This window comes from Psittacula echo (assembly GCF_963264785.1).
Source record: "Psittacula echo genome assembly, chromosome: 10".
NCBI classification, from domain to species: Eukaryota; Metazoa; Chordata; class Aves; order Psittaciformes; family Psittacidae; genus Psittacula; species Psittacula echo.
Window position 1 is genome coordinate 4,778,605 of NC_137741.1, and position 60,063 is coordinate 4,838,667.

Below are 60,063 nucleotides of genomic sequence, written 5' to 3' on the forward strand. Positions count from 1 at the left end.
CTGAAGACAGTAAGAAATGCTTGTTGCAACTACAGACCATTCTAGAGCACTAAAAATCCTCTTCGGTATGCTTTGCATTCCATTCCCTGCCCTTTCTTTAAATCTCTAGCTGGCAAGAATGACATTACATGACACAAAAGCTTCATTTGTGTATCTCCTGAAGATTAGAATATTTCTAAAGAAAAAATACTCTGAAGTCCTAAATTATATTGATTACTTTGGTCAACCAAGTTGGAAAAAGGATGATTTAGGAAAAATGCAATTTAACAGGTTATAAAAGCTGGATACATTCTACATCTATACCAACAACTTGCTTCTGGTCTACAAGTGTGCACTCTTATAGTAATTGTTAGTTACAAGCAGAAATAGAGCCAGGAACTGCAAAACAAGTAGTGTAAGCATGCCTGCTATTTCCTTTTAACAAATGGAGAATGCAAATGTATTTAAAATGTTATTGGGATGCAGATACATGCCACTAACTTCTGTGGGAACTGAAGGACTTGCAGAAGTGATTTTTGAACTACTGTGCACCTACAATCAGTTAAGATCAAGGGGATCTGCAAGATAATGTTGAAACAGCTGGTCCTGAAGCAGCAAACTTGTCTGCCAGAAGCAGTCTGAAACAAAACAAAACAACAAACCCAAGCGCACACATCAAGTTGAGTTACATGAGAAGAATGTAACTCTAGCCTTTTGTTGGTTAAGGTAAAGAGACAATATATCCTTTCAACTAAATACAGCTGAAAGTAAGTTTATTACACGAACATGTAAAAAGCACAGACTTTAGAAAGTACTTGTCATCCATGCATTTCCTATTCATTCCATAGGGTGCTCACTTGGGTGCCTCAACTATTAACCTGCTTTTGTCTTGGATTAAACAAAACCATTCTTTCCTTAGATTCACTAACTTTCATATCAGTTGTGAGTTACTGCCAAAGCACATGAATTTGAAAATCAAGCACTATTGCTAATTTAATAGCCAACAAATATTTCTGTCAAATCCGGCAATATTCAGTGATGAAGCTGGATAATCAATATTTTCTGGATTAATTTATGGTATTTGTGCCTCAGGTTATTGAAGTCCTTTCACATAATGCTGATTTAAAACAACAACAAAAAAGAAAATGTTAATAGCTTAAGTGAGTTGTGTCTTGTATTACCTTTACTGGCATTACTCAGAAGTTACTTTGGAAAGGTATTTCATGACACTCAATGTCTGGAGAAATGGTTCCTTATGAAGCTGAAGGTCACTGAAATAATATGCTTAGATTTAAGCAATCACTGCAGGAACAGACAGTATTTCAGGAGCAACCTAAACAACAGTCAGGTTTAGGAACAACCAAAGCTGTACAAAAACCTTTGTGGTTTGCCACTGAAGTTAAGCAAAGCTTTACACACACAACTCAGGCAGATACCCTTCCTGAACGGATGTATGAGAAATAGACTGGAAATGCCAACAGTATAAAAACTATGTGGAATATTTCATACAAAATACTCCAAATACTTTTCATTATGTAACTTTTATTTGAGACACACATTGTTGTAAAAAAGTTCACATGGAATAATAAAACCACTGGAGTGTGAAGGTTTGGGGTTTTCTTAGGGGTCGGGTTTGGTTTTCTGTCTATACACATCAATACACAATTATTGATCAGGTTTACAAGTTAACCACATGACAAGTTCACTTTTATCCGCAGGAGCTTTTCACATTACACCTTTATATCAGAGATAAAATGTGTTTGAACATACAGAGTAGAACACTTCTATTTCAAAATTAAGCATTTTCTCAAGGACTATAGTTTTTATTCTGAATTTAGTAGCTATATAGCATTAAAATAACTGTAATTGAAGTTTTATTTGCAAAAACGTCCGTAAGGCCATAGGAATGCACTAAAATAGTTAAATTCACCAGAAACAAGAAAAATCAAATCAATGGAAAACCTGCTTTTGTGGAAGAAAGAAATACAAGTTTTATTTGTAAGAATGAAAATGACATAAGCAGTTCAGTGAACGGAGGAGAAAAAGAGACCTATTATCACCTACAGACCAATCCTTAAGGGTTAACATTGCAAAATTTCAGTTACATTAACAGGTAACCAAATAACAGATGCATTTTCACAAATAACACATTTATGCATTTTACATATTATTCATGTACGTTCAAATCATTATCCATTCACAATATTTTAACGTGATATGTATATTAAAGACTCCTTTATTCACTTGTGAGAATGATCAACTTAATTCACTTGACTTCAGCAGACTAGTACGGGAAAGGTACTTACAATAGGAAATAGTTTCTGTAAGAAGAACTACAGGTCTGAAAAGTCAATGAGCATTTTAAGACTGTCCCCCCAGTAGAAAAGTGAGTGCGTTAAGTTTCGCGAGTGGGTTAAGCTTTAGCAATAATAGAACTTCCAGGCAGTAAGCAAATCAAATATTCTGTACACACTCAACAAAACCTCCTTGTGCACGTTGTGCTGAGCACAGACTGAAAGCTAAAACTGCAAAGCACTGAGAGCAGTTTGGGGTTGGTTTGGCTTTTTTTTTTTTTTTTCTTTTTTTTTTTTTTTTTCCTTAAACCATTTAGAAAAATATTGGCCAAGGTAATAGTGCACAGACATGGGGTGGAGGGAAAGAGTGCCTACAACTCCATAGCACAAGCAGCATTTTTGTTTTAGCGAATTCCACCAAAAAAGGTCTGCCTTTCCTGAAAGGTTAATGGCAGTTTCTGGAACAAAACAGAAATACATTTGCTGCTTAATGAATAATCATTATATGACTTTCATTCTAATGGCCATTAGAATACTAACTACTTGACTGAGGTATAGTTAAGAGTCCTTCAAAGTTGAGATTATATAGTCTTGAGCGAAGTAGCAACAGCGGCTGCACAAAACAACCATAGTGATATTAGAAAAGCCTGTAGTACCCAGCATCTGATGCGTAGGCAGAACATACCATTTATCATCACCCGCCTGTCTAAAGGAAAATATAGCTAAAAAAACTCCCAGTAAAACATACAGCTGATCTGCACGCTAGGATACAGCACGTTTCTCAACGTCTGACAAGTCAGACTGTACAAAGAAAGAGGTCTACACTGACCAAAAGTTAGCACACGGATAAAGTGCAGCCACTCAGCCATTTAATACTGCTAGAGAAGAGGGGTGAGGGCAAAACAGCAAAAAAAGAGAGAGAGAAATCTGCATTTTACCTTATCCATAAGACCACATGAAATTAGAATTCTTCAGTTTCAGCAGGGGACAACAAAATTGCATTAAATTCTTCTACAAATAGAAAAAGATGAACTTTACATGAACATTAAGCAACGTGAAATATTTACTGCATTATTTTATCATGCATAAAGTGAGTTTCCTATGGTCTTACCTCACATTTATGTACAGTTTAGCACAGCTAAATGTAAGAAAATAGCAAGGTTTTTTTCTCCCCACTCCCACCCCCCCCAACAAAGCAGATACCCCAATTCGCTGCTGCTTCAAGAAGCACTTCATAGACTTTACTACTTACAGGCTCTTTCAAAGGGAAGTTCATGGAGACTAATATTGAATGAACATTTAACCACACAGCAAAGACAGGAAAAACAATACAAAGCATTCTGTAAACGGTGCCACACACAGAACATGTCAGTTTTGGTTTGCAGACAACCCCTGAGATAAAAATCAAAGTATTACGACACCAAATAAGTCAGAGGTAAATTACTGAAAATAAACAACATTCATAATTGGTGTCACAACACTTTCTGTATAGAAGCACTTTTTTAACCATACAGAAAACATAACTGCTTTAGCCCGTCCAAGAAAAACATCAAGGGTAGACAACACAGCAGTTAGGGTTGCTTTGTTTTTTCACTGAACCTTGTTGCCATGAAGATCTTTCTGGTTTAGTGCAGCAACAGCAGTTTATGAGATTCACCACCTAGTTACAATAACTATTTCTATTAAACCACACGTGGGGACAGGTTGATAACCACTTAAAACTTTATGGAATCAGCTACTAATGTTAAACCTTTTAAAATCAAAAGTCTGAAGTCTAACACTGTTGGCCATTTCACTTCCAAGATATTTACAACAGACCCAGAGATGACAAGTTCAGTACCTGACACCACAAAACGAAGCAGTTATCTGTGCTAACCACCAGCTCACTGTTTACAACCCCAGACCATGTAAGTGAAGCAAAAGCAAGCACATCAGACATGAACTTAGACAATGACAGAATGCACCTATCCCCTAGTAACAAACATGCTGGACACAAACTTGTAGTTAAAGCTTACAATGGTCCAAGTTTGGCACATCAACAGAACTAAAGCACCTGTTTTAATTGCTCACTGAGGAATTTTTTCAGAGGACAATAAAAAAGTAGTAGAACAAAGACAAGGTTATACAATGCTCAGTTGAGTAAAAAAGGCAACTATGTTTGAACTCTGCCTCTAACAGTCTAGGTCACTGTATCAGTTTTTGATGAGAAAAAATAACTTAACTGCTTGAGCAGACCAAGGAGGGCTTCACACATTCAGCATTAACTGCATAACTAAGAGTACATTATAGCCCTAATGTGACCATTTCCTTAGTGCCACAACTTGATATACTCTAGTAACTGCACAGGAAGCTAGTTTTTGGACACTGCATCAAGGGCTGATGCTCACACACATTAACGAACTATGCTTAGAATTACAGTAGAAATGGAAGTCACCTTTAGAAGTAGTCATTTCTGAACAAATGAATCCACAGAGGTTACTCAAAACTCATGCATTCAGCTTCCACAAGCCACTTAAGTGATAGTGATGAGGCTAATTAGTGACGATGATTTCAGCTCCAGAGTGCACTTCCTCATCAGAAACAAAAAAGGTGCAGACGGTTTGAGCTAATAAAGGGAAGTTAAGTGAGGAAAGACACTGTGTTTATTCAAATAACTGAAAGGTGCATCTGTGAATCAAACAGTGACTGGCAATTCAGAACACAACTTTGCTAAGTCTGGTAAAGAAAGAAAAGCAACACACTACATTCAGAATAGAATGTCATCGCTTCTGCATGAACAGATTTGTGCATCTAAGACAAAATGCATACAAATTGTTAAATGCCAATTGTTCCAGTAATTCTCATTACTAGAGTGTTGACATCCATACTGCAGTCATGGCCACAAGTATACAGCATAGGAAATACTGGAAGTGAGATAATTTTACCCCTGGCTCTTCTGCTTGAAAATATATTTGTTTAAAAAGAGAAAAAGCTGCACAAATCTGTTAAGAATCTTACAAGTCAAACCGTGCAAATACGAATGTAAGATTGTGCTGTAACAGGCAGTAAGAGGCCAATATGGATGTGCAAAGTTAAAAGAAACGTAGCAGCTTTTGCAACAGGCAATAAAACAGAAAGTAAAAAAAGAAAACAGGTTAACTCTTGCATTTGTGTCTCCACTTCATAGCTTCCATATCTGAGAAAGAAGAGCCTGACAGGTCAATAGGCTTAGTGAGCAAAATCCACTCGGTATTTTGTGTATCGCAGTCTACGTTCAATGGAGCTCTCAGCAGCAGCTTGGTGGTATTATTTCTGAGGCTTTGTGACCCTGTGCTTTCAAAGAAGCAGAAAAGGTTCTAAGTGTGCTGCAGTCTATCATTAGAAGTTCATCAAAGTAGCGTGCATCGAAAGAAGCTGCTCTTCTTAGATCGATTTTCTGTTATTTTTACTGGCCCACCTGCCCCTGATGAACTGTTGTCATTCTGAAAGACACAAGAGCATCAACATCAGGATATGCCGGAAAAAGTAAGTCTGGCTTTCCTAGTCTCCCTCCCCACTTCCTTTCCTTTCAAAGCAACAACCAAAGCAGAGGCTTGTTGCAACCCAGGCTTCTCAATTATCCACTGTTAATTACTCAGTAAAACTGCCTGCTTTAAAAAGAAACATCTAACAATCCAGATCTCAAGGATTAGCTGAAGGAGTGACTACATGATTTGACGTTTAATAAAGCAAGGATCACACTGGTAACATTTGAAAAGAACACATCAGTTCCAGGCTGCCCAATGTTAATGTCTATGCAAAATAAAGAAGTTACGCACTGATGTGTAACAAAGTGTGATAAAGCACTGCTTGCTCAATTTTGATCTATCAACCCCACTGTAATCCCCAGGAGTATCTTGGTAGGGCTACTATTCAGCCAATGATTATAGCAGTCATTGCAACCTAACTAGTTTGCATGGCAATTCGAAATACAAACCATTTTTCTGTTGAGCTTTGTCATTATGTCCCGTGCAAGTGTGAAAAATGCCTGGTGAGGAGCAGAAATGAAAAACAAAATGAAAAAAGAGTTAATCACAGGACTTGAAAGACAACATAGATCTGAAGTAGCCAGACACATTAACAATACACTATGCTGTAGGCCACTGGTAGCACTTGGAGTTGCAAAGCACTCACTCTGTGTACCAACAGGTGTTTACTTAAAACTGCAGTCAGCACTCCTTAGAAGGAAAAACTATTTCTTTTTAGTCTCCATTCCTCAAATCTTTGCAGTAAGTGAACAGACTTGCCCATTGCGTATCCCTTGGGCATTAAAAAGCCATGATCTGCTGAAGACAAGGTTACATACACGATGTACGTATAAAGTTAGTTACACTTCCAATATCCGTATCAGTACAAAACAACCAGAAAATAAAACCACACTCTGGCAAATATCAGCATCTCAGACCTCAACGTACAACGGAACAAAGAAACTTCTGTAGCAGAAAAATTCTGCAGAAGCAACCTAAAATCTTGCTTTTCCCTATCTGGAGTTATCAACAATCCAAGGACAATTCCAGAATGTAAAAAATTAAACATTTCCCCTTTCACTGTGTTAGAATATATCCAAAGACTCATTTAATGCAAATAAATCACAACAAATAATACAAATTAATTCCCTTCTGATCACAAAAATATCACAATTGTGTCATTTCCCACAAGTATTTGGTGGAATGAAAACTAAATCGTTACTTGCTCAATGCCTGTATCAAGTGCATTTTTAAATGCTTTCTTCAGTATTCATGTGACAATTAAATATTCAGATGGCCGTGTTGTTCAGAGTAAGCACAAAGTAATGCTGTACATTTAGTGACCTACAGGAGTTAAAATGAAATTGCAAGGCATGTCATGAAAAAGCAAGTCAATCATCTGGAGGAACCAATGAAGACGATAGGTACTTTTTATTATGAGACTATGGCTATGCACAGTTGCTATTAGCTGTTAAGTTCACACTTCCATTGTCTGTTGTAGGAATCACAATGACACTGTGAAAATCAGGTCAAGCACTCTTCCAGATGCAACACAATGAAAATAGCTTAATTCTAAATATACTGTATAACAATCATCCTGCAATCAGAAAAAATGCTTGACTGGCATGGCACCAGTCATATTATTTTAAAGTAACAACCTCTTTAGTTTCCAGTTAATTTGTTAGCTGCATGATCTGTACTAAGTACGTGTCTGGAGGACTTCTAAAAGGTATCCGATCAATACACATGGAAAAGCTTTCAGACTGTCAGGTGTAGGAACAACATTTAAGAATAAGTCTACACCTTATCTGAACGAATGAATCGTGATGTAGCTGCTTCTTGATATCACATTATATTCTTGTTCATGCTTTTCATGGAGTTAAGATCCTCCCCCCACCCGCCCTGACATGACAAGAGTGACTCATGGTAAGACAGACTGGAGCTGAGCCACTCTTCCGTCCAATTTATTTCCGTATGCGCTCATAAATAGTGGTCTTAGGCTTTTAGAATAAATTTCACTTGCAGGAAAACAAGCTGCAAGTCTAGAGACTTCCTCTTCTAACATCAGCTTGTGACAGTCTATGCTGGTGTTCCAAGTTAACTTCAGTCTCATCTGCACAGCACATATCTAGTAGTAACCTGAAGGCTCCTTGACACAACAGCATGTTATTCTCAAAGTAAATCTTGAATCAGATTTCCTGCACAAAGCATTGTTCCAAAATTACACCTATTCTCTGTCCAAAAGCACCTGAAATTTTGCAGCAAGGCACAAAAGTCTAAAGCGACTGTTTCCTACAATGATAGTAAACCACTGTTAACACCCACTCAACAACCAATTCCAGACATTACCAGAAAACAAGAAATGCTGGATTTTACAGCAACTCTCTAAATATAACAAGACTGCTGACCCTGGAGCACAGTAGGAACTTTAGGTCCCAGGTCAGGTCAGAAAGCCCAGTAGATCATGAAAAATGTCTCCATAGCAGTAGTTCAACAAACACACCCAAGCGTAACACCCATCTCTTACCTCTTCCACATTTATGCTGGATTTTGCACTTGTCTCCAAAAATTTGATTCCATAATCAATTGCTAACTGGAAGAGAGGTTAAAGTTTTTCAATGTTATTGAAGTTCCTTTGTAAAACCAGTGTTTCATATGGGTTCATAATACAACAATAGATGCTGTATACAGCAGCAAGCTTAAAAACTGAAACCAAACAAGCTTCATTTCTGCTTTTCTCTTGCAAAACCATTAAAATTACTGGACAATTAGACAAAAATATTAGAACAGGCCATACCCTCATGTAAATTCAAAACAACAAAGAGATTAATTGCTCACAAAAAGACTTATTTAGCACCTAAAACGACATCAAGATAAAATCTTCATTGATATGGATTTATGGACCAGATAACTATATACAATCATCCCGTAAGCAGTATTACTAGCAACTACACTGCTTTAGCTGTGCACATGATAGATTATATAGTATTCTTACTTGTTCATTTGTTCTGAAGAACCGCTGATTACTTAAGTTTAATAGCAGGAGTAAGCAGTCACCATGGTGAATTGATTAGTCTATATACAAAGATTCAGACTGAGATTTAAAATACTTCATGCTGTAGCAAAGGTCAATATTCTTTATAGGATCCTCCTCTCAAGACAACAGTATCATTAAGTTTATTCAGACTTTAAGACTGTCAAGTGCTATTTAAAAACAAACCCCCTAAACCTGGCATCCCATAACATATAAAAGTTTCTAAAACAAGAGGTTTGAAGCCCATTATCTCTCATATGCCTAAAACATCCCAAAACATCCAGCAGGCAATGTCCCAAGAAAAGGAGGCTTCTAAATGAGGTAAGTCACCCAAAGCTCACCTTCTCCCCTTTTTCCTTGGACACTTGTCTTTTTTCATTCATATCACATTTGTTACCCAGGATCATTCTTTCTACATCTGAAGAGGCATGCTGAAAGAAGAAACCGTAATCTCTCAGACACAAAGTACATCATTGCCTAAAAGAAATCAACGTGTCAAACTCATCCACCAGTGACTATCTTATTTTTCAGAAGTTATTTAATGTGAAGGCATTGCTGAGGAAGTGACTGACTTCTAAACCAGCCAATTTAATAGTTGCATATTAAAATTGGTTGGAATAAATCCTCCTAGATTAAGTTTGGCTGAGTATTAAACCAGACCAAATACAGTGCCAAGAGCTCTGTATCAGGCTGCACACGTGCACAGGCATTTGGCTATTCTGGAAATATAACAGTACTCACTTTGCTTCAAAGCGGTGCACAGACATCTGAGCTATTTGGTTGCAGTATAATTATGCAATACAATTGCACTTTTAAAACAGATTGTTAGTAAAATACTTTAATAATCACTTCAGCAAGAGAACTTTTCCAGCCCAATCAATATAGTATCAAACTATAATTTGATATACAGGAATCTGGCTTAAGAGCCAAGTAACAATAATAAAGAAAAGCCCACAAGTTTTACATTTAAGGAAAAAAACCCAAACCAGGAAGATTATGTTACCTAACTATAGCTTCACTAAAATTAAGGTTTTTCCTCTCACTTCATAATGTCTTCGTCCTACTTGACAGCATATCCCACAAAATGATTTATAGTAAGTTAGTAGGAAGGAAGTTTAACCAAGACCAAATGAAAAGGTCAAAAATCTCTAATCAGACAAACACACACCACAGTAACAACCAAAATTAGACAGATCTGTCATCACCTCAGTGAAACGCAGACACCCTAAGATCTTATTTCTTCCCATTCCTCAGACACACCCATAAGTAAAAAAGAACAATGAGAGTCACATAGTAAAAGCAGCTTTGAAACACTTTATGCTTACTTTTTAAACTTAAGTTTTCTATCTTCTACCCCTAGGTGAATAAGAAAATCTTCTCCCCATTAATAACCACTGTTGCATTCACTGTACAATCTAACTTGACCATATATTTTGGCTACTATAACGAAAGTGAATAATTACTTGGTTATTATTGGTCCCAGGAAAATCCTAAGGTGAACAAGTTAAGAAATACTTCCCAAAGCACCTACCTCCTCTATGTTTCTTATCCAGTTTTTTATGTTGTCAAAAGACTTTTCGTTTGTGATGTCATACACCAGCATAATTCCCTAAATAAAGTTAAGAAAATCCAGTTAGATGAGCTAGCACTATTGTGTGGCTTTTGATGTATGCTGTTGGTTTGATTATACTTGTGAGAAGTTCAACACAACTTACACACCTACAATCTTGTCTCAAAACATTATGGCATTGCTGAGAATTTACCCAAAATACTACCATTTGTCATTTTTCGCCACTGTCAGAGGTAAAACACACCACCTATGTGAACTTTTAAATTATTAGCCTAGAGTCAGGGAAAGTGTAGAAATTCTACAACAGTAACCACGACTCTGTTGCTGGTCAAGTTTAGAAGCAGCAGCTTTAAGCAGTCAAAGATGACAAACCTGTGTGATCCAGTCTGCTGGGGCCAGTAGATCCTTACAGCAGAGCTGACACTAGGTACTCTCCCAGAAGCTTTAGCCCTTTCAGACAGTTACGTACGTATACTAGCATGGGCTCTCAACAATGAGCAAAGCATGGGAAAACACACAACAGCTGCATTAAGGTCAGATTGCCAGGTTCATTTCCATTCCTTATTGTCTTTCCAACCATTCCTCATAGGACAAAGAAAAATCCTTGCATGGACTGGGAGGTGGGGAGAAGACCATGTCACTGCCATAACCTTTTCAAGTACTGGAAAGTTCTAACATAGAGCCACAACCATTACCATTTCTCCCCATCTGTATTCGCTAACAGTGGCATTACTTGGACCCACAGCCAGCCCATGAATGGAATGGATCTGTTCATACAAAGTGACAAAAATATGTAGTAGCAGGACAGCTAGTAATCAGCAAGTTGAAATTAACAGTGTTCCAACACAAAGTACCTCAAACCATAGCATTAATTAAAAGAACCATTACAAGCAGTTGCAGCCCAAAGAGTGCAAGCTCCAAGTCATTCTCAATGGTGGACAAAGTAACAGTAGTTTTTGTAGGTGATTACATTTCTAGCCCAGATTTTGCATTCTCTACTGGTTGAAGGAAATCAGTTCAGTGAAATGCACTTTGAATATTAAAATCATCCATCAGCTATTTTTCAAACATTTCAAATGTTGGAAGGGGTTGACTGCAGCAAAAAAGCCGTGTCCCATTAGAGCTTGGGAACTTCACCTTTTATTATAATCTGCAGAAGTTTTAATTATGTTTCAAGAGACAATAGGGCTTCAAGTTTCATCACGAGAACAGGACTAGACAAAGTACCAACAGGTTTAAAAAACAAAAACCAAAAAGAAGCACAAAACAAAAAACTTCAACCAAACCACAAACTTAATTCCTTGCATCTCAAGCCACAATTATCCTATCCTCCAGTGGAACGCTCACATGATAAAACCTTCAGAACAGCAAACCAGTTACACTAGTTGTGCCTAACTGCTTTGAATTGAGAAGACTCACCATGGCTCCTCTGTAGTAAGCTGTTGTGATTGTGCGGAACCTCTCCTGGCCTGCTGTATCCCTGAAAAGCAGTGAAAACAAGCATTTGTTTGAGGAGATCTTTACACTCTTCTGTACTTAAGAGATCTTTTTAAACCCAGTAACAATATAAGATACTCACTGAGAAAAAATACCATTAAGAAGCTGTTTGCACAAGTTTTTTCAGCCCTCAACATCTTCCTCATTCCCAAGCTATCCTACTTACATCCGTGGTTATAGCAGCACCATAAATATGGCACAAAAGCATTTAAATGGGCATGCAAGCATCAGAACTCAGCACTACACAGCCTCCCCTAGAATAATTCAAAAAGGCAGCTCTGATGCACATGAGTCCTGCATTAAACAAAAATTAAAACATGCAGCAGTACAATACTTTAGGATAGTGCATTTTCACATACAGTTAGCTATGAAAATCAGCCACTATACCTTAGTGTGCTGACATTTTATCCTAGATGACTTCAAAGCAGTGTCTGTGAGTGAACAAGAGGACCAGAGTGTTTGGCTACTAGTCACACCTAAGGGGAACTGAACCCCAAAGGCCTGACAGAAAACAGCTTTTAGACTTGTATTACAGACAGCAAACAAACCAACCACTTCTGGCACTTCACTTCCTTAGTCACAAGAATTCTGGCTTGCATGCAAATCTTGCATCTTTGTTAGAACCTGAGAAATCAGAAGTCCTACGTTCACCAGTAGCATTTTAAAGAGTTTGGCACAGGTAATAATGCTACTCCAGAAATACTCCTCTGCTGCTATCAGGAGGCTCAGTGTCTACTAACCCACCATGCAAGGAATGGGAGCATTACCACTATTCTGTGCCTCTAAGTACAATTAGCTATGAAAGTAGCAGAGGAGATTACGTTTTGTTAGGTCGTGTCTTTTAGTTTACACATATGGAGCTAACGCTTCTCTTCCACAGGGAATAGCTAAGACCATATTTAAGAGGACAGCTTTCAATAAAATGGGAAGTGGCTGTAACGTTCACATGTGAACAGGCTATTTCCTGTGCTACTGAAGCAGAACCACTCCAAGATCAAGCTAGAAGAAAGCATAAACCTCATGGACAGTCAACGAATAAAAGGTATAAAACTTCTCGTGCAGCAGGCTCAAAGCTATGAAGTATTTATTCCTGCTCAGGCATTAAATCAGTGATCACCAAAACCTTAAATTACTTGGCAATACTTACCATATCTGAAGCTTGATTTTCTTTCCATCTAATTCTATTGTTCTGATCTTAAAGTCGATTCCTGCCAGAGAAAGCAATAGTCTGAGTTTTGCAATAAATGAAAAGGAAGTGTTTAGTTTTGTTTTGACAATTTGGTATGAGCAAACTTGGGCAAAAGAATTATTCTGAAGCTGCCATCTCTTCCAAACACAGGGAAGTGCTGAGGATGCACAAAGATTTGCAGCTGCACTCAAAGTGTCAAGGATAAATTAATCTGCACAATGAAACAGACCAAACTCAGACTCACTATTAGAGTTAGTCAAGATTACAAAAGGAAGATTTAACCTCAGAATTCTTCCATTTTACATCAAATAAGGTCATGAGCTTGAATGTATATTTTTCTCCACTTTTGACAAGCCCCTGCAGTTTAAGTCAATTCCCTCAGCTGGCTCCGAGTTAAAAATATGTACTATGACCCCTTAAGCTCCTTTTCAAAGCTGTCATCTACTTTTGGAAACTCGTGTTTCATGCAGTCTAATCAGACATCACAGTAAATGGTAAAGCACCAGGAAATAAAAGCTATACACAGAGCTGCTGAAGCACACCACGCATGGGACTTTTTCAAGAACACCGGTCCAGGAGTAACTTTCCTAGGAAGCTCCAAAACGTATCAAGGGAACACTTCTCTCCCTCCTCCCCACCCCTTACACTTCCACATGGCACCCAGCAGTTCCGAGGCTGGTTTTGAAGACAGATTTTAAGCCATGGGTGGAAAAAAATTAATAATAATTCAGAAGGGCTTAATATCTTTTAAGGTTTAGAGGGACCAAAAGAGTGCATGAACCAAAGCCAAGATTTCCAAACAAACTAGCCTTTACCCTGGACTGTTTTAACTTCAGTGCCTCTAAATCTACACTATAACATAGTGACCTACATATATTGACATATAACCTACACTGTAACAAACTGAGAGTGCTCAAGTCCCACGATGTGACTGCCAGATGTGTGTCCCAGGACGGCAACCCCTATGCACCCTTCAATTAATCTGTCTTGAAACTAATGGCCCATCTTTTTTCTTCACTGAATCTTCAATAGTTACTTGATATTTAGTCACAGTTTGCAAGAGATTTGAGTGGGTGGGGTAGGGACTGGGGGTTTTTATTTCTTTGTATGCAATTTAAGTGACAATTATCAAGAGTATCTCAATTGGGAAAATGCCATTTGTAGCTTTATGAATTCCTCCATCACTTAAACAGGAAGCTACAGGCCTTTATTAATATACTATGGTAACATCTGAATATGAAATATGGACATTCATTAACTATTAGGCTTTCATTCTCACATGTGATTTTAACATTTTAAAACACCGAAAATACCAAGTTTCAGCCACTTAATCTTGACGCGTTACAGGTGTGTTATTCAGCCCATTAGTTAGAATACAAATTACACACAGAAATATCACATCAGCACTTTTAACAGCATATGAAATTAATTGCATTAATTTAAACTGCTATGACTACTGCTACAATTGCAGTTTCCCAGGACTCATGAGTAGATTTACAGGCAAAAAGATCCTCTCATTAATTCACATTCTTCTAAAAATGACATAAGAATGACGTGTACTTTAAAAACAATCCCTATTATGTGTATCAGGAGTTTGGTAGCATTTCCATTTCACACTCAATAGGATTTTGCGTCTCCCTCGTTGTAAAGATTTCTCTCCTAACTAGGTGCAATACTTGCTGAAATCACAAATGACCTTTGCTCTGAATAGATTTTCTTTTGGCCTCAAAGGTTATAAAGCACAAATTAAAGGTTCTTCTGGGAAGGGTATTGCATCACAGACAACAGCAAATTATATCAGTTTTAAAAGCTCCTCTGTGGCTAGGTTTGGAGTCTTAGAATTAAGTCCAACAACTATTGGGAAAACTGGGTTCAGAGACTACTGTGGTTTAAAGATAATTCTGTATGCACTGTCAGCTGCTGAAGCTAAGACACAGCAGCAGCAACAGTGAAAGATTCCTGTAGGAATGGTTTTCCGAGTTGCAGTCAGGTATCTATGTGCACCAACCCATGCCTTGCACAGGCTGGTTTCTTGTGGTTAGTCATTTCCCTTGCAGCACTAAAATGATTTGTACAACCACCCCTTTGATTACTGCTGAACCTCAGGATCTGCATCAAAAGATATCTTCTTGGAACTTCACATTTCTAGTAGGAACCTCCATCAAAATTCTCAAAAAAGAAGAATTTCAAAGATCAAAGCAGTCTATAAAAAGGAAGGCCATAAACACCCCTGTTAGGATACTGAAAAGTTTAACAAATGCAACTGCAACTTTTTAGAGGCTAAAATGAACTAGAAACGAGTGTTTCTTTTGTTCTTTCACTTCAGTAACAGGAAGTGGTGAGCTGCAAACATTGGCAGAGCAAGCCTGGTGACATGTGCTACCACTTCCTGCCAAGTGCACTTGCATGGCTCAGTACAAGCAACGTCCTGCTACAGTTAACTTTCATTACACCATGTAAAACACTCCCATGACTAAAGCATTGCAAAAGTCATTACTGACAGAGAGTTTCCTTTATCAATGAATTCTTATTTTGCAGTCACACACTGCAAAATACAAAACTTTAAAAAGATAGCTGGGTCTAATGAAGAGTCATTTGTGAATCAGAAGGTTTCACTGTAAAGGATCACACAGCTTTCACAGCTTTAAAATGCAGTGTGCAAAGTTGTTCTCCTCAGCAGGGAGAAACAGACCAGAAACATCTGGATATCCATCTTAAGTTAAATTTCAGAAGCTTTTAGAAAGCACAGACCTAGATTAATTCTCAGAATGCAAAGGCCAACAGGGTAATTATTCTTAACCTCTAAAGTGGAGTTGCCACACAAGTCTGACACACCAGTGCCCACCTAGCAAGTTTGTTATGTATTAGATACGGATGCAAGAGCATCTCTTGCAATAACCACAAGCTTACAGTCTGCAAAGATCTCAGCTGTGCCTTGGTTAGGACTGTAACTGCTGGATTCCCCTTGCAGCATGGTAAAAGCAGCTGAGGGATTATTCTTCAAAATCCGTTGCAGATCCTTGCTAACTATAGGCTGGGAATGCACCCTCTCACCTGGGAGTATTTTGTGCCATAGCTTCCAACAACGACAAAGAATACACTGCCAGAGAAACCTGCACACTAAGAAAGTCAGCATCCCTAGTGCCACAGAGCCATACACAGAAAGCCATGAGTTGCATGTTGCCGTATCTACCTTGTATTGCTACAGAAAGCTAGTTAAACTTGCCAGCTAGGGTCTATCACTGCCCAACACCACACAGCCAAATATGAGAAGCCAGGGAGACCGGCCTCACCTAGGCCTCTTTTGGTTTAAGCCAAGAAGTTATGTTCATCTAGTACAGCAAGAGCTCTTCTGCTGATACTACTTCTTGTTCCACCACTCCACCCCCGAGTTAGACTTTCCTTCTTATTCCAGCCAACCTAGGCAGATTTTACCTGTAATTACTCTGTAATGCAATCAGTTTAAAGAGACATTGGAAAATGTTCCGAAGAGGTACATTACAACACTAAATATACAGGACAGCCCAGCAGTACATATTGAGAGGTTTCTTTTCCAGCTTTAGTACCAATGGTTTCCTACTATGAACCTCCAGAAAACTACTCTGACACAATTCCCACCGGAATGCAAGGAAAACCAAGCAGAGAAGCTGAAACAGTTCATTTTGCTACTTGAGTTCTTAGAACAGTAGCTTACTCTTACGGCATCACTGTTACTCTTTTGTTCTCTCCTCATCTAGGATTTTAACCCTGTAGTCACCCGAGCTACTACCTCAGGTTTTTCAGTACTACAGTACTAGTTTCTGATAGGTCTTCACTACAACTTTTTCCTACATAGTCCACTGTTTGGACTTACAGATCTTGTTTTTCTTTTTAAACAACATTTCTGTTGCAAAAGATGCTACAGCACAATGAAACCAAACCAAAATATTCTGTCTGGAACACATCAACTGTTACAACAGTTCCAGAAAATACTTCCTGAAGGTAAAGGTTTCTCTGGTCTTCAGTCCCCTCAGCAAGAAGGTACTAAAAGGGCCACGTTCTTCAATAATACAAGCAGTGAAGGACAGACAGAAAAGAAACACATAAAACTGAAGTAAAGAAGAAAAAAATCCCTTAGTCGCCACTGGCAAACAAATACTGGAATTCTTAACATTTAGCTAAATTACACAGTTGTTGAGCAGGATTTTAAGTTAATTTTTTGTGTGGCTCAACATTAGTTTGCAGCAGCTGGATCTTACATGTGAGAAAGCTGTATGATCAGGTGACAACTTCTGCTGATTTTAACTCAAGGTGATTTCACAGGTTTGCCATCACTGAGCTCACAGAATCTATATTAATAACACTTCTCTGGTGCAGCTGCAGCAAAAGATCAGCCAGGAAATCAACACCTTTCAGGATGCAAATAAATGTCAATGTCTGATAGTGTACACTGGCCTCTCTATCTAACCACAGTCGATTATTTCTCCACCTCTGGCAAAGCAATACTTCATTTAAAAAAAACGTAGCACTCCATGTACGAGCATTTTAAACGGCTCAGTTGTGCTTTGTTTGGTTTTAAAATATGCCCGCCAAGGGGATTTTAAAAGTGATTAAACACTAAAAATTGGCAAAGAAGCTGTGAAAACAAATTAATACCTGGTTTGCTTGCTAGGAAGAGTCTCATTTTAGATCCACCTATCAGTGAATGTACAAGAGGCACCACAGGATCGGAGCTTGTTTATCAGTTTATCAAACTAAAAATTGAGAGATCTGTTTTGCATGACCTGCAAAAACAAACTCCCACCCTCCCAAAGAAGTTATCCTCCTACTTATCAAACCTCACCTTACTCTTTTGAAGTAAGAACAGAAGAAGAAAATTGAATGGAAATTTCTTTTTTCCAATGGGATTCCCTGATAAACAGAAACTTTATGGCACTTATCACCATTGGACATAGATCACAATAAAAAGGAATTCATTACAAGATGGGGAAAGGAGTCAAGGTTCAAAGTCTCGTTACCCTTTTGAGCAATACAGCATCAGAACAACTGAAATTTATCCATCAACTTTCAAGCTGGGCTTTCTCCAACTTCACAGCACTGGTCCTTCCTATCCCACTGTGCTTTCATGCGAGGTTGTGGGGGTTTGTTTGGCTTTGTTTTTTTGAATGGGTAAAACTGGAGAGGGAGGAAAGTTTACAAGTTCTTTACTGCAAGACACAACACGTGAGAGCCTTCAAGAGATACAAAAGGAGAGGAAGACATTTTCCTGCAGTCACTTACAGTTAAGGCTGAATTAAAAGCAACTTCGAAATGACAAGCAGATTTGTAACCTACCTTCAAAAAAAAGGAAGTGAGTAGAGGCACGTGACTGAAAATCAGTAGGCTTCACCTTCAGTTGGTTGAAGTCTGGGAGAGAATTACTTGGAAAATGCTCCCCCCCATAGGCTTTGCCTCTTGTGAACAGCAAGCAACTGAGTTGCATAGGTGAACATTGGACCCAGTGAGCAGTAGTAATTCTATGGTACAGCTGTTAACAGCTGGTATTGTTCTGCTGGCTCTCCAAAGGATGGGTCTGAATTTGAGAGGGCTCTCACAAGCCTGTCAGCCCCACACACTGCAGCAGGACCAGCTGCTGCTACTGCATTTGCTTTTCATTATACTTTCAAAGAGTTGTAAGCAACTGGTACTGAGGGACACTGAAGACCTCACTCACACACCTTGCTTATTGCCTCATCTATAAAAGCAGATAAATAAACCCTCAGAAATCTGCTTTTATATTAGATCTTTCTTGAAGGATTTCAGTAAACATAAGAAATGACCAAGTAGGAAACACGATCAGTGCGAAAGGCAGGGTGGGGAACACTTGCAACACACCAGTGTGTCATACAGCCTCACGCAAAAAAACAAAGTCTAATCATTTTGAACTTGAACATTTGGCTTTAGTCCCTAGTAACATCTGCAGTGCATGTTCAGATGATCTCAGCAATGTCTTGTATTACTATGTAAATTAAAGACATAGCAGTCTTTTATTGGGACCATTCAAAAATGCAGCAGATTAACACAAAGCAACGCACCAAGGTGTTTGAAAGTTGAAAGATAAATTTATTTTGGAATCTACTCAAGTGCAACCAGTTTTATTCATCCTTTCACAACTTGAAGGGACAAAGCCCTACTCTATTCCTTCAGGACAGCCCATAAGAATCCACAAAACACTTTTAAATTCAGAGTGGACTGAATAGGCTTCTTCAGGTTAACTAGCCTTTCTTTCTTCATCTTACTGTTCACCTATACAAAGAATCTAATACCAGTGTCCTACACAATGATTCCCAGAGGAGTGTCCTGCACCTTGAAAGATATAAATAAAGTTCTTAAAGTTTAAATACACTACACTGGCAAACTAAATATACCCAAATAGGTCAAATAGGTAAGGCAATAAAGATATATGTAACATAAGCTGGTTTCCTGCTCGTAAGACCTTGAAACTTACTACCAAGATCAGCTCAATGCTCATGATCCTAAGCAAACTGCCACTTTCTTCAGCATGTGTCTCCTCACCCACAGTACAGCTACCACTTTAAGCTTCCTTTCTTAAGGTAAGCTACTTTTTATCTACAAGAGAACAAGGGATTCAGAATACAACTTACAGTCATCAGAATTAGACCACCCTACACATTGAAACATTCAGGTTTCTGGCAGCTCAATAACCTATTGTGTAATCTGGTTATCATACCTAGATTCGAATCCAGTACTCTTCAGCCACTTGCTCCTAACAGCGATCCTATGAGTTCTGCCACCCTAAATGCGCATTGCAGTGCTTCAGTATGAACACTAGAAGATCCTGCAAAGTGAAATTATCCTTCCATATCTTAAATTCAGAATTTACAGATTGCTTTGAGCAGCCTCTGAATTGCATGACTTTAAATACCAAAAACACTCAATCCAAATCTTAAGATGATAAAACAACACAGGAATAGAAACTTATAACTGTTTGACATGAGTAAAATTACCAACTGTCAGAATAGACCAACTTTAAAAAGAGCTGGGTCTCTGCAGAACGTCTTATAGGGTTTACAACACGAGTACTACAGCTCTTTGAAAGTGCACAGAAATAAGCCTATGTTTACCTCTTGTTCTATTTGAATTTGAAATACGCTACACTTGGTGGTAACTCAGTTTCCTCTAAAATAATTTTGGAATAGATTAAAACTACACTACTGATACAGACAGCAAAGTTTGTTTATCGTAAGGGCTATTTATAGACCGAGTGTCTCCAAGAGGAATGCACTAACTTAGCTGCTTTGAGAACATATTCCTTGCAAGCCAATGTGCAAACGGAGAGCAGCAAAAGTTAAAATTGGCCACAGACGAGCTGAGGCTACAGCTTCACAGCTAACTGAAACTAGGGTAGGTGCTGCCACTGAAGAGTCATGACCAAACCCTTTTCTCTTTTGATCAGGTCAGGTTTTCCTCTGAGTTCCATGCTTCAGCTTATCATCATCCACGATGGCGCAACTTAGAGGACAGGTACACAGTCACAGGTCTCCTCTGAGTAAAAGACCACAGACTCCATTGAACCAATCATTAAACTAAAGCCCTGGTTAATACAGACCAAAAGGTGGCCCATGAGTAACTTGCAAGCAGCTCCAGTGTGGATCCTACACCAAGATATCACCTGACTAGCTGCAGGTCCATGCTAGTACACGAATTGCTCTGTATTTCCCCCTCCAACTACGGCTAGATATGGAACAGAAATGGCTGCAGCCATCCCCCAAGGACCCAGCCCCACACTCACTGAATCTGTAATTCAGCAATGTGAGATTTGAGGATCTGTTATCTACTTTGAAGTTCTTCTTTTCCTCAGGTCTCTGGGATGTACAGCACATGGCTTTCTACTGCACAAGAAAAAACAACTTTGCCACACGTTTTAATGGGTAAGAACACCAGATTTTCACATTTAGGAGGTGCCTTAGGAATACAAATATTGGATTATTCTTTCAGAAGAGAGGACATGGGATGAGTCCTTACCAAAAGCATCATTTAATAGGAATGAGGAAAAAAAAATTGAAAGTGGAACCTGCAGTTCAGATATGCTTGTAAAGGTAGAAAGCACAGAAAATGCAGTCTTTAACCAAAGTAATGCTAACTGAATCTTGCTGTCAGGGAAAGAAGAAAAAAAAAAAAAAAAAAGAAAGAAAAAGGCCCACTTCCTCCAAAATCTAGCATCTTAAGCACCCAAAATGTCAAGGAAATGCCATTTTAAAAAAATCTTATATAACCAAGACTAACTTGACACTGTGATTTAAAGTTCATTGTTCACTATTACAGAATCATAGAATAGTTAGGATTGGAAAGGACCTTAAGATCATCTAGTTCCAACCCCCTGCCATGGGCAGGGACACCTCACACTAAACCATGCCACCCAAGGCTCTGTCCAACCTGGCCTTGAACACTGCCAGGGATGGAGCATTCACAACTTCCCTGGACAACCCATTCCAGTAAATATTCTATTCATATACTACACTTCAGTTGAGATGATGAGAAGAAGCCAAAAAGGTTAGGGTTGTCTATACTGAACTGGTTACTCAGAGTGACTTTTGCGGGCCATACCACTGTCTGATTACAAGAGAAGAGATGCTACCTGAAAAGCAAGCATACAGTGTGTCCCAGAATTCATAAAGGAAGGGAAGAATTGGTAAGTCATTGATCACTTGGAGATAAAACACCCTTGCGTGGTACAACCAATGACTTTGCATCTTCTATTCCAACAGTTCCCGTGATAGGTACTGCACACATATCCCCTCAGCTACAGATTTAAGACAGATATGAAAGGCTACATACAGTTAGTATGTACAGTTAAAACACTGCTATAGCCCAATAACATAGACTGCCAAGCACCTCCTTGAGAGATTTAGGGATATCACGACAGGATCAGAGGCAGAAGAGAATAAAAAAAAAACATTAAAACCTTTGGAAAATGCTAAAAATCAGGCCAAAAATCAAAGCTGAAAGTTTGAAGTCACTGGAGTTATTTTTAAAGATGGCACTCTCAACAGCCCTTGGGAACATCATTTTATCAGAGGTTTTTTTAAACCCATGTTCTTACATGGGGGTAACGGGGAGGGGGGTGTGTCTGAGAAGCAAAGGACACGAGAGAAGGAGGACTGCTTTATTTAACTTATATAAATGACAAATTAGGCCTTTTTTGAAAGGTTTTACCACTTAAATTAACAGGCAAAAACACATAACTTATTAACGAGGGCCATACCTGTCTTTCTAGCACATAACAGTTTTCTTTTCCTACATTATGCAAGGTTCTTTTAATGGCCATTTCATCTCCTTTTCCTGCACTGCATATTCAAAGTACCCTTCTCTCGTCACTTCTGCTAAGCCACAAGCTCTTCCAGTCAGCAGTTCCTCTGACTTACTGTATCTTCCTCCTTCCTTCCACGCTTGGGTTGACACAGATACCTTACTTCATCTTTAATCCCATCAGAAGTCACACCATACAGACAAGACATTTTGCTTCAGTAAAGGGAAGCTCCTTCTCTCTAGCAGATAAGGAAAGGAGGATCTTACTGAGGGTGGGGAAGCAGTGTATGTGTTCCCTGGCTGGCAGCCACATTAGCTTTGTCCAATTTCTGATCCTCAACCTGTTCTTCCGAGTTCCGGATTTGTTGCCAGACTCCTGTTAGCGAACAGTCCGCTTTATGTGCTCTTAGATTCTGTCATATATATAAGAGAATGCCACTGACATTCAGCATCAGCCTTTTTTCTCTGATGCCCAAAGCAGTAGAGTCTGCACAGTAGCGGCAAAGCTAATACAGATCATCTTAAACTTGGTCCTCCCTATCAGAACAGAAGTCTTCTGAAACATGCAGTACATCAGTTGCCTTTAAAACTTTGAACAGTTTAATCAGAAGTGTCATAGTTTACATTTAAGATGAAAGTTTATAGTAAACTACAAGATTAAACTGAAACTACATGCAATTTCTGGTCAAAAACCCTTTAAGAGGCACTAAATTACATCCCACAGCAACCCCTTTTGCTGACTTAAGTTTTGAGTTGCAAGTCCAGCAACTAAAAGCTTCTGGATCAACTCTACTTGTACAAGAGTCTTACACACTGAAACCCTGTTGAAGTTACTATTATCCATTGCTTATTCACATTAGAAAAGGACCAGATCTACTTTATATATCTACAGTCAGCTTGATGGACTGGGCACTCAAACTACCATAATATCCAATTAAAGATAAACAGTAGTATCATATCACTTGCATTACAAACACCTAATTTCTATCACAAAACATGCAATAAAGCATCCCTATAAATACCAAATGGATTCTTAATCACCTGTTACGAATTTCAGTTAAATTCTGAAATAAGTCAGTTCAAGACGCATTTCTACTAAAAGGATATGCTATTGCAGAAGGACTAGTAAATCCTTCCAAAAAAGTAAATAATGAATTCCTAAAAGCCAAGTGTTCAGCACCTCTCTCAAAGCCTGTATCAATCAATATGTTTGTTCTTACATTCATTCAGTGTCAGCCTGCATTCTTAACTTTGCATTCGATCCAAGTCACAAAAGCAGGTCTGAGCTGCCCTCCTGTCATTCAAATAACCAGATAAGACATAACCAAGATAGACCTCCATCTGCCAATTAGGAATAGGCATAGTCAGATATCTGTCACACCATATCAGAGTAACATGCAGCAACACAGCTGCAACAGCATCTTTAATAAAAGCCAAACACCTTCACTTACATTGCTGGCCTGTCGCTGCACACAGGAGGGTAACACAACCTCATCAGCAGATGAAAACCAAAGTCTAAGATGCCTTTTGTTACCAGCTAGGTGTTAGTACGAAGTTTAAGGTCACAAGAGATATAAACTGTAATGCTTTTAAGCTACAATGTCTCCAGCCACAACACTTTCTGATCAACATCCGGTAACATCTTGCTGACCACCCATCACACACCCTGACTGTGGACTCATTCTTCCACCTTCACATTTGCCTCCATAATGCTGTCTGCCCTTATTCCCATGTAAACCCTTGATGTCCTTCTCACACTGTACTGAATAAATACCCAAGTCCCAGATCCCACAAACCTTGAACATTCACTTCCATTCTGCAGATACGAATAATGGGGCCACCTGAGACGCAAAATAGCCTCAGTCGCCTAATGCATGGCAGAGAATACTTACAATTCATTTATTATAATGACCATTAATAAAGACAACGCCTTCCTGACTCTTCCCTCCCTTTGCTCGTAATTTAATTTGAGTACACCAAACCAACTTCCATTACATGTTATAGACAGGGAAATTTCACTCCAAACCGGAAGTTGATAATTTTGCTTGTCAAGGATTTTCTTCGGAGTGTTCAGGGGTCAGCATCCACGTGCTTGATTGCCAGAGTCGCGACCTATTTTGCAAGATGTAGGCTAAGGAAAAGTTACTTCTGTAAAATCAACAATGTGTTTGAGCTCTCGGATCCAGGACTCTCTTGTGTGGGCAGCTTCCTGCCAAATGCTGATATCATCTTGGATTAAAAAGAATAAATACAACAAATTTTGTGTCAGAGTCAGCAGCCTCTGTACCAGGTCAGAAATGCTGCTGGCTAGAAGATCAGAGTTTATGCTCATGGAAACCAGTTTAAACAGAAAGTTGAAACAAATGCAAAGAATATACCTTCTTATTTGGAATCATAAACTCAATCCAGTTTTACCAGACAGCACTACTTGAACAGCAAGTTAAGGTACTTGGAGACTGCTAAATTAATGCTTCTTATTCTCGTACACCGCACTGAAATGACTAGCAAAATGCACGAGATACTCCAAGATAAGTTTTGCTTTAGGAGCTGTTGAAGTGTGAAAATGAGCTGACTCAACTGCATTTTCCTTTCCATGTACAACTGTGCAAAAAGCAGAAGTTTCCACTCAGGAAGCAAACTAAGCAACATAACCTTACATAACACATTCCTGCTGTAAAAGTTTTATCCCACGTTAGCAGTGAAAAGCTGATCCTCATGAGGGACCACAGCAGCATCAGGACTTGTCCACCCTGTCAGAAGTTTTCCAAGCACAAATACAGAGCCCCATGTAAAAAACTTCAAGTTGCTGAAGGCCAAGACCTGCCTTGCCTGAAGCTGATGAAAGCCCATCTCTGCTTTCACAGACTGAAAACATATCACCTCGAACAACCAAGGGTATCATAAGAGAGAAAGATTGCTGGTTCACTTCTTAGAACGGGTAGCAAAGTTTGCTGAAGGTATCAGTTGCACCAGGTAGTCAAGACAAAGACAGAAAGACTCTTGCAGCAAGAGTCACCCAAAACAGAATTAAAAGCACAATAAGTTATAAACACATGCACTGCCCTTTCTCCTACTACTCATGCAACTGCTGCCCACAAGACACTAGGCTGGAAGACCTTACTGTCTGCATCAGTACAACCATCATCAGAGCATGACCAAAGTCTTGAGGAGAAAAATCAAGGGACCATTTGCAAACCTCCAAGCAATCCACAAGGATGCAGCCTTACAGGCATGTTTTGCATGACAGCAGAAATCTGCCAAGTATAACACAAGTATATCGTGCAAGATGACAAAGTAACTCCAATTAATTATTAACTCATTTCTATAATAAAGGAATGTTTCAACATCCCCCTCCTAATTTCTTTTTTTTTCTTTTGGGAAGTGCTTTCATTGCCCTGGTAACTGAAGTGGTTTAGCCCCAGTTAAACTACTAAACAACAACAGGAGTAGGAAAGTATAAGCAAGCTGGTGCTTAGACATGATGTGCACCCCTACATCACGGCAAGAAAGTCTGCTTTAATTTCTGGATGTAGAATCAAAGAAAAAAAAAAGTTGAAATAGAGGTTTAACCCCATATATTTAAGAAAAACCTCTAAATGACTTAACTCACAAACTGCATTTGCATACATAAAATTAAAGAATAGAATTTTGCTTTAACACATCTCAAATATATGCCTTCTCAGACATCTTGTTAGGAGACAGACCAGAGGCGGAAGGTACCACTAAGGGCACATAATATCATGTGTTCTAATTAAAATCATTGTGGATTGAACACACATTGTAACAGGAAGTACCACCATACTGCAAAATCCCCTTTTTGGAGAACATATACACAAAACAGCCTTGCAGCTTATACTTCAGGAAGACTCGGTGCACTCCATTAGGACTGCTAATCTGGAGACATTAAAACTTCATCTGGCAGGGGGGCCTGTTTGGGAAAAGCACTGCATCCCTCTGTCTCCTTCCACACCAGGGTTGGTTTTGCTTTATCAGACAAGGGAAAAAATCATAACTACTGCAAGTGGAATGCCCCATTGCTCATCAGATGTGATAATACAAACGTATTAGTGACAATTCTAAAACCGACTAGTACTGAGCAGCCACCACGCACTCACAGAGAAAGAACAGATTAGATCTACATGACTAACCTAAAAGTAATACAAGCAATACACAAGAAATACTGAAAATCCCCAAGTACTTTTATTGAAGCACACATCAGCACTTTATGAACAGTTTCACCATTTCCTGCATTGTCAACTTCACTGTTTGTAGGTTCTTTGCTAATAAATGAAAGGGACTGGAAGAAACAAATTATAAGAAGGAAAACTGAACTGTAAAATCAAAAACACTGCCTATGGAATCAGAAATGTCCCTCAGTTATTAGTAAGCTTCTTCAGGTTGATAGTGTTGAAAACACTACCCTTGTGAAAGCAAGTGTAAAGGAAGAAAATGGTAGAAAATCCTACATTTACTGAGTAAGGTAAGAAAAGGATCAGCATCACATTCAAAATCCTCAAGACTTCACAGTGAACCAGTGAGAACAAGAAATATCAAGGGGCTAATCAGTTTAGGAAACACCAAAAAAAGGGCTGGGAATCAGACACACCCATTTATGTCCGCTATCTCTTCAAAAGTACGAAGAGGTATTTTATATTTAGCACACTACCAATGTAGGCTACTTCTTTTCTTTAACTATACAGCATTTATTTATGTTTAGTAAGTCTTTCATTCTACCACACATACAGCAGAGTAACTTTGTAGGTGCAATGCTACTCAGGTCTTGATTGGCTGGCGTTACTGATACAGCACTTTGAAAACGGTTGCAGAGAGAAGAGGAACATGGCATTTTAATACTTCAGAAATATTTTGTTGCAATGCAGGAAATCTGTTCTCAAAGTGCTGGAAATGCCAGCCATACCTCATGGAGTCAACAGCATCTGCCTACATCAAAATTTGTTTCTTCCCCGTGCACCAAGTTCAGAATAATAAAATATTTGAAGAGGATATGGCATTTGGGCAACATAAAACAAGTTACATGTTATTCTACCCCATCTTTAAATCAATTTCCTTCCAATAAAGAGTCTACTCATCTTTTCAGCGTTATTTTCCAAAGCCAGCATTACTTTTGTCTTCCTAAACACTAGCAACCTCCAATGCAGTTTACCCCTTCATCCAGAAAATAGTGTACTGTATTTTAAGTGACCTCAACTACAAAGGGCTAACCATAAATCTCAAGTCTTGCCAGACACGGAATCACAGACTGAGTTGGGTTAGAAGGGACCTTAAAACCCATCCAGTTCCAACCCCTGCCACAAACAGCGACACCTTCCAGTAGAGCAGGTTGCTCCAAGCCCCTGTGTCCAACCTGGCCTTGAACACTGCCAGGGATGGGGCAGTTTCAGTTAACTGAATGTTGTGGTCTAAGCCCAGGACAGTGAAGAACTTTAAAATTTTGCTTGTGTTTAGTTCAGTGGAAAATACTTTAAGACTCACAAATCTCACAGAAACACAAGCCACAACAGCCTGTTTTGATACATAGCATCCTCCTGTCATTAACAGAAATTAGCTGTGCTTTAGAAACTACTTTCCACCACCAAACTTGTGACCAAACTCAACTTTCATCGAGGAGGTTCCTCTATCTAGTCACTAAGGAGCTTCTAACTCCAGTTGACTCAAGAGCTTGAACAGAACTCCAGATCTCAAACTCATGAGCTACATGTACACGCGAGTTTACAATAGTTGAGAAGAGATAGTTAAACGACCTGCTGAGAGCCGTGTGGTCCCTCTCACTGTGCAGCTAAGCACGACTCACAGCTAACATGAGCTGACCGAGCCTTCTGCCACCTTGTGAGAATGTACATCTAGAAAAGGACCCATAAGGAAAGCGCAAGAAAACCGACACAACGATCACCCTGCAGCTCATCTAGCGCGTTGTTCGGGACGTGAGGCTGGGCACTGCTGCAGCCCCGCACACGCCATGGCCCAGGCCGCCCCACAGAAACACCTTTCCCACGAACAGCACAACCAACAGGCGAGAGGCCAAGCGGCTCAGCCGCCAAGGCTGGGCCAACTGTTGCTGCCGCCGGGCCCGGCCCGCACCCTGCGGCCCCCCGGCAGGGGCCGCGCCTCCGAGGGACAAACCCTGTCCCGCACCGGGGCCCTCTGCACGGGGCCGGCGGGAGCACGGCCAAGCCGGGGCACGGCGGCGGCGCTTCCTCCCGCACACGGCCCGCAACGGCCGCAGGGCTCCCGCCCACTCCCGCGCAGCGGCCAGGCACAGGCCGCCAAGCGCGGCCCAAGCCCCGGGCGGCGACATGGGTGGCGCTGCCCGCTTCGCTCCCTGTCCCGCCATCCCGGCCATTCCGCTCCCGGCGGGAGGGCCCCGGCCAGGACCCCCCTTGCCCCTGGGATGGCGGCGGCAGCCGTGGCGCCTCACCGATGGTGGAAATGAAGGTGGTGTTGAAGGCGTCCTCGCTGAAGCGGAAGAGCAGGCAAGTCTTGCCCACGCCCGAGTCGCCGATCAGCAGCAGCTTGAACAGATAATCGTACGTCTTCGCCATCTTCCCTCAGCCTCGGCCCGCGCCGCAGCGGGAGGGGGCACCGCGGGAGGGAGGCGAGGCGCCGCGCCGCGCCCCGCCCCGCCAGCCCAGCGCCCACTCAGCGCGGCACCGCCGCCATACGTCACGGCGCGCCGGAAGTGCCCGGTCCGGCCGGGAGGGACGGGCAGAGGGAGATGGCGGCGGGAGGGGTATTGCTGTCCTTTTTGCCTTCCTTCTTCCGTTGCTGGCTAAACTCCCCGTAGAAACCAGCTGGGTTTGTAAACGGTCATAGATTTGTCTGCTCAAGTGACATAGCACATAATCACAGAACCCCAGCCTGGTTTGTGTTTTAAGGGACCTTAAAGCTCATTTAGTTCCAACTCCCTGCCACGGGCAGGGACCCCTTCCACTAGAGCAGCTTGCTCCAAGCCCCTGTGTCCAACCTGGCCTTGAACACTGCCAGGGATGGGGCAGCCACAGCTTCTCTGGGCACCCTGTGCCAGCGCCTCAGCACCCTTACAGGGAAGAGCTTCTGCCTAAGAGCTCATCTCAGTCTCCCCTCTGTCAGGTTAAAGCTGTTCCCCTTGGCCTGTCCCTACAGGCCCTTGTCCAAAGCCCCTCTCCAGGTTTCTTGTAGCCCCTTTAGGCACTGGAGCTGCTCTAAGGTCCCCCCTTAAGGAGCCTTCTCTTCTCCAGGCTGAACCAGCCCAGCTCTCTCAGCCTGGCTCCAGAGCAGAGCTGCTCCAGCCCTCGCAGCACCTCCATGGCCTCCTCTGAACTCACTCAAGAAGGTTCAAAGGTGTCATACATGGTTAGCCTCCACATTCCAAACACACAACAAAATCACTCTGACATTTGATGGGGTGAAACAGGGCTAAACTATTCTAATGCCTGGCTACAGCTGTATTTGTGCAAAGTATTCCAGAGAATCACTAAAAAAAAGTAAAATATTTTAGCCATTATAAACCTTGAAAACTCAAAAGCTATTCTGCTTCTAGTTATCAGTTATTCCAAATCTTTCTTGTTAAGGGTCTCAGTTTGGTGGTGTTCCTGGCCAATACATGTTTGTCATAATAAACCATCAAAAATCCAATGACAGAGCTGGTGTAAATCTCTGCAGAAGGTGAATTCAGTAAGAGCTTGTCATGAATGATAACCGAGCTTTCAGTTAACTGTATCAAGATCTAATTTTACATCACAGAGGCTGTGTTGTGATTCAAGTACAAATTTCATTGTTTGAGACCTCTGGGAGACCAGGATATCATCTGACAGAGCAGGATCAAGGCAACAAAACAAGGATGGGGGGAATTGCCAGTTCTTTTTTTACACACTTGGAGACCTCTGCCAAGCTCAGGGCTTTGGAAATGTGGCTGCTTGGTTCATTTTTGGATTGTATAATTAGTGGTGGGGCTGTTCAGATGTTAACATGGGTTGTTATGGTACTCATTACAAGACTAAATCTTATGCACGATAATGGCAACCTGGCACTGTAGCAGTTAAACCAAATTGGTTAATTCTTTCAGACTAGCATGAATCATCATATTATAGGAAATGGCAAATAAAAAAAACTAATCTCTGAAACACTTCCCTGTATCTGTATTTTCAGAGACATGAGTTGCTACATATTGTAACACCCATACTGAAGATTACTACACAATCCTATTTCAGCATTGAAGAGAGTAATTTTGGGGTTAATATTCACTCTTGAGTTTCATGGAACAAACAGGCTTCCATATGTCTCTGGAGCAATATGTTTGCGATCACCATCTGTTACACAAGAGGAGTTTTATAGAAAAATAATGCAAATTACTTCCCTCTTCAACTACACCAGTGCTTTGCAATACTGCATCAGATTTGGGAAAGTGCCAGTCTGCCAGATTCAAGGGACATATGTTTACTTAGCCATGAACTTTAAAAACAAGATATAAAAATTGAGAGTTACATTTTTTGATCTTTTAGAAGGTCGAAAACCCAGAATTGTACAATGTACACTTTGCAATATCCTAGTAAAACCCTGAGGAGTACTATCAAAGCTGTTAAGGCTCAGTAACCAAGGCGCTATGATACCTGATCATGAAAACTTGTGACTATTTTACCAACACCTACATTTTTAAGGAAAAAACAACCCAAAAGATTACACTGCTACTTCATTCCCACTCTCATTTTTACTCTCTCAGATGACAGATGTCATTACCTTGAGCTTTTGAAAACCTTTTTTCCTCTCAGTTCAAAGGTGAGACTGGTTAAGTAAAGCAAACTGTGTGGAAAGATGTCTTTGATCAAGCTCTTCTGTTCAACGCCTACAAAATTGTAGGAAAATCTACATCTTAATTGTTTAAGTACAAGGTTTCAAAAAACCAGTTGAGTTTAAAACATGCTGGTAGAACCAGAACCCTGTTATTTTGATGCTAACTGGAATCCACAGGTCCAAGTCCTACAAGAGATAATCTTATAAGGCACGCTTGTCCCAAATGCCACGTCACTGCAAATCATTAACACGAGCTTTGCTCTTTAGCTTTTGGACTCTGCTAACTAATATCATAATATTTTTGATGTATATCTGTAACAACTCTGGTTTTGGCAGATGCCTCCGCAATTTATTACTGTTTGATGACCATCATGTGACACCCCTTTAAAAATAATGTTAACTTATTCCCCTGTTGCTGTAAATAAGTTTTTTACTGCAGGTAAAAAAACTTCTATGCTCATTCTACACTTTGTCTTACTGTATTTGGTATGTCCATATGTCCTGCTTTTAAGTCCTACTTTAGAAAAGATGAATGCATAGGTTCAATTCTTGTGGTCTTTACAAAGAACAGTACTCTCCCTTAGTCTCGTGATCTAAATGTCTGACTTTTCCAGATGTATATGCTGTAGAACTTTATATAGAAGAGGTTAAATCAAGTCATTGTCAGGTGAAGAAAAATTTCTTACAATATGTTCAGTTCAGAAAGGAAAAGCACCATAAGACTCTTAGAGAATCATAGAATAGTTAGCCTAGTTAGGACCTTAAGATCATCAAGTTCCAACCCCCCCGCCATGGACAGGGACACCTCACACTAAACTATGTCACCCAAGGCTCTGTCCAGCCTGGCCTTGAACACTGCCAGGGATGGAGCATTCACAGCTTCCTTGGGCAACCCATTCCAGTGCCTCACCACCCTTACAGTAAAGAACTTCTTCCTTATATCCAATCTAAACTTCCCCTGTTTAAGTTTGAACCCATTACGCCTTGTCCTATCACTACAGACCCTAATGAAGAGTCCCTCCCCAGCATCCTTACTGGCCCTCTTCAGATACTGGAAGGCTGTTATCTGTAAGTTCCCTTAACTTCAAGGTTTGCTGTAGTAGTGCTAAAAGTGGACCTTCTTTAAGTTCCAGTGCTCATCTAACCTACCTCAGTATAAGCATATTTAAACCAAATGAATGGTTTACACCATTAATGCCACGGTTTTCACTATTAATTTACAATCCATTAAAATTGTAATACTTAATTCTGCAGTATGGGCAAAACCACAGGGAGGCTGTGTTGCAGATCAAACATACCACTTGAAGTGAACCTACTTATTTTGAGTGCAGCTTAGAGCTGGCTAGTGCACGCAAATCTAAATGGTCTTAATGACAGTACTATGTGGTACAGACAGCATTTCTCTCCTCCTTAACTTGCAACTTAAACTCTGCTCTGTTTCTGTTTTCTAAAGAGTATACTTCAAAAAAGCTTCAGTCATTAAGATTGAAGGTAATGCATTAGAACTGACTCATCCAGCAGGTCACTGAACTACAAGCAGTTATGAAAAGGAAATGAATCTCCAGTACAACCAAAATAGAGAACCAGAGGAATGTGTCCAAAACACATCCTGTTTTCAGATCATCCTGTGTGCCCCTCCTTCCACAGAAACCAATTTTTAATGTAAACTGTGACTCTAAAGTCTTCCTTGAGCACCAGAGGCTCCTTGCAGGAGAGACATGTTAAGAAGGGAAAGCTGGGAAGAAGAGGGGAAGGAGGGCAGCACTTCAGAAGTTGTCTTTTTTTGCTGGTGGTGCTTTACACATTGTAAAGGTTATTTTCTTGAAGAAAAAATGTTTTTCTCCTTCAGATTCTGATTTAAGAGGCTTAAACAGATGATTCCCCTCTCCTTCTGCTTGCAGATAAATGACATACATTTGAAGAAGACTGAAAGGTAGTAGGAATAACCATGACTCGAGAACTGACTGCACTGATAGCTGGTTCATGTTCCTAGCTTCACATGACAGCATGCAGAGGAAAATATGAGTCAGAGCCTTTCATACTAAATTCCCTATGATATAACAAGAAGTACTTCCAAAATACCACTATTTGTGTGTCATCACCACTTCAGCACATAAGGAAAGTATGCTAACATAGCATTACAATGTTACAAGACAATGGTTGTGATGGCAAGAAAAGGAAAACCAATGTAATCGCTTGGAGCACTACAACACTTGGGTCTGCTCTTGGGTTTTGGGATGGGAAGAAAGTATTGTGAAAGTCATGTACAGTGTCAGCACTGGAGAAGCCATCCCAGCTTTGGGAATATTGTTGTCACAAAGATATGCTTCTATAAACTTCCATCTCCACTTGTGCTCATGGCAGACTTTTAAATACTGCCTGCTAAACGCATCAGTTCTCTCCCCCAAATGGAGAAAAAGGAAGAGAAGGAGAGCTCAGCACGCTGCCCCTTGTACATTTTAGACGACTTTTCATACCGCTCACTTTCATACCTCCCAGGCCTATTGGTGCCACTTACCGGGCTTCTAGTGAATTACATCTTTAAATGTTCCAGGCTTGAGTGAGTTAAATCCAGGAGTCTTTACAGATGGTATTTGTGATTATTTTCATTGACTTATGGAAAAAAACTCCACTCAGGTTCTTATTTAAAAAGATTGATGAAACTGTTGGTTTGGTTTTTTTCCTTCCCATTATCTGCAACATTTTGATTTCTCTGAGGGTCTCCAAGTTGACCGGAGCACGTAAATGGGAAGTAAAGATTTTCTTCTGCATTTTGCTTTTCGATTGGGGTGGGAAACTGAACCCCCCCCCCCCCCGCACATGAGCACAGCTTCACCCAACGTGTCATTTACTGTGAAACACCACAAGTGACAATTTAGTCAGCATCTAATATAAAAGTAGATGGGACTTCTAGATCATAGAATCATAGAATCAACCAGGTTGGAAAAGAACTTTGAGATCAAGTCCAACCATTACCCAGCACTGCCAAGGCCACTGCTAACTCATGTCACTGAGGGCCTTGTCTACGACGTTTGTGAACACTTGCAGGGACGGTGACTCCAGCACTGCCCTGGGCAGCCTGTTCCAATGCCTGAGCACCCTTTGGGGGAGAAATTGTTCCTAATAATACCTCTGTTACAGGGAAAAATGAGCAGACTTTTTGAAAAGAGAACTGGAAGCACATTAGGACTATCATTCTCTGTGCTTAATCAGTTTCTGACTTGCAGGGAGAGCGAGCATTGCGGCATGCCCCACCACAAACTGCCTTGGCCATCCCAAAAAGTCACTCGCTGTCTTTTCCTGTGATTTTGTGCCGTTTTGTCGGCGCGGAAGCAACGGGTTCTCGTACAGCGATGCTCTGCAGGAAGGCAGTGCACCGTGCACATACGCTGCTCTGATTTCCTGGTCAACTAAAGGGGTACGAGTGACACGCAGGGCAGTGAGCCGGTGGCAGTGTGGCAGTCCCGCAGACCACGTCCCTACGGGGAGACAGCCGAGCCCTTCGCCCCGCCGGCACCCGCAATCTCTCCCCCTCCCGCTCCTCCTCCTGCGAGAGCCTCGAGCGGCCCCGCCCGCCGGAAGCAGCGGCAGCAGCGGCAGCAGCAGCAGCCTTGGTCGTGGTCGGGCCCTGCGGCAGGACGAGATGCCCGTAAGTTGTTCCGAGCCCCGGCCGCGGCCGAGGGGAGCCCGCTCCCGGCTGACCCCTGCCCTCGCCCCTCCCGCCAGACCCGGTACCGGATGCCGGAGCCACCGCGATACCGCGCCCCAAGGGGCCGGGGACGTTGGTCCCAGCATTGCGGCCGTGCTCGGGCACAGGCTGGAGGCGGCTTCGTGGCGTCCAGCCTGTGCGAGGAGCCAAACACGTTTGTGCTCTGCCCTCCCCAGCTGGCCAAGGACCTGGTGCACCCCTCCGCGGAGGATGAGAGGAGAAAGCACAAGAAGAAACGGCTTGTGCAGAGCCCCAACTCCTACTTCATGGATGTAAAATGCCCAGGTAAATCTCTAAATTATATCTTACAGAAAGGATCAGAACTAATTCTGTACACGCGTCATCTCCATTAAAGGTCTGATTTTCTTTTTTCCAATATAAATGTGGTTTATCTGTTCTGTATAGAAAAATCAGTCCATATATTGCTCTGTTTGTTTGTTTTAACTATGAGTGTTTTCACCCTTTTTCAAAGGTGAATGTAAACAACAGGGGTTTTATTTTTCTTTCTGGAGGTCTGGCGTTTTTCCTACCAAGTAGGCACACACACACCCCCCACCCCACTCCCCTTCAGATTTACATGTATAAGAAATGAGATTAAGTCATAGAATCCCAGCCTGGTTTGGGTTGGAAAGGACCTTAAAGCTCATCCAGCTCCAACCCCTGCCACGGGCAGGGACACCTTCCACTAGAGCAGGTTGCTCCAAGCCCCTGTGTCCAACCTGGCCTTGAACACTGCCAGGGATGGGGCAGCCACAGCTTCTCTGGGCACCCTTTGACAGCACCTCAGCACCCTCGCAGGGAAGAGCTTCTTCCTAATGTTTAATCTAATTCTCCCCTCTCAGTTTAAAACCATTCCCCCTTTACCTTTACAAGGACACATGCTTACATGTCCTTGTAAAAAGTCCCTCTCTAGATTTCTTGTAGTCTTTTTTCTTGCTTTAAAGCATCCATGGCTCAAGTTTCAAATGGAAGACAACATAGTTTTCCTCCTTTTGCAAGCTGATTGATTCTGAAAGAGCACCCAGAAAAACTTTTCACAAGGATATATGCCACCAACTGTAATTTTAAGTAGAAAGTAAAATATCTACAACTGCCTTTATCACATGCTGCTGTCAAGAAGCAAGCTGACATCCAGGACACACATACAGGGGTTTGCTTCTGCTTTTTCAAAGATTTTCACCACTTTGGCTCAGAAACCTCAGTATAACCAACTTCTCCTTTATAAACTAAAACTTGGGGGTTTCCAGCACGATCACTGGAGGATGTCCTACCAGCAAACACCTTCTTCTATCAGCACAGCTACATTCATGTCTAGGCACAGAAACTGTCAAGTGTGCTTAACTTATTTACTACTATAGCAATCAGAAAATGCATAGACTTACAGGAGTGATCATCCTGACTAGAAGAAGGGAACTGTTGCTGTATTCAGGTTTTCTTATTATCTTATCCTTTCTTAGTAGCTTAGATTCCTAAGCAGCTCTGAGACATTGTTTTCCATCTAAAAGTGATGTGAATTCATTAAAACAGATTGAAAGTACAGTGTGGTTACTTTTAAAAAACATGGTTGAAGGCTAAGCCACTGATTTTGCTTCTTTTTTTCAACCTTCTTCAAACCAGTGTGCATGCACATACATACTGCGATACAGTTAATGTCAACACAGGCCCATAGGTCATTGCTTATCTTCATTATTGTTGGATTAATTGGCTACTGAGTTTGAGGGACATACAGAGCAAAGCAGGAGAGCTTCAATACTGACAGGAGCCCTAAGCAAGAGGCACCGAGAGCTTTCTAAGGTCATTCCTCACAACATACATTCTATCTTGTTTTTCTGGTCCACACATGCTGAAAATGGAATCTGTGCTCACCTTTATCTATTTGTCTATTCTGTATATCCACATCTAGACAAAATCCTTTACAAATTTCCTCTGTCCAAAAATTCCTTGTGGGTATTTAAAAACACTTTTTAGGGAAAAGAATGAAAGCACTGAAATTTGCTTGTCTAAGCCATGTGTGACAGTGATTTCATTCTTTTTTAAGTCACATAATTTAGAAGTTATAGACAAAGTGCTGCTGATGCCTCTTCTTGAACCTGAACTAGTGAAGTTATTCTGTGCAAGTCTTACTCAGATATGATGCTAGTTTTATAGAATGCAACCAAGCACACGCCTTATGTGCACCGATTATTAACAGAAAGCAAACACGGACTTGAACATCAGTGTTTATATTCACAGCAACCAGACTTTGCCAACAGCAATGTTCTACTGTTACAAGTTAAATATTTCCCTAGGTAGATGGGTGGTTCTCATCAACAGAGAAGGCTAGTCTAGTTCTCCTTGACTCTTTTGCAGGAGACATATCACAGGCTAATTAGGGCTTGAAGCTATGAGGCTGTGTTGATTTTCATACTGGGTTCTGTTAACTAACTTGCTTTCATATGCATGTTAGTAAAAGCAAGTAGTTAGATCACAGTAACCACGTTTTGCTTTGTTTTATTTGGTTTGCTGTGGAATGAAATAGAGATGCCTTTTTGGGCAAGTGTATTTAGAGTATCTGGTTCAATTACACACACAAAAAATCATGCTAGAAATGGTCCATGGAAAGTTTAATCATGCTGTTTTCCAGGATGCTACAAGATCACCACTGTATTCAGCCATGCTCAGACAGTCGTTCTGTGTGTAGGGTGCTCAACTGTCCTGTGTCAGCCTACTGGGGGTAAAGCTAGACTAACAGAAGGTAAGAGGCAATGTTTAGTGGCCTAAAATTCCACTTACATAAATGCATTTATGTATCTAGAGCTTGCAAACATTTTAGCTTTGATTTTGAAAATGATACTGGAACACTTATCTTGCAGATTGCTTAGGGTTGGGGTTTGTAGCACTAAGGGGTGGGAACAGTAGACTGGAATTTTAAAAGGCATCTGGAATGAAAGAAATAGTACTCCTTGCCCTTATTTTAATATGAATTATACAACAGCTGTGTTGTCTGGTTGAGTCAGAGAAGACTTGAAGTACTAAATCTTCACCTGTTATGGTACGTGAAGTTTAAATTTATCGCATGAGTTTTCCCACTTAGGTTGGGTGGGCAGTTTTGCAAGGCAGTCTAACAATGCAAGGACTATTCATCCCTATACTCATGTGATTTCTTCACAGGCTGTTCATTTAGAAGAAAGCAACACTAAACACTTGAGCATGTGGTTTTGGATCTGTGCTCCTGAAAGCCTTACCAGTTTAAAAATGCCTGTTAATACAATGTAATTACAATTGATTTTGTAAAGATTACATGCTACTTGTGACTAATGAGCTGCAATCTCTTTTTCAATAAATAATTTGAAGTGCAATTTCTTCCTGCAGGTTTAAAGACAACTAAGCTCTATTTTTACAGTTTTATTTTTAAACAGTGTACTGTTAATTGGGAGGTGTCATTTAATATGAAAACCTTGGGCTTGCTGCTTCCTTTCCCTCATTTATCAACTACAGCAGTGTGATGCACATGGTGACAGAAAACTGCTGTATGAGCGCATTTTGTATCACTACTGCAAGGGTGCAAAGGCTAGATAGATTTAAAATGGCTCCCTTGCTTTCAACATTGCTTTAGTCCCTGTATCACCACATTACTCATGTGGTGATAAATGAAAATACAAAGTTACTCACTTATGTTCAGCTGCTTTCCTGTTCTGTTTGGGGATTTTTTTCCCCTTCCCTCTAATCTGGTCTTGAAACTGCATTTGGTATTCTGTGCAGAGATTTCTATACAAGAGGAAAAAAAAGGAGTCTTTTGCAAAACACTGAAAGCATTTAGTATAGAGAAGGCATATGGTGTATAAGCAACAATAATGACTTACTGTCACTATTGCTGACGCAAAGTACGTTAACAACTGTGAATGGTATTGTCATTAAAAAACCCCCAAACTAGTACAGCAAACACATGTACTCTTTTAGTATTAAATACTGACATTAAATGATTACCTTTTTGCACCAAAGAAATAAGGATTTGGTTTTTAAAAGCCATTACTTTCTAAATGGCTGATAAAAAGCACATTTTCTTTTTTAAACCATGAGAAAACATTCAAACTAAGTTTTACATGTACCTTACTTTACTAGATAATGACTCAAGTTATGTATCAACATCTCTTTCAAAGTATCTAGTGTCTTGTGAGCTAATTATTGTTGGGAATTTCTATTTAGCCTGTATTCTTTTTATGACTTATAAAAATTGTATGTTTCTAGTAAATAAAAAAAAATAAACCCCAAACCTGGTATTACAACTCACTGTATTAAGTTTTATTTCATTTAATTCAAACAGCAGTGAACACATAATTACCAGATGCAAAAAATAGGTGTTTGATACAGAAATAGATGCACCAATTTAATATACATGCCTTTTAACAAAAGCAGAGTTTTATGTTAATGCCATACTGTGTTCTCTAAATGAAGGTTAATTTAAGTGCAAGTTTATCAAGAAAGCTGCTCTTAACTGACCAGTCTCCCACACTTAATGCCGGTCCATCAAATAACTGCTTTCAGACTAAAGATCAAAACAGTAATATTAATTCACTTGTGACCTCAATACATATGCTAAGGCCAGACTGAATCTTAGTCTCCCGTATCTCTGCCATCTCTTCCTCTACACCCAAAAGGTAAGAACTCATGATCTGAGTAAATACCAAATCAGAAAAAGTCCATGACACATTTTGTTCAAGGTCCTGGAAGATGAAATTCACACATCATAGCATCTCCAATATTGTGTATGTGTCAGAAGGTTTTTTAAAAAACAGAAGGTTTTTAAATGACAATATGAAGAACATGATATGCATTTAAAAAGTTGGTGGCTAAACAAATTCCATCAGGGGAGTGAGGCACTGTCATTAATATCTTGGTGTTATAAGTGCCTTAGACACTTCTTACCTTTATTCACTTTTGTACATAGAACAATTTGGGTTGAAAAGGACCTTAAGATCATCCAACCCCCCTGCCATGAGCAGGGATGCCTCACATTAGACCATGTCACCCAAGGCTCTGTCCAACCTGGCCCTGAACACTGCCAGGGATGGGGCATTTACCACTTCTGTGGACAGCCTGTTCCAGTGCCTCACCACCCTCATAATGAAGAACTTCCTTATATCTAACCTATACTTATATATATTAGTGTTTGGTCATATGCAGACAAGCATAACATTAAACCTGTGCTTTCTAGGTTCTCAATCTCTATACCTAGTGAGGGAAACTTGTTTTCTCTCAAGTATGCAAAATGACATTTGAAAAACAGATATATCATACAAGAAAAGTATGTTCTAAATCATAAAACAAGTACAGAAACTACTTTTGCAGATTTTTTATATTTAACACATTGTATTTGGTCCATTCTATTCACATATTCTTTCAAAATGAAAACAACTCAGAACTACTTACTCTTGTTCCCCATGTAAAATGGGCAGTGACTTCTGCCACTGCAGGTTCACCCAGCTAGTAGGTACTAAAGATTGGAAAAAAAGGTTGCTATTGAAGGTACTCACCTCCAGTACTTCTGTATTTGAATTGTCAAACAGTAACTTCAGTGAAAAAGCAGTTGGTTTATTGCCTGACCAAATGAAAGGTTGTTCAGAAAGGCTCTCTCTGTTGTCCCTACTGATCTGATATTCTAGAGATAAAGACAACTCATTATTAATAAATAAAAAAGTGACATTTTGGTGAGTGGGCCAGAAAACGCAAGCAAATAGTTTACTGTTTTAAGGCACAAGAATGATGATACTTACAAGAGTACTAAACCAGCCTTACTACCTTCAATTAAAAATGTAGGTAAAACACTGACACCTCAAAAGATTAAATTTCCTGGTTTGTCAGTCTTAGGTAATAAATGGTATCACAGGCATACTGGGAAGAGAGATGACAGCATGTTGTTTCATCATAGGGCAAATAGCAACTATGAAGTTAATATTAAAAGTGCTAACTTGGGACAGAGGCAGGTAAGGCTATTTTCTGGTGGCTGTTAGCTAAGACATTGCTCATTAAATTCAGAGCAGCAGAGCTCCTGAACAGCACAAGGAAGAAAGTATTCAAACCTTCCCTGAAGGCTATTTTGTTTTGTCTCAGCCTGGAAATACTGTCTGATGTAACTACAGGGAAAGTGGGGTAGAGGCAAATCTTAAGATAGTAGAAATTTTCCATGCTATTATATAAAAATACCATACTCAGATGTTGTTCTATTCCTATAGTAAAATTGAAGATTAGAAAATGCTTCTTTGGAACTTCATCACAATTTCTTCTTCAGCCTCGTGCAAAAGTAACTCCTTGAGGCAGGTCTCCAAGTGGAAAAACAGATGTTTTTTAAAAAAACCTCTCAAAGTTTCACTCTCTACAACTACCTGAAAGGAGGCTGTAGTCAGTCTCTTCTCCCAAGTAACAAGTGATAGAAAAATAGGAAACAGCCTCAAGCTGTGCCAGGGGAAGTTTAGATTGGATATTAGGGAAAATTTCTTCACAAAGAGGGTGCTCAGGCATTGGAACAGGCTGCTCAGGGCAGGGGTGGAATCACTCTCCCTAGAAGTGTTTAAAAACCGTGTAGATGAGGCACTCAGTGACATGGTTGAGTGGTGGCCCTGGCAGTGCTGGGGTAATGGTTGGACTCGATGACCTTAAAGGTCTTTTTCAACCTGGTTGATTCTATGATTCTAAGAATGGGCTTTAAATTCTGTTGAGTTCCCAATTCCTGTATCTCAAGGAATATCTACATTATAGAATACAGTATCATTTCTGGCTACCAAAGTCAGCATGTGTATCATTCAGAAACAATGAGAGTTTGACAGCTCACCATATTGTGCTATTCAGGTGCATCCGACTGTGGAAACAATACCCTTATTTCACAGTAAACTAGTTTCACACATTCCCTGTGTCCAATAAAAGTGGAAGAGAAGACATCTAAATAACAAAAAGACTTTTTTACTTACATTACTCTATCCTTATTCTTTCCTAATTCTGAGCAATGCACAGCTCTGCCAGAAGCACACTTCTGGTGTAAATCTGCATTCTGGAGGTAGCTTCAAGATTTGGGGGTTGTTGTTTGTGGGGTTTTTTTCTTTTTGATCAAATACAAAATACAAAAATCAACAGTAAACCCAGTTTTCTTTCAAAAGTAATACTGACCAGTTTTGGCAGACTGGAACACTGGAACAGGCTATATCTTTGTGCGCTCAAATCAAGACGTGAAATCTTTCAAAAGTTTAACATTTAAGGTAGATCATCTGTCATTGTACTTCTCAGTGTGAGAAACCAGCGCTGTTGGTTTTAATCTTGATCAAGTGCTTGACTGATGAGAAAAAAATCTGCTAACATGACAATGATTCACACAGGTACTACAGAAGTCAAAGCTGACTGTTACATTCTCCTTTCTGTAAGTCAGGAACTTCCCTGAGAGATTAATTCCAGTTAGACGTAAGTTTAGCACCACTAGCAGAAGTTAGTTAAGCGAAATGTTGATGCTTTTGCTTCATGTATTCTTAGTGATCTTAAGAGTCTAATTACACCCTTCTCCATTTGTTTTTCATGTTTCTATGCAGTGAGTCCAGTTACACATTCCCTTTTTTCCTTTTTTTAAGCTGTATATTGTGCCCGTTTTTCTTTATCAAATTCCCTTGCAATCTTTAAGGCCGTGCTGTTGAGTGAAACCGATTGCATATTACAGATAATAGCAACAATTACTCCTCTAGGTGGTGCCACTAGCCCAGTATCTGTAGCTTCAGAGTCCAGCTCTTCAGGAAGAATTAGGAGGACGCTACTTGCCCCCACTGCACCACCTGTATGAGATGCATAGTGTTTCTGCTGTCTGCAACAGCCACACTGCTGTTTTTTCTCTACTACAGCCCAACCCATTGCATATTTACCATCCCTGTCCCATGATACTTCCGTTCTCGGCACTGGGGTCCACATCATTGTGACTGTTTCTGGTTTGAGGTACCCAGGAAGAAGTCTGCCTTTAGTGTTTTTAAATTGTCCAGCTTGATAACTGTACAACAAGGCATTTCCAAATTTCAGAAGGTCACCTACTGATGAGAGAAAGCCACCACCAGCCCACTTGTAAGAGTTGTCCACATACGGTGCGTTCACCAGCCGTCCCTTTTTGTTGTAAACATAACACCTGGAATTCAAGAAAATTCAACTCGTCATTCTCTGACACTATGCACAACTATTTTAAGCTGCTCTACCTTAAAAGAGCAAACTGAGCATGTACCAGCTTGTGCTTGTGGAACTTGAGAACTTAAATCCATTTTTCTTGCAGAAAAATCAACAAGAAATTCAGATGGGAAAACAAAAATTAAGGTGACATCATCATCACCATCATTCTTATTATGTTAGAAGCTTATTGTCAATAAAGGTACTAATCCTTCTACTTACTCTTTGATTATACTAAGACTAAAGGCAATATACAAATAAAAGGTGGGACAGAAATCTATAGGTCAGCCAGCACAAGACTTTTCTTAAATCCTTGTACTGATTTAAAGTGTTTTAAGAAAGAGGAATCCTACAACTAGCCAATGAGTATCAGACACTGAGCTGAAGTCTCAGGTGACCGTTTGAATACAGTAGGTTCCATTTGTGATTGATTTCTTTGAAAGCATTTTAGAAGACAAACTTTTAATAAGTTTGAGTCTCATTTTTATGAAACTTTTTCCATAACCTGCATTTATGATTCAATTGGAGTGTTTCTTCCCACCAAAATTTAACAGGTCACTTAATAAAACCATTTCAGAGCCAGGTCAAGCAGCTTGATAAAACATGACTGGAGAGAAGGGCAAGAAACTCTACCCTTACCCGCTATACTGGAATGCATTATCCAGATACATAAATTTATCTGTGTGGGGTTTTGTGTGTTTTAAGTTAATAAGAAGAGATCAATTGGTAAAGCATGTTCTGCGCTAAACAGAATTTCAGTTCTGGTTAAAACTGATACTACAATTTACGAAAACCTCGTGTTACTGTGAGACCATTACAATTCCATGGAACTCTATATTAAAAACCCCAAGGTAACTACATACTCTAACATAATCTCCTAGTTACTTCCCTAGTTTACTCTATTTCCACTTACCTGCTTATCTGTACCCAAAATAAATGCAAACTTCAGAGTCACCCCTGCCACTCCCCACATATACGCACTTCTAACAGGAAATACCTATTTCCTATTCTGTAACTGTACCTGCTAATTACAGAAACAATGCTATAATGGTCACATAAAATCCGTTACATGACTAACTTCAAAATAACATAAGCCACTTCATTTACAAAACAGGGAGGAGAGATAAATCCCACATTCTTAATTCAGTCTGTTTAATAAAGATAGAAAGAGCAACAATTGTGGAAAAAGAGAAGGTTCATCCTTGCTTACCTTGCTCTGTTATATATCATTGCTTCGTTGTCATCTAGTACAGTTGACAGCATATCCAAATCACGAAACATTTTTAACATATAATCTGTAAATTTTTGTCCTGAAACTCTCTCCACAACAGCACTTAATAGAGTAAAGCCGTAAGTTGAATACAAGAACTGACTACCTTGAAAAAACACAATGAGAAAGGGGGTGAAAAAAAGAAGTTAGATGCATGATGCTCAGATGTAATCTGAAGGATAAAATGTATGTAATCACACGTGCAAATGAAACTATATATAGCAATGAATAATCAATTGATAGAGTCCCCTTGCACCCCCATTTTAAGAGGATGTGAATCACAAGTTTATGATACTGGCTCCCAGGAATTTCTGTACAGCAGCAGACACAGATGCTTGCTAAGTGCAGGCAGCTCCGAGAACAGAGCTAAAATCACTCCAGGGACCTGCACGTACAGCCAGGTTTCATACCAAGACGTGAAGACTGGCATTTAGTATCCTTTCCACAAGATCTACCATACCCCTGCTAATAAGGACATCTGGATTTGGAAAGCTGGAGCAAACCATAAAATTACTTCTTAGAAGATGCTCACCTACTGTGACTTGTTTGCATGTCTACACCCTACAGATGAAAAGACAAGATATTCAAAGCTCTTGATAACTTTTAACAGAGTGGTTTCAGTTCTGGCTTTCTAGTTCAAGAATATCCTGTAAGATTATATGAACACTAACATGCATTATTTAAGACAATATATTTTATTTACAAAACAATGTTTTTTATTTCATTCTTGCACTAAGAAATGTTTGGCACCAAGCTGCCAAACTGCCTACAGTCAGACAGATCTCTTACTTGAAGGGGTTCCTAGAACTCTCCAAGATGGTATAGGGTTCACTTCTCCCCCTGCCTACTCCCTTCCCCTTAAATGCACATTTGCTGTTTATCAGCAATGCATATCCTTTGCCTTTTAACCTGACTCATTTAGAACTTACACCTGAAACTCCTCAAAGTTCTCTCTAGAACTAATTCCAACAATAAATAACCTCAACAATTCTGTGACTCTATGGTCCTTCTGTAGAATTTTTAGCTCTGGATTAGTGCCTCACTAAAACGTTTGCTTTAGCATTGACAAATTCAGTAACTGGTATGTTTCATGGCACTTACTGTATTACTTAGAAATAAGACATTTCTCCCAGGGGCTCTACCTGAGGCCCCACTGTCTCTCCTTATCTGGGACCCTCTTACAATACCTGTTAAGTCTTGGCTACGTGACATTTTGAACTGGCTGGATTATGGTGCAGATAAACCATTAGAAGGTTCTATCATAGAATTCTAGAACGGTTTGGGTTGGAAAGAAACTTAAGATCATCCAGTTCCAACCCCCTGCCATGGGCAGGGACACCCCACCCTAGACCATGGTGCCCAAGGCTCTGTCCAGCCTGGCCTTGAACACTGCCAGGGATGGAGCATTTACCACTTCTCTGGGCAAACTGTGCCAGGGCCTCCCCAACCTCACAGTAAAGAACTTCTTCCTTATATCTAACCTGAACTTTCCCTGTTGAAGTTTAAACCCATCTCCCCTCGTCCTATCGCTACAGTAACTGATGAAGAGTCCCTCTCTCCGGCATTCAAATCTATGTAATTCTTCAAGTCAGTAGAATGGTAAAGGTATCTTTACAACAGTGTTACCTAAAGTTGAATTGATAAAATCCTGAGCACATTTTGGTCTAAATCAATAGAAACTCACCTGGTTTAAAGAATAAAGGATCATTTTTAAATATCTTCAGTGATTCAATCACACTTTCAAATTTTTCCTTCAAATAATACTCTTCTTGCTCAAATTCTTTGTCTCTCCTGCCAGGTTTTGAATTTCGGCTTTTTACCTCACCCTCATGCTCTTTCCTCAGTTTGACAGAATCAGTCCTTTCAATCCCTTTGCCTTCTTTTTCTTTTTGCTCTTTATCCTGACATGGTTTTGTTGGTTTTAATGCTCTGTTCGCCTTTTCCTTTTCTTCCTTTACTTTTGTAATATCTTTTTCATAGTGACGAATCCCACTCAAGTGCGAGACTAATAGTCTTGTAGTAATGGTGACCTAGGTAGAAAAGACAGCATTTAAATGTGAGCTCTCTTCATTAAAGGTATGATGCACACTAAATCACCAGAAAAGTAAAATTCAGCATGATGATGAACAGACAAAGATGGAAGGACTTTTAAATATCACGTATTAAACCCAGTTGAAATAGACACATATATGCACATACTACATACTCCATATATATATATATTTATATATATATATTCATATATTTTATATAAAACTGAAGATCCCAATTTCCAGTATTTTTTTTTCGAGCAGCAAACATCTGTTTTGCAGGAATGGGTCCAGATACAGGCACCTGTACATGTATGGCTGTGCAGTGACAGGAACAGAAATCCAAACCAGTGTTACCAATGAACAGTCACATACCTTTTCACCCTCATAGATTTTTTCCGGAAATTCAGGGACGTATTTCTGCACTGGAGCATCTAAATCCAGTTTCCCCTCTTCCCACAGTTTAGCAACAGCCATCATTGTAAGACACTTGCTAATGCTAGCAATCCGCATGATCGTCTCTGGCTTACACACTACACGATTCTCTACATCAGCATAACCCAAACCTTGAAGAAAATAAAAACACTGTGTAAATATTTTGCATATAGACATGCTGAATTAATTGTTTGTAATGAACAGATTTACTGGCTTCTTACCATGTTTTTTCTCTAGCTAAACTGGGACATGAATTGGATTATCCCTGCTCCTGTTTCAATTACATTAACAACATTTTAATGTAGTAGGAACTACTACATTACTGTAATAACTACATAGTGTAATAATGTAGTAGGTTAATCAAAACCCGTTGTATTGGCCAGTGGGCATCCCAAATAGTGATTTAAGATTACAGACCAACCTAATGATAAATGAAATTGAAGAGTAAGCCAAACTTTATACTCCCTGAGGTCAAATATTCAATGTAGAAAAACTAGAGACCAAAATCTAGACTGCACAATAACTGAAAATCATAAATATTCCTTCTATTGTTCTGATTTAATGATTAAAACAGTAAAGGGTCTTATTTTATCAATACAGAAATTGAGAAAGGAAATCACTCACAAACTCACAGCCGTTACCTATGCTGTAAAGCTTCACAAAACAATCATGTAATGCACTTTGCTTCAACATCACTCGGCATGACTTCAATTACACGACAGCTTAAGAGTCTCCATACCAGTGTTTTCCTGTGTAACCAACCCACAAGTCTGCTGGCAAGAACTGGAATTAATAAGCTCCCATACTAGTCTTCAGTTTGAGCTAGGTTTGAAGAAACCGTGCAAGTGATGTTGCAGCATAAAAAGCAACAAAATGCAGTAACGACATACTTGCACTTCTCAGTACGAGCAAGGCCTGCTCATACTGCAGTTCATATGGATGCCCCCTCCTTGGCAGTGTTCAAGGCAAGGCTGGACAGGGCTTGGAGCAAGCTGCTGTAGTGGAAGGTGTTCCTGCCTGTGGCAGGTGGTTGGAACTGGAGGAGCTTTAAGGTCCACTCCAACCTAAACCATTCTGTGATTCTCTGATTCTATGTCTACATCAACCCATAGTGTAATAATGAACTACTCATGCAAAAAACCACTTTGCCAAAACACAAGAAATAAAAGACATGCCAATTGCCCAAGACCCTTTTATGCAAACCTGATGCTCAAGTGCTTGCATGGTGCTTGTGAATGCAGATACTGCATGTCTCAGTGAAAACAGCTTCCAAATCTGAAATTTCTCCCATCAGTTTAGCAAGAAAGCAGGTTCAGTGTTGTGGTCACAGAACACATGCAACTTAAACCTCCTCCTATTTTTCCTCCATGAAGAAGCGAGGAGGGCAATAAAATGAGCCATAAGTCTGTTAAAGCAATGTTACCCACCTCCCAGCTGCCTTACTCAAGGCAGCATTGTTCTCTGTATCCATAGGCAGCAGGGTACAGAAAGCTCTGCCAAGGCTTATCCTCCCACAAGTAGCTGTCTTGCTACTGGATCTGGCAGTCGTGGTGATAAACCACAAACCTGGCACTAGTTCCCTCCAGCACTTTAATGCATGTCAAGGAAGGGATTGTGCAGAAGTAATAGGAAAACTTCTGTAATCATTGCCAGGTAATTTGAGACCAGCAAAGCCACCTGAGTTGAGAAAGTTTGGGATTAAGTTTCTAGCTTAATTTTCTTATTAGGCCACAGTACAAAAGGTACTAGAGGCTCTCCAACTCACTTCAGGCATGATGAAAGAGAAATGAAAACCTGTAATCTGTTTTATACATATATAAAAGTTAATACAACAGCTGTCAGAAAGTCATTATTACTTTGACTATTAAGTAAGGTCCTGGAGGGAGAACAGTTCATTACCTCCTATACTCAATTCTACCAGAGCACTGTACAGCTCTATGCCTGGAGTCTAAGTATATGAAAAGACTCATCTGACAAACAACTGGAGAAAGGTTCTTAAACATAACCATTCGATATATACTAGCACAATCAGGAAGCTAATAAATTACTGACTCCTGGCAATTACTGAAGTTTACTAAAGAAATTATCTCTTCATGCTCCCAAGGCTCCTGTTTCTGCCTCCTGTCCAGAGATAGGACATCAACTGCATTAAATCCCTGTGTCTGAACTGCTCATTCCTAAAACTTCCATTGCTTTCTACAGCATTGCAAAACTGCCACTCCCATATACCGACCTTCTGACCAGACTTCCTGTCCATCTACTGAAACTCCAACTAGTATACCTGGGATTCCTGCTTCATCCTGTCAAAAAATGCACAGAAGGCATTAAGGAGGACTTTTACAGTTAAAAACACCGTCTCACAATCCCTACAAATAAAAAGCAATCCCACAAATACACCTGCCCCTGCTGTCACCTTAACTGACGTTTAGTTCAGCACTAGTTGGGCTGAACTGGTGTAAACCGCTTCCGAAAGCTCCCCCCGTCACGGGTGAGAGCCGACTCGCACAGCAACAGACACCACCCTAGGTTCCCCACAGCACTCCTCGCTCCGCACCTTAATCCTCCGCACCAGGTCCCTGCCCCTCTCGATGGCAGCGCCGAAGCCCCGAGAGGACGGCAGCGAGTTCGAGTTCGGCTCCGCCTCGTCAGCCTCGCAGCCCGCCGGCACCTTCACCCCCAGCGCCAGCCCCAGCGCCAGCCCCCAGCCCCAGGGCCGCGCCCCGGCCCCCCCTGCCCGGGACACCGACAGCCGCCCCGGGGCCGCAGCCCGCCGCAGGGCCCGTGCCAGCCTGTGCATAGCGTCCCCGCCACCTCAGCGCTTGCCGCCAGGCAGCCACAGCCGCTCCCGAGCGCTCGCTCGGCCGAGCTCCGAGCGCATCGAGCGAGGGCAGCGGCGGGGCTCTCCCGGCGCACCGGGCCCGGGCGCCCGCACTAACGGGGGTATCACTGAACAAGCTGGTTTTAACCAAGGCTGTCATTGCACTGACGCATGGGAAAAGGTCAAAAAGAAGATGAAGGATAGGTCAAACCACGACATAATATCTAATCTTAACTCTGCCCTCCATAGCAAAGGATTGCAGCCTCAAATGAAAAAGCTTGCTGTGAAACATACACCAGGCAGAGGTAAAGCAGGGCAAGCTAGGCTAACACCCAGACAAAACCTTTTATAACTGCAAGGTGGGCATATTTGATTAGCGAGGGATTGCCCAAGGTTTGTTTAGAGTTAAGTTTCTGCTCAGAGCAGCACTGATGACATAGCAAGTGTTCACTCACAGAAATGGTTTTTCCATGTAGTTGTTCTCTTTAGACAGCGCCTGAGGAGCAATGACAATGCCTCCAACTGATGTCTTTAAACTATCTTAAGACCTTCCATATATTTGGTTTCCAATAAACATCTAATAGGTGTCTCTAATGATTTGAATTGTTGACCGAGCAGCAAGCTAGAGAGACTGAAGAGGGACCAGATAGTGATATTATTACTCAAGAAGGCAGAGGGAAAGAAGGATTTTCACTGCATCACAAGATTCAGATTGACAGGTAGGCAGCATGTCAACCAGATCAAAGTCCAACAACCAGGACACTTGTGAAGTTTGCCAAGCAGATGAGTCTGCAGAGCTGGGATCCTTACATCAGCCCTTCATGACAAGTAAAGAGATCACATGTGCCTAATGCAAAGGCAAATCCAGAACCCCTCAATACCATCAGCAGCATTGTCAGTCCAAATGTCTAACTGGATCATTAAAATATCTTCATTACTATGAAAATACTTTCATTACTTCCCTTTCCTATATGTCACTGCTGTGAAGTTACTAATTGAAATTATGCAAGAGCAGATGATGTTAGGTGCAAAGACAGTTACAAAAAGCCCTCATTAGCAGTTTGCTTCAGTCTTTTTCTAGCACTCTTATTGCTCTTCTTTTGGATTTCAGATTACCTAGTCCCATAGCCCAAGTGCAAGAGGGGAGGACAGGGAAGGACTAGTTTATATGAGCTAAGCACACCATGGTCCATGAGCAGAAAATTGTAGAGGTGATACCAAAACCAGCAGAGCCCTTGGCATACTGTGGATAATACAACAGTGTCCAAACAGCTGAGAGATGCTCATAGTCAGCCCTCTCAAGGGAATGCCTCAGACTGGACTGTTCTAAGGACCTTAAACCCTGCAAATCACAGGGGTAGTTAGACAATGACTTTAAAACCCACGTATACATGTCGAAGGATTCTTGAACAACAGCTAACAACTTTTAATAATATTATGAATATATAAGATATATAATATATATATTATATATATAGATATAAGAGAGAATATAACAGCTTAAAAAAATGCAAAAAAAAGAGCCATACCTGTAAGCCAAAGTGGGGAGTCATTGCTTCTGTCCTTCTGTCCTTTCAGAACACTGCCTGTGCTCTGCTAGGAGAAAACTCTGGGATACTAGCATAGGAAGTTCAGTCTCCTTCATGTCCCATGACCTCAAAGCCTGCAGGATCTGGCAGGAGGCCAGGCCAAATAGCTTTCATATGTGAAGTCAAATGCAGACCAGATGGTGCACTTTTCACTGCAGCCATTTATTTCTTATTAGTATTTTCTCAGTAAAACTCCATTGCTTATCGCAGTACAACTTCATACCCAACTGGTACAAGATGCTGTATTTACTTTCTCATAACTCATTTTCACTCTGTTAAACTACTTCTGGAAGTGTTTTGCAGCAGGATTCTATGCATTCTTACATTAACCTGCTCAGTAGGAACACTCTTTGGCATCACGCTTTTGAACTGGCTCAAGGCAGAAACACACCTTGGCATTTTTATCTAATTGCCTTAATGAAAAGCTTTGTGCAAAATCCAGCAGCACAACATCGCCTGCTGTTATCTATGATCTGTTATGTCTTCCTTTAAGCTGCTGGTGTTGTTAACTTTGAGTTATCAGGCTTAAAAGATTTGGAGATTTTTCTACTCCATCTGACACCAACAGAAAATGAGGACAGCAAGCACAATTCTGAATTTAACAAAACAACCTGATGTTTTTAGTTCTATCCTCATTTATCAGTCACTCAGAGGTATAGGCACAGACTCTCAGCTGTAATCCATCTTCCTTAAGTAGCACAGCCAATAAAGTCAATCTGGAGACCCTTCTGGCATGGTGAAAAGACTTGGCATGGTTCAGCACTAAACCAGCTGACTTTTCCTCTCCTCTGACTCCTTGCCAAGTTGTACTTACTGGATTTGAAAAGCCTGTGTGGGGAGATATGCCTTATTCAGGTGATAAAGGATGGCATAACACAATGGGTCTCTAAGCAAAGCAGGGCTGTGCTCACCTCAACATGGGACAGCCTGAGAGCATCATTATCAAAAACTCTTTAAGGCTTTATAAACTTTGAGTAAGATAAGACTCAATAACATGAGACCTTTAAACAAAGTCCTCATGTATCTTCCTAGTCATCTTGCTCTTGTTGGCTACTGTGTTCACGGGCTTTTTCATAAAGGGGTGACTGTATGAGCTGGGGAATGACAAGGTGGGCAGTAGCTTTTATACTGTTTTGCAGTGGTGCAGCTCACTGTCAAAAGGTGCAACATGCTCATTCTGCTGCTGGTGGTCAGCAGGATGTGGGAACATCAAGCAAATCTTGAGGCTTCATCAGTATTTCCTAAAACCTGACTCTGTAAAAACGCCATCACTTCTGACAGTCCTCCTCCATTTCTGCAAGTCCTTCTGTGGATCCTGATGTCTCAGCAAGGTTTAACAGATATTATTATGGCTGCTTCTGCTTGTAGGCCTGGTCTCTGACCTCAGTATTTTTCAGATGATCATCTAATCTGCTTTTCTGACTCACTGACATGAGAAATGACAAATCCTACAGTGACATGCATGCAAATTGAACATTTCCATTGAAATTGAGAAGATGGGCAATGTTTTTAGCAAATGACATCTGAGGTTTGAATGATAGGAAACAAATGACAACTGTTAGTATTCCCCTGATAAAGGGCTGCTGAGTTCTGAAATCACAAGTCCAGCTCAGCTCTTTCGTCCTATTAAATACCTACTAATTACCTATGTAACTGCTACAGACCCAGACTGAAGCTTGGAGGTTAGGTTTGTAGGAAGGGGCTTTAAAAAAATGTAGGAAGCAGCAGTATAGGGACACTCCTTTGTTTTGTTTGGATTTATTGTGAAACAATGAAAAGTCCCATTAATCCAAAGGACTCCAATTATTCCAATTGAATTCCAATAATTAAAGATTGTAACTTCTGCAAAGACTTCTGGATCTAAAAATGTTGAATCTAATGTAAAATAATTAAGAGCTAAAAGGTAAGATTGTCAAGAAGGTCTGTTGTCTATATTTGCACTAGATAAAAGGAAGAAAAACAGGAAAGCAGTGATTAAAAAATACTATGTTTGCATACATTGGCATAGGGGAAGCTCCTGTTGATGGAAAATGCAGAATAAAGCGATAACGGCTCCCTTGATCACACTCGAGGTTTGTACTTTCAGTAGAGGAAAGATTTTTAAAAACTTAGATTCTTTCTGAATTTGAAAAGAAGACCAACAAAGAGAATGTTAGAGATGGAGATGAATCAAGCTCTGCTTTCTCTCTTCTCAGAAGCAAGCAGTAGATGGCAGTAAGAAACCTCATCAGTGCAACCGGCTGTTAGCAAAAGGGGTGGTTCCAGCAGTGGAATCTCTCTCGGTTATCGCAGTCTCACTGAATGGAGTTGATATTACAGATTCCTCGTCCGTGTACACTTTTGGCTTGGCCTTGGTCAATAAAGCAGCTTTCAGTATTATTATTTGCTTATCAAATAAGATACAACCTGAGTGATTACAGTAAATGTACCATTCCTCCCCTAAACATCCCTCCAACATCTTAGGTGAGAAACATTAATCAGGAATAAATCTTCAAACACATAAGATGTCTGGACCAGGAGAAAAAGCAGCATTAAAAACTGTGGGTCCTTAGACATTGAGATCAGATCTGCTTGAATTATGATTCTGATACCTGTTAAACTTCCTGAGGGATTTAGTTAAACTGGGACTTTTTCTACAATTCATGGGAATGCTGATCCTGTTGTGGTCACACCATGCCCATGTCCCCATTATCAGTTAACAGACAGAGCATCAGTGACGGTCCTCAAGCTCAACTTGGAGCCTGGTCCTGTCCTCCAAGCAGCAGCTCAGACCTGGAGACTTGCACAGCACAAGTTAGTCACTTGTTAGCTCTCCCCCAACAAACACACCATAAATGGGACAAAACTCTCCTTAATTCACTCCCTTTTCCTGTGTACTTAGGATATGTCACCTGGGAATCATATACTTCCAGTAAAATAGAATATGAAAGAGTTTTATAGTGCCACATTGTTACTGCCTTAGATTTACAAGTTGCATGCAGTCTGACATAGTTCCTAGAAACAACAGGATGAGAGTTTGGGAAATATTTTGCATGCCAGGGGAAAGAATGCTGGAAAGACCATGCTGTGGTTACAGACTAGACAAAGGGTGCACACATTGCATTTTCTTCTCTGCAAAAACATTAGTTTTGAAATTCCAGTTTCTCAGTGATGATTTCCTCATACTCTTAATTCAGGGCCTACTTTAAACCTCTTGGACTCAGAGGGAAAATAATTGTCACCAGCTGAAAGTAAGTAGTAAAGGAACATTTGTGAAATACATCAGTGTAAAAAAAGCACACACCAACCCCCTCCCCCCCCAAACACCTCAAAGCCTATGACCAACAAAAAACCACACATAAAGAATTATTTCCTGTTTTTTCCTAAAGTTATTCTCCAAGCAACAATCTCTTCTGGTAGAAAAACTGAGCAGAGAGAGGACTGAACAATTTTTATCCTGAGAATTGGCTTCACATCTATCATTAAAATTCAGTTGCTGTGCATAACATTTTTGCCCTCTCCAGCTTTTCTCCCCACTCAGTGTGTAGAGGTACAATATACCATGGAACATGACAGCTCACATAAGCACTACACACACAATGCAACAGGTACCAGACAGCACCAGTGTCTTTGACTTTTCCAAGTCTATCATTTCACACTTAAATATGTTGTTTCGAAGCAAAGTAACAAATCACAGAAGGTATAAAACACCTAAAAGATTAAACCTATTAACCATAAGGTATCATAAGCTCATATGGCCAAAGATAGAATTTGGATGTGAAGGCACTTGGGAAAGCTTTCTGGCTTGCTTTGGGAAGGGCTCCTCACAACTGGGTGACAACTGCTTCCCTTTGCGCCCTTCCTCCCACATATATAAAGCTCAATGTGGTAGTGAGGACTCTTGACAGTCTGACACTGGTGTGTTATCAGCATTATGCTCAGACTAAAGCTAAACCACAGCTACTAGGAAGAAAATTAACTATCCAAGCTGAAACAAGGACACGCTGACTTACTCTGGAGAGCAGCAGACCAAGCACCTGCTTTCAGTCATCCTGAAGTGCTGAGGTCGAGGGCCACCTCCACTGTAGGAGTCTACAAGTCAGGAAGAAAATAAACAGGCATGTTTGCTTTGACAGATTCAGCAGCAGGAGGAAAAATGTTTTCCCAGATTTTGTATGTGAATGTCCAGGCATATTTCTGTGTGAAGAACACAACCCTGATTTGCATTTACTGTCTGTATCTGCTCTTCCAGATAGAAGTCTAGATCCTTCTCAGTATCTATTCTTTCAGCAATTTTTCCAAACTATTCAACATTATCTGAAGCTCTAACACGTTTTTACTGATAACTATTGTCATAAGCAAATGATTCTCTGCAGTTCACACCAAACACTCAGCTATATGCACATGCTGTGTGCCAGCCCATTTCCCACACATTCATGGCTATTCTAGTGTGATCTCACCTACCTATGCTGCAATTACACCTTTATTTTGCTTTGCAGACACATTCAGAGCCACTAAAAATGCTCTTTGTGAGAACTGAGCACAGATAGCTTGTGAAACTGCACAGGCTAGTGAAAAACAGGAAAAGGCCTCTTATCAAATTAGTAACATCTCGGGTATTTGGGTGGAGGCATTTGGCACTGGGCTTGCGTATTCTTACGGGAGCGAGTCCATGCATACTACAAACTCCATTCCTTTGCTTCGTATTATTGTTCTCAAGTTGAGACATGTTTCAAAAGAGCCTCTCTAAAGATGTGTAAGTGCACAATTACTATATGCTACACAGATCAGTAAGACGTGAATTTACTCAATCCCCTTTCCATACATGTAAAATAAATCAAGTTGATGGCACTTACACAGATATGTGCTGCATTAAGATCACTGCAAAACTAAAGTTGGTATTTCTTTTGTACCTTGACATGCAGAGCTATGTGAAATAACTAAGACCATTTGAAAAGCTTCACTGCCAAGAGAAGATGACTGCCTGGGATGACTGACTTCTGAAGAAGCACCAAGTGTGGGACAGTTTTGCCACTCGGAATAACCCATCAACTGCTTGAGCTTGAAATACCATCAGTTTCTTCTTTGACCTTGAACCAAATCAAAACCAGTTCTATGTTTTAGATGCTATATACACTTTGCGATGTACAGCAGTCTATGCCAGGTATGCACAACTTAACTTATTCTATGTAGTGTGTATACATTACTCAGAACAGTTTTACTACCTGCATACTCATCTTAATGTCTGCCACTCAGCTTGGATTCTTGTCATTCCTTCATCTTCAATTAAAACAATAATCTTGTAGCGAGAAGGTAAGCAAGGTACTGCTGCCTGCATCAGGAGGGGCTCAAAGTGCACTGATGCTGGAGGGGAAGATGGGATCTACTTAATGGATGACGACATTTTTTCCAGGTGGTGTAATGAAAGCCAACAAGTTCCTACTGGACTCCATGCCTGCCAAATTCAAAGAGCAGGTGTGAGTAAAAAGCATTTCTTACACAGACAGCTGGTGTTCTTGTAAATTCTCAAACAGGAAAATAAAATAGAAACTAAGAGAAATCACCACCTTGTCTGAGAAATGTGCCTGTAGCTGAAATGAAGTGACTCAGTTCTGTTCACAGAGCAGTAGAGAGAATAATTTCTTCATTATTGCTTCAAAGGCAAAACGGACATGGGGGAAAGAAGAACTGGGAAAACAGATTTCACAGCTTTCTGGGTTTATTGTAGTTTAAATAGGGATTTCTGCAATCTCCCACCTTAAACTGCTCAGTGGCTTTGAACATCAGTCTCTTCCTTTAGAAACTGAAACACAGCATTGCAATCCTCACTGAGGACAGCCGTTGAGTATTTTAAACCTATATACCCAATGTCACAGCAGCTGAAGACGCAGCAGCTGTGACGCAAGAGAGAACTTCTCATTGTGCAATGATTATAATGCTCGATTCTACAACACTGAGACTTTGTTCTGATGGAGTTGTTTGTTTGACTAAGGCTCAGTCAAACAGGCAGGCCTGAGCTCTACATACTCCACACAGGTGTACGTCCGAATGTGCATGTGGAATTGTGGCGCTTGGTACAACCATCTTCTTTAAAACAACTTAGCTACAATGACACAAACTCCTACACAATCTGCACTCAGTTTAAACTTGGATTTTATTGATTTCCAATATTAAATCCAAACCATTAATAGCAAGCAATTCATAAAAATAATGGATCTGGAGTAAACCCTTCCTATCAGTCCTTTGCTAGCTGTAGAGTTTCTAATGAAGCAGCACACACACTGATGGGGAAGCAGAGGGAGAAGTCAGCAATTTCATTGCTCAAAGGGCAATAATCTTCGCTTCTCCTCCACAGGCCTGTGTCCCTTTTACTTCAATTTACAACAGTAAGTCTCAGCACAGCAAGCCTCCCATGGATTAAAAAACAGTTTGGGTCCTTTGGGCCGCTTCTTGTATCCACAATCATTTCCACCCAGTTATTAATCTCCAGGAAATGCTTTGCACTCATACATGGCCGCATGTGAGTACAGCATTTGCTACGTGTTTGCTAACTGCTGAAAAACAGCAAAAAAATGGTGATCCTTTCTTTTCTTTTGAAGTGTCATGATTTCCTGGTAAAGGTAATAGATACTAAAATCTGAGCACAGAAAACTTTAACTCAGACTCTGCCAGTGAGGCAAGAACCACTGATAGGAAGGATTGTTATTGATTTTTAAGGGAAAAGCTCCTGCATATTGTACTTTGAACCCAGATGAGGGGTGACAAAGAGTTTGCTGTTACCTGGACTTTGCCAGACACCTCCCTCTATGGCAGAGGAATGCTGTGGCACAGGAGCAGGACAAGGTAAACTATGCAGCAGCATTTAGAGCAGGAGGCTTTATTCTCCTGTAGATCACCTTCACGCTCTCTCTACCCTCCTGACTGCCCTTTAGTCCCCATGTGCAATTCTATCTTCTTTCCCTTTTAGCTGCTTTCTTGCCTAGTTCACCTTCTAGACACACTTTTCTCTCTGAACAGCCTGCACAGACGACATCATCCCTTTAGCCTATTTCATGGTCTCCATGTGTCTAAAAACAAATAAGGAAGCAGTACAGCAACCTAGATAAAGTGGGAAGAAGTCTGGCAGGCCCCTCCTTGCTGGCTACAGAAAACCATAATCCAGGAGAGATTTGGAAGCATTTTCACAGGCTGTTTCTCCAACTAGTGTTTTTGTCAAGACAAACACGTAAACTACTGGAGGACTTGCAAACAAATGCGCTATTTTTGAACTGGAAATGTCAATGCCAATGTGACCTAAGCAAGCTAAAACAACTTACCAGAGCTTTGCAGTTTCACCTTCCTGATTCTTCTTTCACAAATTCTACTTGTGGAGACACCAGACCTGCATGATTTCCTCAGTAGCATGGACAACTATCACTACACATTAGGCCTTTGCAGATTTTATCCAAAGAAACAGTTTGCCATGAGTTTTGGCAGAGCTGGATCACACAGGTACTTCTTTGACATGAAGGCAAAAAATGACAACAGTGTTGATGCAAGGAATAATCCTGAGAAGCAGTTCATGGTCAGGCCCTGGAATAGAAGGCATTCAAAATATTCTGCAGGATCATGGCACCAAACATGTTTCATCCCTTTATACCCATGAGCCATATATTCTTGTTGTACACAGATGAGAGATATTTAGGTGGGATTTTGTGGTGGCTCTATTTTTTTAATGACAATATGCTGTTGAATCTTTACCCAGCCATTCCTCAAACCAGCAAAGAGACAGTAAGAAACCAGTGCTGATGTACCCTCAAAGGGCATTAATATTCATATGCAAAATACTACATCATGTCCTTTCATTTCAGCAAATTATGAGTGAAGCAATAACAAAGGGTCTTTATGTGTCTCCAAGACTTCTATCTGCTTCCATTTCCCATTGTTTCTGTTCTCATATAAATTAACTAACTGGGACATGCAGATTGCTCACTAAGCTGCAGTCATCGTGGGGGTATCCTGCATTTATGCAACTCCCAGCAACAGCTTACAAATTAGCAAGGCTGTAACTTACTAGACAGGTTTGCAACTGAAGCCAAGAAGATTATGTAAACTTGTGTAGGTTTTTCATACCTTGGAAAGAACACAGCACACACTGAAGAAAGTATGGTACACACCTTCCTTCTATTAAAAGGAACTATTCCTGTGTTCATTTTCAGTAAGATTCCATAAAGATAAAAAGCATTATCCTTGTTTTCTCCATTGCTTTGACCTTTTTCCTGTAATTCTCACCTAATCTTTCAATGATGCTCCTGTTTTAATACTAAAAACTCAGAAATTAAAAGAATAAAAAAAAGGCCACACAAAATGAACATCGGAGGATAAAAATACTCTGTTTCCCCAAGTGCTGAGCCATTTAAAAAGTACCTCCCATCATGGTTTTTAAACGTTTTAGTTGGCTCATCACTATCTTCTTTTGCTGCTATTAACAGGCATGGCAGCAGTTGTACACAGCCCAGTATAACAGCATTATTCCTACAGCATTAGCAGTATAGCAAAGTTTGCAATTTAACCCTGATTACAAGTAGCATTAATGACAGCAGACATTGGTTAATATGCACAATACCTTATAGGTTCAGATTTCTCACTGAGGTGCTAGGGCTCTGAGAGGCTGTGCTCTTTAAGTGCAGGCTACTGCTTTAGTCTTCTTTCTTAGAGAAAAGGGACTTGTATGTCCTTATCTGTCTCTCATCCCATTCAACAACTCCTGAACTGAACAACTGGTTTTGACCACACAGAACTCTAAAAGCAAAATTACATTTCTGCCAGTTTTGTGAATGTAAGGGAGCAATCAGATAGAAAGAGCCTATGTATGAGCATACTGGTAGAAGGCCAGGCACGCCCTGCAGCAGGCCTTGCATATTGTTAGACATCAGAGAAATCCCATGAGGGAGCAAGAGACAAC

General features: G+C 40.4%; 3 protein-coding genes across 4 annotated transcripts; 1 reads left to right on the plus strand and 2 right to left on the minus strand.

Moving 5' to 3' along the window:
• Window positions 1-1,525: 1,525 nt before the first annotated feature.
• Window positions 1,526-28,979, minus strand: RAB8B (RAB8B, member RAS oncogene family). Of its 2 annotated transcripts, XR_013957760.1 has the most exons (9): window positions 28,773-28,979; window positions 13,007-13,067; window positions 11,782-11,842; window positions 10,324-10,401; window positions 9,134-9,223; window positions 8,286-8,351; window positions 6,229-6,279; window positions 4,708-5,734; window positions 1,526-3,284 (listed from the first exon to the last, which is right to left on the minus strand). XR_013957760.1 is itself a non-coding variant. In XM_080626535.1 (8 exons), exons 1-8 carry the CDS (start codon window positions 28,894-28,896, stop codon window positions 5,642-5,644), a joined length of 624 nt encoding a protein of 207 aa, XP_080482661.1. In that variant the 5' UTR covers window positions 28,897-28,979; the 3' UTR covers window positions 3,482-5,641. The 2 variants fall into 2 exon arrangements, 1 of the variants encoding a protein (XP_080482661.1); XM_080626535.1 differs by lacking the exon at window positions 1,526-3,284 and having other exon boundaries at window positions 3,482-5,734.
• Window positions 28,980-34,712: 5,733 nt separating this feature from the next.
• On the plus strand, window positions 34,713-38,071 carry RPS27L (ribosomal protein S27 like). The gene is made up of 4 exons (XM_080626590.1): window positions 34,713-34,772; window positions 35,009-35,117; window positions 37,456-37,566; window positions 37,983-38,071. The coding sequence occupies exons 1-4, from the start codon at window positions 34,767-34,769 to the stop codon at window positions 38,009-38,011; spliced, it is 255 nt and encodes an 84-aa protein (XP_080482716.1). The 5' UTR covers window positions 34,713-34,766; the 3' UTR covers window positions 38,012-38,071.
• A 4,093-nt stretch (window positions 38,072-42,164) lies between these two features.
• On the minus strand, window positions 42,165-49,611 carry LACTB (lactamase beta; the record flags this gene model as incomplete). Its single annotated transcript, XM_080626089.1, is given in 7 exon segments — window positions 42,165-42,963; window positions 44,209-44,370; window positions 45,949-46,298; window positions 46,674-46,864; window positions 48,967-49,033; window positions 49,288-49,545; window positions 49,549-49,611. Coding segments are annotated over 7 exon segments (1,635 nt in total). The 3' UTR covers window positions 42,165-42,419.
• Between the last annotated feature and the right edge of the window lie 10,452 nt (window positions 49,612-60,063).

Bases quoted from the DNA above. Each gene is read 5' to 3' on its own strand.
- RPS27L (XM_080626590.1), top strand. The intron at 35,118-37,455 runs GTAAATCTCTAA...GCTGTTTTCCAG, and splicing joins CATGGATGTAAAATGCCCAG to GATGCTACAAGATCACCACT. The intron at 37,567-37,982 runs GTAAGAGGCAAT...ATTTCTTCACAG, and splicing joins TAAAGCTAGACTAACAGAAG to GCTGTTCATTTAGAAGAAAG.
- RAB8B (XM_080626535.1), bottom strand. From the start codon at position 28,896: ATGGCGAAGACGTACGATTATCTGTTCAAGCTGCTGCTGATCGGCGAC. The intron at 10,402-11,781 runs GTGAGTCTTCTC...AACTTTATTTAG, and splicing joins CTTACTACAGAGGAGCCATG to GGAATTATGCTGGTGTATGA. The intron at 5,735-6,228 runs GTTTGTATTTCG...TGTGTCTTTCAG, and splicing joins CAAAGCTCAACAGAAAAATG to AATGACAACAGTTCATCAGG.